The sequence below is a fragment of the Myotis nattereri genome (assembly GCF_964212035.1).
Source record: "Myotis nattereri genome assembly, chromosome: 11".
NCBI lineage: Eukaryota > Metazoa > Chordata > Mammalia > Chiroptera > Vespertilionidae > Myotis > Myotis nattereri.
The window spans coordinates 31,565,131-31,626,916 of NC_138086.1; the positions used below are offsets into that span (position 1 = coordinate 31,565,131).

Here is a 61,786-nt window from a genome sequence, read left to right on the forward strand (position 1 = left end):
AGAGAGAGAGAGAGAGAGAGAGAGAGAGAGAGAGAGAGATAAATGATGAGAGAGAATCATTGATCAGCTGCCTCTTGCACGCCCCCTACTGGGAATCGAGCCCACAACCAGGACATGTGCCCTGACCATTAATCAAAACTTGAGTTCCTGGTTCATAGGTTCATGCTCAATCATTGAGCCACACTGGCTGGGCTACTGCTTTTTTTTTTTTTTTTTTTGCTTAGAATCACAAATCGTTTTGAAAGGGCATGAGAGTGGTGGAGTTCATGAGGTTTATGCATGGTAGTTTGCAAACATGCCCCTGGATACACTTTCTATACCATGCATGCATTCATGAGCATACACTTTCATCCATAAGCATGTCCCAGAGATACGTGTTGCTTACTTTTAAATATGTGTTCTCTACACATTATTTTTAAACTAGTGCTCCAGTGCACGTATTTGTACACATTGAAAGGAAATTAATTAGAAGGTGGCTGGTGGGGCAGGACTGGACCAGAAGGGCCAGATACGCCCTGGAGCCAACCTCCTGATGTCCCTCCCCAGCCAGCCACACCCGGGGCAGTGCTGCAGCTTAAAGGGTGTCTGCGGAGTGATTGGGGTCCCTCCAGCAGGTGGGCCTGTGGGGATTGGTCTGAAACCGGCTCTCTGACATCCCCCAAGGGGTCCCGGATTGTGAGAGGGTGGTTTTCGGGTGACGCACCCTGAAATCAGGCTCCCTCCTCTCTGGTTCCAGGGTGCGTCACCCAAGAACCACTGCTACCAAGTCACCGCAGCCCAGCAGCTCCTGCATTTGACCCCTGGTGGTCAGTGCGCATCATAGGTACCAGTCGGAGTGTCTGGTGGTCATTGCACAACATAGTTACTGGTCGGACAGTCGAATAGTTGCTTAGCCTTTTATATATATACATTAATACATGATAGAATAAATTGACTTCTAAATTAAAGCCTATCCATTTTCATGTAAAATATTTGGCATTCAAGAAACTTCATTGTCTGAAATGTGAAACATAATTTGTTTTGTCCTGTGAAATATTGGGATTCTTTTGTTTAAGTTGCTATCTGATTGATATAAATCACCTACTTTTACAAAACCTCACACAACAAAAGCCATTCTTTCTTTTTCTTTTTATTGTTGACACTATTACAGATGTTGCCATTCTCCTTCCCCCCCTTTCCCCACCTCTGCCCAGCCTGACCCCCTTCTCTCTGGGCATCACCATATTATTGTTCGTTCTTTAGATAATCCCTTCACCTTCTTTCATCCAGTCCCCCTTCCTCCTCTCTGACAGCTGTCAGTCTGTTCCATGTTTCCATGGCCCTGCTTCTATTTTGTTCATCAGTTTATTTTGTTCATTAGATGAAACCTTTCTTTTGAGACTATTAATGGGATCAGAAATAATATGGGAAATGCTCAATGTGCACAGGGGGGGTTCAGGAATTGGGCAGTGATTAGTAATTTTAACAGTTTCCACCTGTTTCACCTTTTTGTTGCCTACTTAATTCCTACTAAAGTTTGTTAGACATGCTCTCCATCTTTACTTATCTATACCAGATGGTGTATTATCCTCAGCCAGCTAAGCTAGTTGCAACCTGAACTTTTCACTGGGAAGATCTTTCTAACAACCTACCTCCATGTCTGTCCTTTATGTTTTTCTGGCTTCAGACTTATAGATCTGTCACCATTATACTGCAAATATTCTGGCTTGAATCAAGCTTTTTAATTGCTTGGTTACCAGTTCTTCAATTATTGGGCATTTTTTCTTCTTTATATCTTCTGGACTTGATCTTTCCGGTACTAGTTCCCTTATCTTCGTCTCATCTCACACCCCAATATAAAAAGAAAAGGCTAAATCTATCTATCTATCTATCTATCTATCTATCTATCTATCTATCTATCATCTGTCTATCTATCTATCATCTATCTCTGAGACTAGACCATTCATCACACTACTAATTTTTGTAAGAGTGTCACTACTTTTCTAATTACTCTCAATTTCTCCTAAGCTCAAATCCCATAGATGGTTGTTTCTAAAGCCTTTTCTTTCCTATCCTCATTTTAACTTTGTCTACCAAGCACTTTAGGCTGCCTGTGCTCTGTCTTCTCTCATCTACCTCTTCTCCTGACATGCCACAAATCACTGTTGCATTCCATTTTGGGTTCCTTTTTTTTATTATTAATTAAATCTTTATTGTTCAGATTATTACAGTTGTTTCTCTCCCCCCGCCCCATAAGTCTCCTCCACCCAGTTCCCACCCCACCCTCCTCCCTCACTCCCCACCCACTGTCCTCATCCATAGGTGCACGATTTTTATCCAGTCTCTTCCCGCATCCCCCTCACCCATCCCCCCCCCCCCAAAAATAGTCAGTCCACTCCCTTTCTATGCCCCTGATTCTATTATAATTACCAATTTATTCTGTTCATCAGATTATTCACTTGATTTTCAGATTCACTTGTTGATAGATGCGTATTTGTTGTTCATAATTTGTATCTTTACCTTTTTCTTCTTCTTCCTCTTCTTAAAGGATACCTTTCAGCATTTCATATAATACTGGTTTGGTGGTGATGAATTCCTTTAGCTTTTTCTTATCTGTGAAGCTCTTTATCTTACCTTCAATTCTGAATGATAGCTTTGCTGGATAAAGTAATCTTGGTTGTAGGTTTTTGGTATTCATCACTTTGAATATTTCTTGCCACTCCCTTCTGGCCTGCAAAGTTTCTGTTGAGAAATCAGCTGACAGTTGTATGAGTACTCCCTTGTAGGTAACTGACTTTCTTTCTCTTGCTGCTTTGAAGATTCTCTGTCTTTTGCTCTTGGCATTTTAATTATGATGTGTCTTGGTGTGGTCCTCTTTGGATTCCTTTTGTTTAGGGTTCTCTTCTCTTCCTGGACTTGTAAGTCTATTTCTTTCACCAGGTAGGGGAAGTTTTCTGTCATTATTTCTTCAAAAAGGTTTTCAATATCTTGCCCTCTCTCTTCTTCTGGCACCCCTATAATTATGATGTTGGTATACTTGAAGCTGTCCCAGAGGCTCCTTACAGTCTTCGTATTTTTGGATTCTTTTTTCATTTTGCTTTTCCGGTTGGGTGTTTTTTGCTTCTTCGTATTTCAAATCGTTGACTTGATTCTTGCGATCCTCTAGTCTGCTGTTGGGAGTCTGTATAATATTCTTTATTTCAGTCAGTGTATGCTTAATTTCTAGTTGGTCCTTTATCACAACCTCGAGGGTTTCATTAGATTTCTTGTAGGTCTTGTTAAGTTTATCGGCAGTTTCTAGAAAATTCTTAAAAAACCTTAAAAGTGTGGTTTTGAACTCTATATACAGTAGTTTGCTTTCCTCCATTTCTATCATTTGTGTCCCTTTCTTTGTCTCTGCATTTTTTATGCTTCCCTGTGTTGATAAAGTGGTTTTCTGTGCTAAGTGTCCTCTAGGGCCCAGTGGTTCAGCCTCCCCAATTACCTGAGGAGGACACTCTTGGTGCACCCCCTTGTGGTCTTTGTGCACAGTCTTGTTGTAGTTAAGCCTTGATTGTTGTAGGTATCACTGGGAGGAATTGACCTCCAGGCCAAATGGCTATGAGAATCAGCTGTGTCTGCAGTGGGAGAACTTCTGTGCGGGACACACCCCTCTGGGGCAAGACTTGCTTCAATGGGGCTTTGGTGCTCACTGAGTCTGCCCCCTGAATGTGTCCTTTATGGTTCCACGGAGCTGCAAACTAGATGGTCCTACTCTGACCTCTGGGTACCCTGGCTCCTGGATCTCTAGGGAGGTGCTAATCTAGCCTCTGCCTTAGGCTGTCCAGCAAAAGCCTCCCTGCAGGGCTTGGGCGGAGCGGGGTGGGTTCCACGGGATCAACAGGGCAGGGCTAGCAATTATGGCTGCTCTCAGAGGCCCCGCTTCTCAGTGTCTTGGCAATAGCTACAAGCCCCTCTGAGAGAAAGCTGCCCTCGAGTTCCGACTGATGCCAGACAGTCCCGCTTCTCCCGTATGAGTCTGGGTCCCCCAGAGACTCTCCTGGAACTGGAGCTCAGAGCCTGAGACTCCCTCTTGATTGAAAACGACAACCACGCCCTCAGCCGCTAGCCCGCTCCGTGTGCGCCTCTGTACCTTAGTATTTTACTTCCACACTGCGCCTCCTCTGAGTCTCAGTATGCTTTTCTCTTTCCTTCTAGTTGTAGAATTTCCACTCGGCCAGCCTTCCTGTGGTTCTAGATGATGTCCATTCCGTCTTTTAGTTGTATTTTTGAAGTGGTTGTGCGAGGCAGCAAACTCCGGTGTTTACCTATGCCACCATCTTGGTTTCTCCCCTTTTTCTTTTTACATGGGCTAATGTTCCATGTCCTTCTTCTTAGTTTAAGTCCATTGCATTGAAATGGATACCAGACCCCCATCCAACCTGCTCTTCAGATTAGCCGAGAGCAGATTTCAATATGGTAAGTGGGGAACACAACGAAGGGAACAGGAAGGCTTGCCCTGTTGGGTCAGGTGGTTCTTCTCTGCACTCCGGCTCCCGTCTTGTCTCCAAACTTCTGATTGATCATGTGCCACCTTTAGCTCAGGAGGATAAAGATCACCATTCTTGGGTCCATAACTTTATTTATAGATGACTTCAAAGATCCCTATTCTAATCTCACCATGTTTATTATACACAGTTGCTTGCATACTTCTGACTTTACATCTTTTTTCCCCAGCTCACCTCCTTCTTTGGAAATATGTAGGGGATTGATATTCAGGAGACTGTAATTCCATTCTTGGCCTAGAATTGACGAATGATGTAAATTTGGAAAATCATTGCGCTTTGGATTTAAATTATTTTAAAATCTATAAAAAAGGCTTAGATTTGTCTTGATAGTGGACACAGTGATTTCCTTCTTAGCATCCACTCTGTTACAGGATTTCAGGGCAGGAGGAATAGGGAAACTGAGACAGGAAAATTAAAACAAGGCCAAACAATGTGGGCAATTTGCAGCCAGCTTGTAACTAACAAACCATTATTTTCCCCAGCCAGGGAAATTAGAGAAAATGGTTAAAAAAAACCTCCCTAATGGGAGAATGCATAAATGGAGGGAAAAAGAGAAAGGAAAAAAAGGAAGTTTTACTTCCTAAGCAGAGAAGCCAGAAGTCTCAAGGCTTGGCAAGATAAAGTTGCCAGGTGCTTCTGATGAATTCTGGGAAGGTCACAACAAAGTAGAAAAAAAAAAAAAAGGACCTTGAGACGAATCTGTAACAAAATAGTCAGCAGAGGAATTTTGAGAGCTATAGACAGGAGGGTATATAATGCCCCAGACCCGCACCCAACCTGCTCTTCAGATTAGCTGAGAGCCCGTCTGTGCTTCATAAGCCAGATGTATAGGCTTGCTTGCTTTGCTTTTTCAATAAAGGTGCATGCTTTAATTGCTTTTAAAAATTAGCTTTTCACAACGCAATTAAGGTCTCTCCTATAAACTCATTTATATGAGAAGACAAGGATCGGGACTGGGGACAGTCCTCTCCCACTGGCTCAGGGGGCTGTCCTGTCCAGTAGCATCTCTCATGTTGGTGAGAGGTGCCTATAACAACTCTACCCTCCTCTATTATGTCACAATCATCCTCTTCACGGGTGTGGCCTGCTTGACCTAAGCTGATCAGTGAAATCCCTTGCTTGGTTCAGGTGGATATATGACACAATTTGGCTTATTGAACATCTACCCCTTTAATTATGTTCAGTGTTGAGATAACCTTGTAATAAGCTAGGTTGAGACATTGCTCTAAGCCATCAGTTGGCAAACTCATTAGTCAACAGAGCCAAATATCAACAGTACAATGATTGAAATTTCTTTTGAGAGCCAAATTTTTTAAACTTAAACTATATAGGTAGGTACATTGTTATTAACTTAATTAGGGTACTCCTAAGGCTTAGGAAGAGCCACACTCAAGGGGCCAAAGAGCCGCATGTGGCTTGAGAGCCGCAGTTTGCCGACCATGGCCTAGGCAATGAGTCATGTGAATGGGATGTCTGAAGTGCTGTTTTTGTTTTTGCAACCATCAGGGAAGCTAAGGATGAACTGCATCCACAGAAGAGGTCAAAATGAGAATTGCCCACAAATATACCTGAAGTCCTGATAAAACTATGCTAAAGTTTAGGTCTTCTCTCTGGATATTTTTAGTTATCATCTAAGTTCCTTTTAGTGTGTTAGATGTTTGAGCTGGGCTTTCTGTTACTACAATTAAAAACATCTCCAGAGACAGAGAAACACTGAAGGGACTGTCAAACCTCAAAGGGAAGGCAGGGATGGAAGGAAGAGGGGGGCAGTTCTGTGGAGGCGGGGGGAGGGTGTATGAGATCAACCAAAGGACTTTTATGCATGCATATTAGCAAAACCAATGGACACGGACACTGGGGTGATGGGGGTTTGCCCTGGGGGGTGGAGTGGCCGGGGAGGGGTTGAAGGGAGGCGGGGAAGGAGATATATGTAATACTTTAAACAATTTAAAAAAGGCGGCTGTATGGGCTGCTGCCGCTGCTGGTTCTGCAGCAGGTAGCAGCAACGGAGCCCCCTGGGCCCAGCGAAGTGACAGGCTCTGAGGCGTCAGACTGGACCCGCAGCTGGCGGTCACCATGGGCTTCACGGTGTTCGGGGGGGTGGGGGGGGCGGGAAAGCTCATATATTTGATTTTGAAGCAGTGTTTGAACAGACTCGAAGAACAGCTGTAGAAAGAATTCGGAAAACACTGGCAGAACCAGTATTTGGAAGGCTGGGCGAGAGGTGGCTCTCAGAGCTTTGTACACCACTGACTGTTGATACAGACAGTGTAGAAAATTGAGACACACAGTGAATGTGGCTGCTGCTGTTGAATCCCTGCATAATGAGCTGTATCAGACATTTAATAAAAAGGACTTAATTTCCAGACTCTGTTTTGATAGCAGGTGGTTGCCAATTCTAGGTACCACTGCCTCAGGGTCTTTGAAGGAGCCTGACTCCACACTGCTTTCTTTGGAACTGCTTCACGTCATTCTTACCACACTAAATAGAGTGGAAGGGGCTAGAAATCAGACAGGACTCCTGGAAAAAATTAATTGAATGTTGTTCTTGTCATTGTTGGTTTTAAAATGTTAGAGCAGTAATATTTAATATTTGGGAAGTGAGCTTCACATGAAATATTTTTGGTCTCTGGAAGAATAACGGTTTGTTTTTATTGTGAAAAGATAGCTCTCTACATATACTATTTATTGTGTGAAATTTCAAACACAAAAATATAGTAATAGAATCCCATGTATCTGTCACAGTTTTAACTACTATAACAATTTATGGCCAGTATTACTTCCAGATAGTGTGCTGATAAACAAGCAGTAAAGGCTGTGCTTCAGAGCCTTTTGGGGAGAGTTAGGCTCACTGTTAGACAAGTAGTGCTCATTAGGTAGTTTTGATACCAAAGCCACGTTTGGCTGCCCACTGCACAAAATCCAATTATCAAGAGACAGGCTGGTGGATGGAAAAAGTGGTTTATTAAAGTGCCAGCAGCTTGAGAAGATGGCACACTCTTGTTGCAAAGACTGTCTTAACAATTTGACACAGGCAAGGGTTTTTATAAGAATGGAGGAGGAAGAAGAAAAACAGAACAAAGAATCAAAAGGAGGGGATTGAGAATTCTCTGTTGAGAGGACTACATGCAAGCCAACACAATCTGTTCGGATAACTGGTTGAAGGTCAGCAAATCTCCCAGAACTGTAATGTTTGAAGATCTGAAAGTTGGAGTCTTCTCCTTTTGAAGTTAATTCCTAGAATTCTTAAGCGAATAGGCTGTTTATCTGTAGTCACTTATTAGTTAACAGGTCATCATTTATAGCAGGGGTGGGGAACCTTAATTCTGCCAAGTGCCAGTTGGATGTTTATAGTATAATTCGAGGGCCATACAAAATTATCAGCTTAAAAATTAGCCTGCTCTATTTGGTCAAACATTTAATAAACTCACCCCAAATGCCTTGGCAGGGCCAGACCAAATGATTTCGAGGACCTTATATGGCCCATGGGCCGGATGTTCCCCACCCCTGATTTATAGAAACAATGTTAAAAGAATGGTAAGGTGGGTTACAATTTTAGTCTTTAGGAAGTGTGGTCATATCAGTGTGGAGCCTCAGTTCACTGCTCTTGGAATTAGTTAACTTCTTTGTGCCTTAGAGTTACACCTTGGAATACTATGCAGCAGTAAACAAGAAGGATCTCTTACCCTTTGAGACAGCATGGTGGGACCTGGTTAGTATTATGCTAAGCAAAATAAGCCAGTCAGAGTAAGACAAATATCACACAATCTCACACATATGTGGAATCTAATTAACAAAATAAACTGATTAACAGATTGGATACAGAGACATGGAAGCAGGGAACAAAGTGTGGAATCTCAGAGGGAAACCGGGGGAGGTTGGGTGGGAGGGAGGTGATCAACCAAAGAACTTGTATGCATATATGCATAACCCATGGACACAGACAATAGGGTGGTGAAGGCCTGGGGTCAGGAAATGGTGTGGGTTGAAGGGGGTTAATGGTGGAAGTAGGGGGACATATGTAATACTTTCAACAATAAAGATATAAAGAATAAATTAGAAAAACATGGTTTGGCAAAAAAAAAAAAAGTAAACGTGGGGTAATGGATGTGCTCATTGACTCTATTTGGAGAATCCTTTCACAGATTATATGTGTATTACATCATCATATTATACACTTTAAATGTCTTACAATTTTGTCAATTATATCTCAATAAAGCTAAAAAAATGATAGTGGAAAAAAGTATTACTCAAGTAAATGAAAAAACATCTCAAATGTGATACGGTTTCTAAAATCTCCTCTACCTCTACTATCCATAAAGCATGCTAGGTGCTTCATATGTTCATTCTTATTATTTAGTCGAATTTTCATGGACTCTCTGTGGGGCCATTTGTGTTTTTAACCTTCTGGATCTCTTCAGATCTTCTCAACTGCCTTCTTCTTTCCAAAGGCAGCATCTGCCTCCTGGATCATGCTGGTGCCACCTTTCTGGGCTCTCCAAGCTGGCTGGCTGGAGGCTGAGTTGAATCTCTGAGCATGAATAGCTCTCATACCTGTAAGCTGAACCTATCATGCCAAGTTGCCACACTACTTTAAAACTTATAAAAGGGCATATTTATTTATTTATTTATTTATTTATTTATTTATTTATTTTTGGCCTTGGTTTTGACTTCCTGAGTGGCTGTCAAGGGGTAGAAAGTACCATTAAGAATTCTGAGTAATTATAACCTGTGCATGAACTTTGACCAATGAGCAATGAGAGAGGAGAGCTACACAAACTCCCACTGTTCTCTCCCTGCTGGGGGCTGCTGTGAGGTGTGGTTTTGTCTTTCACATCTCCCTGTAGCTTTGCTTCATTCTCTCCTTGCCTCACTCCCACTTAATTCATCACCCTTACTTCCCCGGGTTTGTAACTTTTAAATAGTGTCAGCTCTTTAATCCGTATCTCTGCTTTCTGAAGAGCCATCTTTATTCTAACAAGGCAACTGAAGTTCAGAATCAGGGAGCTCCTGGATTTGTGTCTGGATCTCATACCAAGGCAGGTTGCCATAAGTGTTTTTAAATATTTACTTTGTGGTTTGTAATTTTTTTCACAGCACAGTAGCAAACAGTTCAATACAGTCTACACAGCACACATACACAGTCCTGATAATGCTAGTTCTACAGAAGCCTCGCAGCCTGGAGTTCTGTTCTTGTTGCCATCTCCATCCCCTCACCTCCATCCCGTTGGTGGACTTGAATGGTACAGAGGCTGTCAAAGGGACTTACATAACCCATCCATTTATGCATTAAATAATTCACATTTCATTGCATTTCTTCTTTATTTGGAAATGGGATTGATGGTTTAAGACCCTGGAGCACCTGCTAGGAATTTGATATAGCATTATGTTTGATGGGGGAAAATAAAAATGTGTTTCTTAGGCATTTAGATGACCTATAGATGGCTATCATATCTATAGATATTTATAATAGTTATAGCTGTATATAAATCTATAGAAATTCCAGATTATTTCTCCTAGACTCCATCCTGCCTTCTTGAATTGAGGCCCAAAGCATTGCCACTCAAAATATCTTTCAGCTTATTACACAGGAGAGGAGGTTCATTTGTAAGGCAGGTAGTAGATGTTAGGGGTTGATATGAAGCTGTCGAATCATATAGCTCTACTTTCAAAATCCAGCCTCACTGTTAATTAACTGTGTGTCTGGTGGAAAGTTAAACCTTCTAAACCACACTCAGTTTTGCCATTCCACAGATGGGTAAGAATAACTATTGACTAAGGAATGAGATTGTGGAGTCAGGCTGCTGGCATTTATATCCTGGCTTTATTCCAACTTATGAGAATCTTGGGTATGTAATGCTACTACTACCACACCAAATAGCTGTGGATTATTAATCACATAATAAGTATAGTTCTTAGAAAAGGACATAGTAAATAGTAAGATCTCAATAAATGTTATCATGTCCTTTGGCAACAGGGCTATTGCATTGTTTGAGATAATGTACAGCTGTAAAGCCTCTGACACACAATAGGTATACCATAAATTGAAATTGCTCTGTCATTGTTCTTTCAGAAGAACATCACTCTCTTTGAAGATCACAATATATGTCTGCATTTATCAAAGAACATTTGGGTTTTAGTTGGCAAAACTTTTCTAGAAATGAGCATCTGGGAACTCCTTCATTTGTTCACAAGTACATTTATTCCTCTTTTAACAAAAATGTACTGAATACTTGCACTATGTTCGATACTGCACCAGACTCTGTGAACACTGCAAAAATGAACCCTGTCCCTGAACCAGGAACTGTGAACTAAAAGCCATGTAACTGGGATAAGACATATCCACAAATAACGACAGTGCAGTGCTGAACCTGTGAAGTTCTTGAGGAGAGGTGCCGAGTGCTTGGGAAATTCCAAGAGGAAGAGAGCACATCCATATGGAAGAACAGCTTACTTTAAAGAGCAATCATTAGAGCTAGTCCAGAAACTCCGGGTAAAATATTAATGAACAAAGATGGGAAGAGAGGGCATTTCAAGAACCAGCATGAACAGGAGTCTGAATTCAGGGAGATAGGGATAGCATTTGGTAAGTAAGCACTTGGCAAACAGTAAGTAGTCCAGAATGGGGGGACAGTACAGGGTAAGTGAACACAGAAGATTAACTGGATATAATCAGAAGGGTGGATTGTATGATAGAGAGTGATAGGTGATTATTAGAGTAGTTTCATTTACTCCCTGTCTCACTGGTTTCTAGGAGAGGTTGTCTCTAAACACTTCTATCTCTTGCCCTACTCCCTAAACCGGCAGTCTGACATCCCTCTCATAATGCGGGACCCCTGGCTCCTAACTGCTGGCCCCCCTGCCATCCTGGTCGCCCCCCTCACTGCCGGCCTGGTCATCCCCAACAGCCCCTCTCTCCTGGCCTGGTTGCCTCTAACTGCCCCCTGCCAGCCTGGTCACCCCACGCAGTCTGCTGCTCAGTCATTTGGTCACCCCTCACTAACCCCCCTGCCCTCCTTGTCGCCCCACTCAGCCTGTTCAGTCATCCGTTCAGTTGTTTCAGATGTGACGGGCCCCTGGCTCTTTATATATATAGATGTTTATCTCCATCAACTTCTCTTCCTTTCATGTGTGTTCCTGAGGATGTTTTATCACAAAATATAATCCAAAAGTGTCAGTCTCCTATTAGTACAGAACAGAAAGAACCTTAGTCTCCACATTCCACAGGATAGTAGGCAGACACCCCCACCCTTGCTCCACCCCTTTGTAAGCCTCCTTGAACTTTCAAGGAGTTGGTCATCAGAGAAAGCAGTTTTCTCTGTTCTGCTTCAATCTTCCTAATAAATCATTTTGCCAGTCATATTTGTCTTATGTTTGACTCTGCTCAAGGTTATTTTGACAGGCAAAAGTTAAACTTTAAGACATTTTTATGTAGTCAAATCTATTATTTATTTTATGCTTCTGGGCTTTGTATCACAGTGAAAATATTTTTGTACTCTCAACTTTAAAGGGAATTTACCAATTTTTCTTTTTTCCATTAAAAATTTTTACATTTAGCTCTTCTATCTGTTTGGAATTTACTGTAGAATAAGATGTGTGGGGAAATTTCACTGAACTTCTATTATGTGCCCAAATTAAGTGATTTCTACAGAATATTTTTGAGTCTTATAATTTCAAAGTTTGTAGATTCTAAGAGATCTTCCAGAACAATTTATTATGTACAAGAAACCCTCTACAAAACAGTATTTTGTATTAATAATGATCACTAGACAGGAATCAGGAGACCCTAGTCACTGAATCCATTTTGCTATTAAATTGCTGTGTGACCTTGAGTAAGTCATTTGACCACATATTCTCTAATATTAGATATTGACTATCCTACATTTCAAAGACTTTCTTATATGTATAAAAAACTCAATCACTTCATAATTTCAGTACTTACTGCAAAGCTTCAATAATCAAAACAGTGTGTTACAAGTATATTGGGTAGATATGTAGACCACTAGAATAGAATTGAGAATCTAGAAACAAACTCATATGGCCAATTGATTTTCAGCAAGGGTTCCAAAAATATTCAGCAGGAAAAGAATAATTTCAATAAAAAGTGGCTCTGGGAAAACTGGATTTCCACCTGTTAAAAATGAAGTGGGACCCCTACCTCATGCCATTCATAAAAATTAACTCAAAATGGTTCAGTGACCTAAATATAAGAGCTAAAGTCATAAAAATCTTACAAGAAAAGATAGGGGTAAATCTTCATGACTTTGATTTGCCATCAGATTCTCAGATATGACACCAAAAGCATGAGAAACAAAAGAAAAATAGATAAATTAGTTTATCAAAATTAAAAACTTTTGTTCATCAAAGGGCATTATTAAGAAAGTGAAAAGACAACCTATGAAATAGGATGAAATATTTGCAAATCATATATCTATAAGGTTTACTATCCAAAATACAGAAAGGATTTCTACAATTTAACAAAAAAAGACATACTTATTATTTTCTGTATTAATTTTTTAATTATACAGGAAATAAAGTGGCGTTACAAAAACCAAAAACAAAACAAAACAAAAAAAGAAACCAAAAACCAATAAAAGTGGCTTATATTAACCCTGGCTTTTATATTAATAAATCTTTATATTTTCATGTGGCTTTAAGTTACTGTCTCGTGTTTTTTTGTATCAACCTAAAGGACTCTCTTTGGCATTTCATTTAGGAAACAGACTCCCTCAGGTTTTGCTTATCTCATATTGTCCTCATTATCCCTCATTTTTAAGGACATTTTTGCTGGATCCAGTAGTTTTGGATGACAGTTTTTCCTTTCAACACTTTTTAATTTATTTTCTGTTAATCCTCACCCAAAGATATTTTTCCGTTGATTTTTAGAGAGAGTGGAAAGGAGGTGGAGAGACACACAGAGAGAAACATTGATGGGAGAGAGACACATCAATTGGTTGCCTCTCACACACACCCTGACCAGGGCCAGGGATCAAGCCTGCAACTGAGATATGTGCCCTTGACATGAATCAAACTCGGGACCCTTCAGTCCGAAGATGGATGCTCTATTCACTGAGCCAAACTGGCTAGGGCTCCTTTCAACACTTTAAATATGCTACGTTACTGCCTTCACTGTCCTACATAATTTTTAATGAAAAAATTGGCTGTTAATCTTATGAGAATTCCTTGTACATGACAAAGTATTTTTCTTTTGCTGATTTGAGGATTGTCTCGTCTTTCTCTTTTGACTTGACTATACTGTGCCTTCGTATAGATCTCTCTGAGTTTGTCCTACTTAAAGCAAAAGGTTGGTGTCTTCTCAGATTTTTTCTGAATATGCATCTTGCCCTGTACATATATATGGGGTTTTTTTAATTCCCCAGTAAGTGCATATGCTTTTAAATTCCCTAATTTTCCAAAAACACTTCCCCCAGTTTTCCAGCTGAGACTTTAGAGCAGTGGTTCTCAACCTTCCTAATGCTGCGACCCTTTAATACAGTTCCTCATGTTGTGTTGACCCCCAATTTCATTGTTACAAATTGAACATAATTAAAGCATAGTGATTAATCACAAAAACAGTATGTAATTCTGTATGTGTTTTCCGATGGTCTTAGGCGACCCCTGTGAAAGGGTTGTTCGACCCCCAGGTTGAGAACCGCTGCTTTAGATGGTCTATTGTATCCTTAACAATAATCTTTTGCCCCTGGTGGGCTGCAGATTTTTAGGAAAGCCCATTTGGGCAATGCTCATCTCTTTCTACTCTGAATAAGCTCTGTATTACATTAAACAAAGATGAACCTCCTGTATGAATCCATCAGGTAGCCAGCCACGCTGGTTAGAACACACATGCTTAATACTTTGCATAAGGTCTCCTCTGCTTGCTTCAGAACCAGGAAATGGGGTCCCATGCTGGGAATGCAGATTGCTGTTTCAAGGTTGCTGTCCAAAAGAGTGGGCAAAAAGAAGTAAAAACACCACAAAGCTATACTAACATTTCTAATTTGTCTTTTTCTTGAATCAGTTTCCTTGGTTGCTTTCATTTTTTGAATGTTTTCAAAATTCTGACAAAGTTCTCACAGCTTCTGAAGTTTCTGTGGAAATACTTACTGCACACTCCACCATTTTACTCTTGTCACTTGCTCCTCCCTGGCCTGTGGTTTTTTGATGTGCACCTTGGAATTAATTGTGGTATCTTCTTCTTGGGGGTCTCTTAGGCTCTGTAAGGCTAAAAGGGATGAGGTGGATACACAGGAGAGAACAGGAGGCTGGTTTGAACTCTTTTGTGGTAATTAGGACTTGGGGTCTAGGAGGAAGGCAGCTTGGCTGCTAAGAAACTCTTGATATGGGAGATTTTAAGTTTTCCCATTAAAAAACTTTAAAGAGTTTAACAATTTGATTTGCCTTAAGAGAGAAGGGCTGAAAGTTTCCCTCGCTTTCCCTTGATTGCATCCCTGGGGTTCTTCAGTATGTAGCTTTCCTTGGGGACTCATTGGGAAGAAAAAGAAGAAAGGAGAAAGTCCAAGGAAGACTGTTGGGCTTCCTGCAGTACTTTTCAAACTATTCCAAAAATTTGAAAACTCATTTTATGATGCCAGCATTATCATGGTACCAAAACCAGACAAAGACACTACAAAAAATAAAGTTATAGGCCCAATATCCCTAGTGAACATAGATGCAAAAATCTTCAACAAAATATTAGCAAACTGAATTCAGCAATACATTAAAAAATCATATACCTTGATGAAATGGGATTTCTTTCTGGGATGCAAGTTTGGTTCAATACCTGTAAATCAGTTAATGCAATACACCACATAAACAAAATAAAGGATAAAAATCACATGGCCATATCAATAGAGGCAGAAAAAGCATTTGACAAAATCCAACATCTATTTATGATTAAAAAAAAAAACTGTCAGAGAACAAACATGGGTTGCCAGATGGAAGGGGGATTGGGGAAATGGGTGAAAAAGGTGAAAGGAATAAAGAAGCACAAATTTCCAGTTATAAAAATAGTCATGGGGAAATAAAGTACAGCATAGGAAATATAATCAATGATATTATCATAACTATTCATGATGCCAAATGAATATGAGACTTCTTAGTGTGATCACTTTGTAAGATATAAATATGTAATCACAATATGGTATGGCAACTGTAATTGAAAAATTTAAAAAGAAAATGGTTTATAAAAACATAAAAGGCTAAAAATAATTAGAGGAAATGTGATCAATTAAAATAAATTTTTAAAAAATCAAATGCAATACATGAACTTTGTTAGGATCTTTGAGCTTTAATAAAGCTATAAAGGTATTTTTGGAAAAAATTAGAAAATTTTAATATGGACTATACATTTTATATTACTGAAGTAATGTTATTTTTCTCATGTGTGATAATGATTTCCTTATTATGTCAGAAAATAACCTTATTCAATATAAAGATTATTCTCAGTATTAGAAACATGGTAGATTCGTTAGACCTCTTACTTCCTTTATGAATCAGGGTGCAGATGAAGTAAGAATATGGGAAGCATAGTTATCCACCATACTGAATTCCTGAAAGCCATTTTAGGCCACTTTTGCAGAGGAGTAATGAATAGTTCACATAAGCAGTCTCCCTGCTATGCTCACCCTCAATCAGTCAGATAAGAAATTGAAGACAAGTCTCATCTTTGGATTTGAAGGGAGATACTATAAAACTAATTGATTTAAGACACTATAAAACTAACTGATTTAAGGTCCATTTGGCAAGTTAGTGTATTCAATTCACATTTCACCTCACATGCAAATACCATCCTAGAGTTTCTCACATGACATTACATATGCCCATGGCCTCTGACAAATCAAGAGAAAATGTAAGGGAACCAAAGAATATAAGGATCAATCTCACTAGGACAGATTTTCTCCCAATTTTCAAAATACCCTTTCTCCCAATTCTAATGGGATTTTGGAAGCTGAATTATTTGATCTAGCTTACCTAACAAGTTAATACAAAGCTTAAGATTCCTGAGGTTCTAACTCTCAGACTATCTTCAGCAGTAAGATCTGGAAGAACAGTCAATAAGGAAAAAGGTCTTTAGAAAATTAATGGCAAATAACTTTAAAATACTCCTTTAGTGAGGTCCTTCAGGTCTAAGGTTAAGAAAATACCTGCCTACTAGTGTCATAATAACATGTATTTTATATTAATCTAGATCTGAGACAGAGTTGTTTCTGTGTGATTCTGATGATGATGGGGTGATTTGTTTATCCTAAACCAATTTCCAAACCCAGAAGTCAAAAACTTTATCACTTTAGAAGAGGCGAGTAGGAATGAAAGGTTTGTGTGCTTGGCTTGTGATGGAGAAGAGGCCATGATTCAGAGGTTGGGAGAGTTGCAGCAAAGAGTCTATCAAGAGGAAATTCTGAATGATCTTGTGCCCTGATGTATTAGTATAAGTCGAGGGAAAATTCACACCATCTAAGAAGGAGATAATTGCTTTAAGTTATTACAAAGTTTTCAAAGTGAGTAAATAATTGGTCCCTTGGGTTTCAGTGCAAAGAAACTTTTCAGGTGGAGAAAAATATTTTTCCTGATTTAGAGATGCCTCCTGACATTTACAGATGTTCAAAGATGGAGAAATCTTTACCTACTGTCTAATGGCATTTGGAGATGTTAATGAAGGATTAAACAGCTGTCTGTTAACTAGAGAGTAACCTCTGTAAATTATGTTCCTATGATGTATGCATGTGAGTGCATACATGCAAGTGTAAACACACACACACACACACACACACACACAGGTGTAATTCACACTCCACTTCCTAGTGCAACATCAGCAGTCTTGAGTCAGAGGGCAGCCCTGCATTGAGATGTCTGTGTTACGTATTGTGAAAAAAGTTTCTTCTTCAATTATGGTGTCAATGGCATTGACGTTGGAAGTGACCTATCTTGGTTCCTTGCACTATTTAGGGGCAATTTATGCCTATTCCTTTTTCTACTTTCCTAATCTACTTTCCCTGACCCTTTTTCCAGGCTCTGTCTAGACCAAGAAAAGAGGGTATTTTCCAAGTCTCTGTGACCAGAGCTATTCATACCTCCTCTCTCCATGCTTCCTTACGCACGAGAGAGAGAGAGAGAGAGAGAGAGAGAGAGAGAGAGAGAGAGAGAGGTCAAAAGGTCAAAGGAGGAACCTCTCCTAAAGCTACTATTGGGGTTCAACCCCAGCAGGTGCTGGGGTTCCCAAAGGTGTGGACAGAGCCGGCAAAGAAGGAATAACGCGGAGACAGCATTCAGTTGATCGGCAGCCTAGCCAGGTTCTCTAGCCAGGATCTCCAGTCAGGTTCTGTGTTTTATTGTCTTGTTACATCTGTATTTACACCAGTTGATTTTAATCCTATCAATTTCTATTCCAAAGGTTAGGGCGTTTCTTATCTCCATTCCAGGGAGTAAAGATTATGTAGCTTAAGTGTGATTGTTCGTAGTTAAAGTGATTAACTACCCACCTGGCACTTAGTTAAGGGGTTTTATTCCGTCCCTAACTTCAGGGAAAAATCCCTACCTGGGGAAACAACCTTTCTTGGAGAGGTGACCTTGGTTAAAACACATAGTGCCAAGAAGGGGAGCAAACATATTAAGAACAGTATGCCATATACGCCAGGTCCCTTGAAACATATGCTGTGCAGATGTTTCTTCCCTGCAGCGACTGTGTCAAGCAGCAAAGATGGACTGGCTTCTGACAAGCTACTCTTTCTTCAACCCTTTCCCATTCCTCTCCACCAAAATGCAGCTCTAGTTCTCTAGTTCATAGCTCTGGTTCTCTCCAAATGGCACCACATCCACTATATATGTTTACCTAATAACTCCTATGTGCCCTTAGTCCACGGCTGAAACATAGGGGGTAAAGCATCAGGAGGATCAAGATTCCTGAAAACCAGAGAGTTGACCCTCACCCAGGATGTTATAGTAAAGGGAAAAGAAGAAGTAAGTAGCTTGACTTTCAGTTTAAAATGCTCAGTTGACCATTTATTTCTACTTGCTCCCCCAACCATACTAAAAGGCACTATAGGAGTACAAAAGAAGTTAACAAGGGCAAAGACAATAGGGAGGGGTGGAGGTAAAATTGATGATATTTTGCAAAACTTTTTTTATATGGAAAGCAGAGTGAAGTGTTTTCCAGAAAAATAAGACAATGAAATACAAACTAAGTTTGTGAAAAGGGGAAAACAAAAAAGAAGCAGGTCCATTCATCCAGTAGAACCATCGGGAGACTCAGCATGTGGAGGTGCCAGCCACCATAAGAAGTGTAAGGGTATTGGTGAAAAGTTTGTATACAGAGCCGTTAGGCACCAAGAGTCCCCTGCATTTTCTGTGTAGCTAAGGAAATACCTGTTTCACAAGTAGGGTGACCACTTGGCCAAGGATTGTCCCAGATTAAAACTGGGACAATCCTCAGTCATCTCTCAAGCCAGGACGTTCTTCACTCTGTCCACATTCCACCAACCCACCACAATAACCGGAGACAAGACTTTATTCCCTTTAAAAGTATTAAGTTGGGAAAGTTCTAGGTTTTAGGACTACAGATACAAAGTTTATAGCACAAGAAGAGTGAGGGAGAGAAAAATAAAAAACAATTACTAAAGGAAAGTCAAAGATAGATATACTTGAGAACTTTTACTATGAGAGAAATAAACAGAAAAAAAAGGAATTTTGAGAAAAACAGAGATCATATAGAGAAAACAAAACAAAAAAGACCTCTATAATGTTTATCTTTAGAAAATAGAACATAATACTACAGAAGAAGAAGATACTATGTAAAATACAAGTAGAATAAAGGGCTCCTAGAATATAATTTTAGGACTAGCAAAAGTAAATTTATACATAAGTTGACAAAAAAATGAAGAAATATCCACAAAAATATAAAAAATAAGCCCCAAAGTTGGAAAATTAGCAAGTTAAGAAATTTAAAGGATTAATTCAGGAATCCCATGTCTGAATATAAGAGATCCCTAAAGATAGAGTAAGGGAAACATAGGTAAACAAATTGTAAAAGAAAATATAAGAAAATCTTCCCGAACTGAAGGATTTGTCTCTGCAGTTAGAAGTCTCTAAGTACAAAGCACATGAACATATAAAAGAACACCCACAGCAAGACACCTTGCATCCAAAGGTGGGTAGTCTGGATGTTGGAAGGTTAAGATTCCGTGGCATAGTTATTGGGATGGATAATACTTTGTATTTAAGATTCAAGAGGGAAGACATTTAAACATCCATGAAACTCAGAAAGATAGAAATTGGACCATGGGCGAAAGTTACATTGTTAGTTTAAGGTTAGACATATAGTTCAACAGTTAAATATTAAGTTGGTAAGGCTCTGTTCACTATCCCTAGAAATTGTCAAGCTATATTTCAATGCCCATCAATTAATAATGTTATGGTGAAGATTCCCTCAATAGGTAACCTCTTCGGTGCCTTCTAATCTATAAGTTTTTTTTTGACTCAGTCACATAACTATCACATTTGGGAGAGTCATTCCTAAATGCTTCTCTGACATATGTCTCAGGACAAATGGACAAAAAAGTAAGAATAAAGGGCCTTAGATAATCACTAAGGTAGAATTTAGGACTATAAATGCAGATCTCTTACAGTTGCAAAATAGATGTTTTCTTCTCATAATTCCTTTAAAAGACATATGAATCTATATAGCAAAATTTATGATTCTGTATTTTGGGGATTATAGCACCTGTACATTTAATATATATAGCAATATCATAGTAGGGGCATAAGTGGAACTGTACCTTACATTTTATGTAGAGTGTTATAATATCAACACTTAGTAGCTTGTGATAATTCAAGAGTACATATTATAATCCCAGTAGCGAGCACTAAAATAATCCCCAAAGATATATATCTAAGTGCCATTAAAGGTATTGTAATTGGAAATAAAAATATTAATTAATCCAGAAAAAAAAGTAGAAAATGGAGCATAGAAGAACAGAACTATGACTAGGACAAAGTAAAAAGATAGAAAAATGATGCACCTAAATAAATTTTTAAAAAATCAATAATCATAGTATTTGTAAATGGACCAAACACTCCAATTAAAAGGCAGAGATTATCAGACCAACTCTATGATATCTGCATGTTATGTACTTAAAATATAAAGACAAACTGAAATTAAATTGTTATAACATGCAAACAATAACCTTTAAGAAACCTGGAGGTGTTCTGTAATATTAGAAATCGCAGACTTATGGCAAGAAATATTACAAGATGTAGAGACTTTCCAAATATTCCAGGATAGCCTCACATCTCAAGAGCCATATCTTACTGCTCAGGAGCCCAGGTATAGGGGACAGTTAGGTTCAGGGCCTCAGGGATGGTAGACTTAAAGCCCTTTTCGCCATGTGAGGTAGCAGTCACAGGTTCTGGGAAGTAGGGTGCAGATTTTGGGGGTGGGGGTGGGATGGGTGGGTATTAGCTACCACAATCTATAATTAAAAACTCTCACAAAGAAAATTCCTAACCTAGATGTGCTCACTAATGAAAACCTTCAAGCACTGCAGGAGGAAATAATACTAAGTTTTTCCATAAAATAGAAAAAAGGGACATATTTTCCTATTCATTTTGTGATAGCCAAAATGACCTTGATACCAAACCCTGAGAAAGACCTTATGAGAAAGGAAAATGACAGGCCAGTATCTCTCAAACATAGAAGTAAAAATAGAATAGTTAGCAAATAGAATTCAGCAATATGTAAAGAGGATCATATATTCCAGAATTTCCTCATAATGTTTTCCAGTCCATTTCCTCCCAGCTCCACAGCAATCACTTTGGGGCTTTTTAAAAACATAGATGAGATTACTTTTGCCTATTCTAGAGCATTAGATAATGGAGTTAGAACATATGCATTCTTTGGTGTCTGGCTTTTTTCATCCAGCACAATGTATATGAGTGAGATTCGTCTATATTGCATGGATTGGCAGTTTGTTACTTTTCATTGCTGAATAGTATTTCCTCATACTAATATGCAGTTGATTTTCATTACTCATGATAGTTACATCCTATAAAGTTGCTGAGTCTCTGTCACAACATTTTCATAAACACCTTACTTAATATATATTGTTGATTCATTAACATTGAACTCACAGCCAGCAGCACAATTACTCATGACTGAATGAAGCTTATCTGACACTTATCTAAGCTTGTTTTCTCCACAGGGCACATCCCAGCCTTGCTTTGAGAACACTCCATAGCACTTCAGCACTACACTTGGGAGCCACCTTGAATGGCAAAATCACCAACAAAAAGCGCAAAAATGCCAAAAACATGGTGCTGATTAGATAGCTAAAAAGATGCTTGTTGACAGTTGAGAGCTGAAACAAGCAGGCAGGTTAGCCTTCTTCAGCCTCAGGTGGAACACATGCATCCTATGCTCACATTTCTACTGCTCAGAGCATCCATGCCCATGTCAAAAGCGTGGCAAATGGAGATACAATTAAATTTTAACGAGCAGATGAATACACAAATATGGGATCCGTGATTAAAGAGGCCTGACCGTATCATTCTCTCGCTGATAGATATTTGTTTGGTGCCCATTGCTAGAATGAATTAAATTGCTATGAACATTCTAATAGAAGTCTTTGTGAAGACATATGCTTTTTTTTCCTTTTTTAAATTTATTTATTCAGTTTCTTTTTCTTATTGCTTAAAGTATTACAAAGAGTATTACATGGGTCTCCTTTTTTTTTCTCCCCTTGACATTCCCCCGGCCTCCCCTACCCCCCAGTGTCTTATGTCCATTGGTTATGCTTATATGCATACATCCAAGTCCTTTGGTTGATCTCTTACCCCCTCTTCCCGCCCCTCAACCCTCCCCAGTCTTCCCGCTGTAGTTTGACAGTCTGTGCGATGAAGACATATGCTTTTATTTTTCTTAGGTAAATACCTGGGAGTAGAATTGCTGGATCATAGGGTAGGGGTATATACTTAGCTTTAAAGAAATGTATGAACTTTTTCCAATGGGTTTTACTAGTTTACACCCCATCCTATGCCGGGGTTCTTGTTCCAGCACCAAGAAGGGTTCAGCAATCTGGAGAAGGCTGTGCGTAGATTAAATAAGAGTCCAGAGACGAAGCATAATTTTGAAAGGCATTTGGGGGTCAGAGGAGCCTAGTTTAAAGGAAACTAAGATCTAAGTTCTAAGGTCTCAGGTCTAAGGTCTCCTTGTCTCAGGACCCCCTGCTTTTTATTAACACAAATTGTCCTGAGGTGAGGCAGAGATATACACTTCAAAGGGTATACACAAGCATTGTCAGAATGGGGAAATTAGCCTACGGCTGTTCAGGTGTTTGGCCAGTAAGAGGCAATAACATGTAGATTAAGATGCCCTGAGCTATCTGGCAGCCAAGCAATAATCCCTTTTCAGGTTTGGGGAAATGCCCTCAGCCATTCCCAGATGCAGCCCTGCTGTCATGCTGGAATTGGTTTCCCGCAATACTACTTCTGAATTGTCTACTGGCGACTGTGGCCTTAGACAGCAGTAGTAGGACATTAGATAAACTGAACCATACCTTGAATTAGGGAAGTTGGTTCTATAATAAGGATTCTGAGAGGAAGAGTCCATCCTCTTTGGATTCCTCATTTGCCATCAGCCTGGCTTCACATTTCTCAAGCAGTCATCACATGACCCAACACAGCTGCTGAGAGGCTCCCAGGCAGATGCTAGGACAGAGGAGGCCTGGGCAGCTGGCAGCACAGTTCCCATGGGGATGAGGACCTCCGAGTCATTTCCTTACTTCACAGTGTACTCACTGACTCCTGATATGTTAGTGGCATTCTGGGATCTGCACAGGGTTAGCATTGAAAGGAAATTTTCTGCAAATCCCTGCAGAAGGCTAGGGGGATGGTCCCAATATAATCTCCTTTCAAGAGATTATAAATTGACACAACTTTTCAGAGGAGAATTTGGTAACTGAATAAATTTAATAGGAAGATATAACTATACAAATGCACAGGCTTACATGTGGAGATATTTATTGCAGCATCATTTATGCTGTGAAAAACAATGTTTATCAGCAGGCTACTCATTAAGTAAATGATGGCTTTTTCATAAGGTGAATATTTATTTAACAATAACTTGAAATGTGAGATATATATGGGTGCTCACATGGGAAGGTTTAATGCACACACACATATACATATAACAAAAAGAAAGTAACAGGACAATATCTCTACTAAAATTGCAAGTAAAGATTATTTCGAGATATGTTGTGTATGCACAGAAAACTTCTGTATGGACACAATAGAAAGTCCTGTTAGTGTACCTGTTGGAGATAGATCGGGAAAATCAGGCATTAGTGAGAAGGACGTTTGCATTTTGTTTTATATTCCTCTATACAATTTTAGTTTTTAACATGAATTGTGCTAATTTTATATAAAATGGAAATTGTTTTCTAAATGCAAATATTTTAAATGTTATTTTTCTATTTTATCTAGCACCCCAGCCACCCTCATTTTTATATCCTACTTTTTGGGGTCAGTTCAGTATGTGGGTTCTTCAGCCTTTTCCTCTCAATTCAAGCAGCTCAGGAAGATGCCCGGGTTGCATCTGAAGACCTAGATGGGAAAATATGGCTGAACAGCCGCAGCTGGAATGCATGCTTGTTGGAGAGTCTGGAATAGGCAGGGGCCTGAGCTGCTTGAGAGGTTGGTTTGGGTGGCAGATCCTCTATTTCTCTTACCAGGTTTCCCATAACTATGGTCAGAGAGTATCTGGTAGACGGAGAGCAGATCTCTGGGAAAGATGAGCTGAAAAACTTTTTGACAGAGGGTATTGGTGGCCTCTGGGTTTTGGATGTGTGCTTTGGTGTCTTCTGCTTGAGAGTCCAGTAGGCTCTGCAGGGCTAATTGGCATCAGGGAGAGTCACACGAGGCAGCAGGGGGCTGGCCATTTACCACCTGGACTGTTAGCTGATAACCAGGATTTGGGGTCCAGGAGGAAGGCAGCCTGGGCACTGAGAAACTCCTGGGTGGGAGACATCAAATTTGCCCGTTACAGAAACTTTTCCTCCTTCTAAAGTTTGATTAGCCTCGGGAGGGAGTAGTGAAAGTTTCTCTGGCTTTCCCTCAATGGCATCCCTAGGGTTTCTCTGAACTTGACAAATTTAGTTCCTCAGTGAATAACTCTCCTCGGGGACAGAGAGAAGGAAAGCAGGAGGGAGAGAGACAGAGGGAGACAACTGGGTTCCCCACAGCACTGTTGCCCCCCTCCCCCTCCGCCCCCGCCACAAGTGAAGACAGTAGGAGCTGTTCTGGCCCACAGAGCAAGCTCTGCAGTAGCCAGGCAGCAGGTAGCCTGGGCTGATCCCTGGAGAGCCGTGCACCTTTCCAGGCAAGTCCCCTTCTCTGGAGGTGAGTGTCTCCCAAGGGTTCCTCTCCGTGAAAGTCAGAGTAGGAGCGGCTCAGGATGGGCAGTTCTTGGATTTGTTATTGTTCAGCACAAGGACACCTAGAGCGTGAGGCATGGACTAAAGGAGCTGCAGAGTGGATGACATATATCAGGTTCCTTCCCCACAGCAGCGGGCAGACTCTGCCCTTCTCAGTGCTGCTAATGAACATAGCTCTCTGCCACCACTCAGTGCCCTGCTCTCTCCCTCCTCCCTTTTTCTTTTATGTCTGCCATTTTGTAAGTGATCTCCAGGCAGGGACCACAGATTGACCAGACAATGCCTTAGTGAGGAGTGAAAAGAGCACCCTTTCCTCTAACAGGAGAGAAAGCAGGTCAGGATGGATACCCTTTGTTTATCCATTGACTCGTTTGTGATTCATTCACTGATTTATTTATTGAATAAACATGAAAACAGTGCATACTCTGTTCTTGGCACTGGAGATGTGACAATGAATAAGAAAGACAAAGAAACTCCCTTAAGGTACTTCAATTTCAACTGTTGATGAAAGCCAATGAGCAGAAAATACAGCCTCATGAGCGATCCAATATGAGTAAGTGCATGTGCTGTTTTAGAGAGGATGCCTGGGGAAGTGCCCATGGACTGGAGACATTCGATCAGTGACCTGGGTGTGGTGAGGGAAGGAGCCCAGAGATCCCAAGTCAGTGCGATTCATTTGGTGTTTTGTTGACACTTTCCCTCATTTGTAGGTCTTTGACGAAAATGGATGAGCAGATATTCTCTGGAGACTTTTCCAAGCTTCTCTGTGGGACTCAGATCATGCCTGGTTGGTGATCAGGAAAGCTTGCCCAGGACAGTAAGCCTGTCTCCTTGCCGGAACTAGAGATGTGAGACCATGTTGCCTCTAAACTCTAGCTGCTTTCTTGTCTCCTGCTCCCAGGATGGAGGGCATGCTGGACAGATGGGAGTTGGGGATCAAAGTCCAAGCCTCCTCTGCACTCCTCTGGACCCCGACTCCCTCTGTCATCTGGTGGCAAGAGGGATCATAATCTCAGAGCTAGAGGTCACCAGCTGGGAGCTGGTGATACTCTTCCTACTTGGAGGAGGCGCATTCACTGAAGTGAGAGGTGGAGGATGGCTTTATACCATAAAAATAAGGAGAAAGAAGTGGATAATCCATTCCAGGGAGTCAGCTCCCCAGAAGTCAGGGCAAGACTCAATACTGTGTCTCAAAATAATTCTTAGGATAATGTCCTGAGTAGAACCCACCTCCCTGTCAGCAGCCCTACTAACAGGCAGAAATGATGATAAAGAAGAGTGCAGTGAAAACATTAGGTGAACAGAAGGCAAATGGAGCCTACGTTTAAAGGAAACACAGGAAAGAAGTAATCAAGTCTGGTGGGATTGGCTAGGAAGACTTCCTTGTAACTGCTGAGATGCAGCAGTTTGGCAGGGCATGGACATATCAGGTACAGAAGGGTGACTTAGGGCATTCAGGATGGAAGGAATGGTGGTAAAAATGAGCACCTATGCTCAGGGAACTAGACAGGTGGGAGGTTAGAGCAGAGTTGGAGGTAGGATGTCTAGTGAATTAAGGGACAGGGTGCATATTGGGGTGGGTAGGTTTTTATGCCTGGGATATGGTATTGGTGACTTTGTTCATCTTCTTGGACATATACATCTGTCTTCATATATTATATGTTTCTCATAAAACATTTAGCATCAATCTTATACAAAGAATAGTAGGAAATGAGCCCACTTGATCATGATGGGGAGCCTAAGAGCAGAGGAAATGTTTTCTGAAGTCTTTTGAAATTGTGAACATGTTTTCTCTCTCTTTTTCTCTAGATTTCATAAAGAGCAACAACACAGGACTAAATGTTGAAGAATTACTCTAGTGCCATTGATTTTTATCTCCTTGGTTTCTATGGCTCCAAAGAACGACACAATATCCTCTTTGCTGTCTTCCTCTTTCTCTATTCAGTGACATTAATGGGAAACATAGTCATCATTGTGACTGTCTGTGTTGATAAACGTCTGCAGTCCCCCATGTATTTTTTCCTTGGCCACCTCTCTGTCCTAGAGATCCTGATCACATCTGTTGCTGTTCCCTTGATGCTCTGGGGCTTGTTGCTCCCTGGGATGCAGGCTATATCTTTGACTGCCTGTGGTGCACAACTGTACTTGTACCTTTCTTTGGGCACGTCGGAGTTGGTATTACTGGGAGTGATGGCTGTGGACCGTTATGTGGCTGTCTGTAACCCTTTGAGATACAACATCATTATGAACAGCCACACCTGCATCTGGGTGGTAATTATGTCATGGGTGTTTGGGTTCCTTTTTCAAATCTGGCCAGTTTATGCCACGTTTCAGCTGACCTTCTGCAAATCGAATGTGTTAGACCATTTTTATTGTGACCGAGGGCAGCTACTCAGACTATCCTGTGATGACAGCCTTTTCACAGAGCTTATTCTTTTTTTAATGGCTGTCTTCATTATTGTTGGTTCTTTGATCCCTACAATTGTCTCCTACACTTATATCATCTCCACCATCCTCAAGATCCCCTCAGCCTCTGGCCGGAGGAAAGCCTTTTCCACATGTGCCTCCCACTTCACCGTTGTTGTGATTGGCTATGGCACCTGCCTGTTCCTCTATGTGAAACCCAAGCAAACACAGGCAGCTGAATACAACAGGGTAGCATCAGTGATGGTTTTAGTAGTGACTCCTTTTCTGAACCCATTTATCTTCACCCTCCGGAATGACAAATTCATAGAGGCCTTTCGAGATGTCATGAAACGCTGCTGTCACCTCCTCAAGGGTTAGTTCTGTCCTAAAGACAATCATGGACTCATCATCATGGAACCGAGTAATCTGAAAGCCCTAATTCAAATTTGAAATGATCCTTTTCATCAACAAATAGTTTGTAATCTACAAGGGAATTTTAAGAAACTGGAAGTGTTCCATTTTGTAACTGGATGGTTCCTATATGTGAGTTCACTTTATTAACTTTTAAGTGCAATGAATACATTTATCTATACTTCTGTAGTTATATGTCTTACAATATAAATTTGACAAATGTAGATATACAAAATGTGTGTGATTTTTTTTAGAACAATCAGATCTTTGTCTGGAAAATGCAAAGAAAAGGATACTTCATTTTCTGTCAGCTGACCTAAATGTTTGATTCTAAGGGCTGGAGTCATCTTCGCCTATATTGTCCTATGATTTCATGATCTCACTGCCTAAAGGTCCCTCTTTTACTTCTCTGCATGATCCCAAGTCCAGCCTCAGGCTTCAACCATTTCTTGAGGTTTCTGCCCCAAGGTCCAACAGTGACAGTACCTCCCTGTAGATTTTCTTGACTGGCAGTAGTGAGAGTGAACTCACTCCACAGCCCTGACCTCTTACTAACCTCAGGGCTGGATGATGATACAGACACTTCAGGGTGTGGAGGGAAGGTCTTGAAAGAGACATTTTCTTGCCTGGCATCACTCATATCATCATGCTAGCCCCAAATGTGGAAGGGCAGTGGGGCTGTATTCTTGGTGCTAAAGTAACAAGGGAGAGTTGAACTTACTATGCCCCTGGCTGAGGGAGGTTGCATGGAGGGCAGAAAACAGGCATCCTTTCACATTGTTCCACCCTGACATGGAGCATTTCATCTCCTTTCTCTGTTAACTACATTTCTATATTCCTTTCTCCCCTCCCCTCCCTCACAATGACCAGGTTTACCAAACTGTCTTCCAGCTCTACACAGCTCCATAATTTGTATGTCTCAGTTTCCATATTGTTCCATCCCAGTTTCTGTTACACCACTCTTGTCTATCAATATTTCTGCCATTTTTATGTTGCCAAGTAGGTGACAAAAGACTGTGCACATAAGACAGCCTTCCCAACATTATAAATATATGAGATGACCTCACCGAGGTGGTGAGGAAAAAGGGAAGTGACTTTGAAAAGCAGTGTTTAGACTGGAGTCTACAAGACTAAGTTAGGAAAAGGAACCATGCCCAATCATAGTACTCTTGTCAGTAAAGTCGTTTCTCACTGGGGGGATGAGTTAACAAATCTGAAATTGCTGGATGTGTATACTACAGCTGAGCAAATAAATAAAGGATGGCAGCTGGTAGGGCCTGGGTCTTTCACCGTGGATAGGAAAGTTACAGATGAGCAAGGAGAGAAGGCTAGAATAAGGCATCTAGTAGTAGATTACTAGTAGTGTTGGAGATATCAATATGCATCATATTTAGGTGAATATATGTATACATGTGGTTAGATCAATTTGTGATATAAATAAATAATATTAAAAAAGACTCTTCTTTTTCAAAACTGTTTTGGTTATTCTATTACCATTCTCTTTCCATGTAAATTTTGGAATCATTTTGTATATATCTACAACAAAGCTTGCTGGGATATTGATTGGGACACTGCTGAATCTATAGTGAAATCCCCAAGGAATATACTCTCTCAATTAATGTATGATTGTAAATTTTCTGCCTGACCATTGTGTTGAGTAGGGGCTCTTTGATGGTAGAAGGTCAATCTTTCCTCTGTCTCTCATATCTGTAATCTATGTCTCATTTTAAATGAAGGCATATTTGTCTTTCCTCTGTGACATTAGGCTTGCTCCTGATTCTCTCATCAGCATGTACTTGTGGCTTTACTTTCATATTTTCTATCTTTCTGTTGTCATGATACCAGTGTACCAAGTTGTCTCATAGCTTTGCAACTCCTAAGAAGTCCTATACCTTTATCAGGTCATCCTAGTAGGTTAGAATCCTCATCCGCTATACCCTCAGCCTCTGTCCTTGCCATCCTAAGAGCCTATATTGTTTTTGAACACTGTGCCTGACGTCATGTGCCCCACTCAGCTACACCACAAGTGGTTAGCAACTGTAAGCTCTGAATCAGAGCAGTCAACCCAACCCTGGGGATTTTCCCATTCATGTGCCATACCTGAACACTTACTTTTATACCCACGTATTTATATAATTTACTATTAATAACTCTTAAGACTTTGTAATAAAAGAGAACAGCATTATCCACAATCATAACAGCATTATTCACAATTGTCAAAAAGTGGAAATAACCCAAAAGTCTCTTGACTGATGAATGTATAAACAAAATGTTGTATATGCTTACGATGGAATATTATTTAGGCTTAAAAAGTGATAAAATTCTGATACATGCTACAACATGGATGAATATCATAAACATTATGCTAAGTAAAATAAGATAGATGCATAAGGATGGCTATTGCATGATTCCGCTTATATGTGGTAACTAGAATAGAGACAGAAAGTAAAAAGATGAGTATCAAGGGTGTGAGGAAGGGGACAATGGGAGTTATTAAGTAATAGGTACAGAGTGCCAGCTTGGGATGATTAAAATGTTCTGGAGATGGATAGTGATGATGGTTATTCAACAATGTGAATGTACTTAATGCCACAGAACTGTACACTTAAAATTGTTAAAATGGTAAATTTTATGTTAAGCATTTTTACCACAATAAAAAAGAAAAAATATCAAATAATTCTAAATGATTCATATAGTGATAACCAGTGATAATCCATAACCAGAGGCAGCTATGTTCAACTACTTCTGCTGGTACATATTTATAAACAATATACTTATACAGGTATTGCTCGAATTCTCAATTTGTTTTTTCTTTCATAAAGATTTGCCTACTTAAAAAATTTCCTTGAACTTTCACCCTCTCTTTTTTCCCATCACATGCCCCTACAGATATCATAAACTGAACAATGATTTTTCCTTATGTCTTATGCTCTCTAGATCTTCTTTTCTGGTTTGATTTCAAGTTTTATTTTCTTTTTAAAAAATCTTTATTATTGAGATTTTTACAGTTATTATGCCCATCTTTTTTCCCCTCATAGCTCCTCTCCACCTGGTTCCCACCCTGCCCCAGGTCCTCACCACCATATTATCTGTGTCCATAGGTAATGCATACATGCATATAAGATCTTTGCCTAATCTCTCCCCCCAACACACACCTTTCCCTCTGAGAATTGTCAGTTTGTTCCATTTCCATGCCCCTGATTCTATCCCATTCACCAGTTTATTCTGTTCATCAGATTTTTTATTCTTTGATTTTTAGATTCACTTGTTGATAGATATGTATTTGTTGCCACTTTTTTGTTCATATTTTTTATCTTTATCTTTTTCTTCTTCTTCCTCTTCTTAAAGAATACCCTTCAGCATTTCATATAATACTGGTTTGGCGGTGATGAACTCCTTTAGCTTGTTATCTGTGAAGCTCTTTATCTGACCTTTAATTCTAAATGATAGCTTTGCTGAGTAGAGTAATTTTGGTTGTAGGTTCTTGCTATTCATCACTTTGAATATCTTTGCCACTCCATTCTGGTCTGCATCGTTTCTGTTGAGAAATCAGCTGACAGTCATATGAGATATTGGTAGACTCTCTTTTTATCACTGGCGGTGATACAAGAAAAAGAACTTGCCTTCAAGGTACTTCTTTCTAATGTGGGATTTTGATGATAAATGAATAATCAAGTAAATGTATAACTTGATTTGAGATATTGATGAGAGCCAATAGAAAGAAAAATACAGTCTAAAAGAGTTAGTGAAATTGTCCATGTATTGCATTAGAAGGGATGAGTGGAAAAGGGCCCAAGAAGAGAAGATATTTAAGTGAAAATCTGCATGGCCATTACTCAAGGTCAAGGGAAGGAGCCTAGACACCCTAAGGAACTCCATGTGATCTATTTTGGTGTCTTCTAATATTTTTCCGTATCCCAGGGCTCTGGAGAAAATGGAATGTCACAAACAAGCAGGTAGGCTATTTGGAATTTTCCAAGTTGCTCTATGAGATGGAGACGATGGCAGTTTGGTTAGAGGCACAAACTGCCTAGGTCTTGTCTCCCCTGCTGGAATTATAGACTTGAGAATGTGAAGGATGTTGCCTCTATAGCAACTGTTTTCTTATATTCTAGCCCCAGGGTAGAGACCATACAGAACAGATGGAAGTTCCTTCTGGACCCCACTTCTCTGTTGTCATCTGGGGACCAGAGGCATCAAAATCTCAGAGCTGGAGGAAATGAGAAATCTCAGAGCTTTATTGAATGAGAGGTGGAGGATGGCTTTCATCATAACAATAATGGAAAGAGCTGGGTAATCCACTCCAGGGAGCCAGCAAGTTAGGGAAAGACTCATTACTTTGTCTCAGAATAGCTCTTTTCTTGTGATGGTGTCTTGGTTAGACCCCACTTCCCAACAACAACCCCAAACTGATAAATATAACTGGAGAAAAAAAACTTTAGAATACAATGCAAATAGAGCCTTGTCTTGGAGGATACAAAGGAAAGAAATAACCATATCTGGGTGGGGTTGGTTAGGGATACTTTCTTGTAACTGTTCAAAAGTATTTTGCAGAGCATTGCATAACAAGCATAGAAGACAGTTAAGGCCGTTGAGGATAGAAGGGTGGTGGTAAAAATGAGCAGGGAAGTAGACAGGATGGTAGGTCAGAGCAGTTGGAGACAGGATGTCCTGTGAATTGAGAGACAAGGGTGCATGCTGGGATGGGGGCAGGATTCTCATGCCCTAAGGCTTTTACATGGGGAAACTCTTATGGATTCTAGAATAAACTGAAATGTACTTACTTATCTTTGGCACTGCATCTTGTCATCATCAAATAGTCTATGTGCAACAGAAGTCTTATCTTTTAAGTCATGGCCATGGTTTTTAATGTGGTTGCTTATTAACTTGAAAATTTACTTTATTATCTCAAAAAATTCATTTTATTATCTTAAAATCCAATTTGTTATATATACATATACAGGGTGGGGCAAAAGCAGGTTCACAGTTGTTTGTATGGAAAATAATACAATAATTAGTAAATAATAATACAAGAATAAACTCTTTGTTTTGCATACTCACAACTGTAAACTACTTTTGCTCTACTCTGTGTGTGCGCACACACATATGCTTTTTCAAGTTATGAGATATTTCACAGTAAAACGTTTAAAAACTAAATGTAAAAATAATATATGCAATATTTAGATTTCTAAACAGAAAAGGCTAGACAAAATATTCTCCAACCGAAGAATTGAATGACTACTTAATTCTAGGTTTCGAATCATTTTCCCATAATGTGTCCTGTGCTTTGTGTCCTACATGTAAAGCTCTCTATTCCTTTTCTCGCTCAAACATATTTCGTTGGTTTTCTTTCCCAAAGTCCTGTTGCCTCATTTCTTCTCTGCATTGTATAGAGAAGGAACTCATTCCACAATTCTGGGCACCTTTGCAATCCCAGGGTGGTTTGACTTTTACATACAGACACATCTCTTAAGTCGTGAACTTTCTGAGGAAGAGATAGGTAAGGAGCTATTCTCTCACTTGACAGGCCCCAGATCATGCTGCCTGTCACAAAGGAGGTGGGGCAACAGAGCTGCTGCGTGGGGCTGAAGTGACAAACCAAGCTGGCTCCCAGACTGAGAAGAAGTGCCTTTCCCACATTCTCCAGCCCTTTCATGGTCCGTGACACCACCCTCTGCTGCTTCCTGTCCCCGTCATTTGTTTGTCCTCTCCTGCCCACGTTCTCTCCTGATTCCTCTTTATAGGCTTTGTCTGTGGCTCTGATTTTCCACTGTATTTCTTAGTTCTCCTTTTCCTGTGCTCCTCCCATCCCCCAAGTTTACGGTGCTATTATCCAGCTCTTCACTGAGCTGTTCTCATGCCTCATTTCCTGCATTTCCCAACCTTGCCCTCCCCCTAGTCTGTCCCACTCTGTTCCAGCCACTGTTTCCATTGCTTATGTCATAAGCACAGTTTCATCTGCTACAACATTTTTGTAATATAAGTAATTGAATGGGATATCAGGTAGCTGGTTAAAAAAATTATGTTTATCTGTACAATGAAATGTTATGTAGCTGTGAAAAGAATAAAGAAGCTCTTTTTTTCAATGGTTAGAAATGATCTCCAAGCCATATTGGTAAGTGAGAAAAGGAAAGTACATTGAATTTCAGTATTCAGCCTTTTGTGTAAGGACGGAGTAGAAAAGAATGTACAGTAAGTCCTCACTTAATGTTGTTGATAGGTCCATGGAACAGTGGCAAAATGATGTAGTATAAAGCCAGTTTTGCCATAAGTGAATTGATATAAATTAGAGTTAAGTTCCTATGGCAACATTGTAACAAATTGCCCAGGACCTGCTGCATATTTATATTTATACTAGAGGCCCGGTGCACGAATTCATGCACGGGTGGGGTCCGGGTGTGGGGGGACACAATCAGCCCTTCGGGGCAGGCGGTAAAATGCCTTTGCTGGCCTGGGATCTGGATCTGTCCCACTGACATTTGTGCCAGTTGTTGGAAGTCACCTGGCAGCCACTTTTTTGTTGTTTCTTCCTTGTGGAGTATCTAGAGAGGGGAAGCGGCCATGGTGCCCAAGGCTGACTTCCAGGAGGCCTGTGGCGCTGTTGGGATCATGCCAGTGGTGCTGGTCCATGGGTGCTTGGCCTGTTCTCCAGAGATTGGACCTGCAGGATTACTGAGGGAGGGAGTGGCTGCTGCCAGGCTGGCGGGCTACTGTGACTGGTCGGTCAGCTGAGCAGCACTCCCTCTGTGGGAGTGCACTAACTACCAGGGGACAGCTCCTGCATTGAACGCCTGCCCCCCTGGTGGTCAGTGCATGTCATAGTGACCGGTCAACTGGTTTTTCTGGTTGTTCGGATTGGGTTGGTTGTTTGGTCGTAACAGTCACTTAGGCTTTTATATATATAGATTTGCTTGTTAACAGCATGATAAGGAACTAATAGGTGGTTGCCTATGGGATTGTGGTAGGGGGATGGGCACAAAGAATGGGGAAGGGAGCAAGACTGTTCACTGCATGCCTTTTAAGATTTTTTTTTTATTATTTGTGTAATCATGTGTGTATTGCCTATAAAAATAAAATAATTGCATTTATTTTGTGTCTTAGGGATGTAGTAATTCAGCCTCTCACCCTTTTTAATTTATGAATTTATGTATTTATTTCTTCTATTATACAGGAATACCTGCTTATTTACATACACATATTTCTCTAACTGGAAGACACTTGGTAAATGGAGCTACCTGTTAAATCAAAATATTTTAGGAAATATTTTTAGTTTTTAACATAAAAGTTGCAAGCTTAGGAAAAGCATTGCTGTGGTACAGAGATAGGAAGGGACTTGCCCAAGGTCACATTGTTAGTATGTAGGGGCCCAGGATCCAAACCTAGGCAGTCTGGCATCAGAGTTCATCTGCTTAACCAGTGTGCTAAATAACCTACATTGCTAACTTGTGCAATGCTAATTGTATATCTTTATGTGAACTACTTGATATTCATTCTTGCATCAAGATAGTCTAGGTATGTTATGATGACAAACAACCTCAAATATCTTCATAGCTCACAACAGTAAATGTTTATTCTGTTCCCAGTATTTGACTATGGGTCAATTGTCTCTGTGCTCTTCATTGTCCTCTGTATAGTCCAGGCTAATGGGGCAACCTCCAACTGGGGTGGGGGCGGGGAAGAGTATGGTAAATTGTGGTCAGCCTTCATTGGCTAAAGCAAGTGACAAGGCCAAGCCTGCTACCAGCAGGATAGAAAAGGATTGTCCTCCTGCAGGGAGGGACAGTGAGTTTGTGAACAATAATATAATCTACCACAATGCCTAACTTCAATCCAGGGGTGTAAGATTATGTTTGTCTGAGATAGGGTAATGTTTCATGTAGTAATTTGCTTTTGTTATAGTCTGTTGCTTCTGTAATCTAGATATATGCTTATAATTAGATTCAAGAAGGAAAAAATTATATAGAACATTATTTTCAATCTTATGAGATTAAAAACCTGGCACTTGGAGAAACTGGATATCTACATGCAAAAGAATGAATTTGGATTGTTACCTTATCCCATACACAAAGGTTAATCCAAATAGATCAAAGATCTAGCTATAAGACCTGACACTATAAAACTCTTAGAAGAAAACATAGGGAACAGTCTCATGACACTAGATTTGACAGCGATTTAATGGATATGACACCAAAAGCACAGGCAATAAAAGGAAAAAAATAGATAAATTGGAATTCATCAAAATTAAAATCTTTTGTGCATCGAAGGACACTATAAAGAGAATGAAAAGTCAAATTGAAGAGCCAATTCTAAGATAAAGGTCTTAACTGCAAATATTCCACTAAGGGCTTCCCCTATTGTTTATCACCATTGAGACACATAGTGAGGATCTTATTTATCATATGCAAGAATTTTGTGAGAGAGAGATTACTGCCCCATTTTATACATAAGGAAATTAAGACACAGAAAACATAAGAATTCTCTACAGATTCCCATACCATATTGGAAGCAGAGTCAAAACTCTAATCCAGTGGTTTATTAGATTTACATTGCTTTTTAAAAAAACTCTACCACAGCCCAGCTGGGTGGTCAGTTGGTTGGAGCATTGTCTTGTAAACCAAAAAGGTTGTGGGTTCGGTTTCAGGACAGAGCACATACCTATGTTGTGGGTTCAACCCCAGTTGGGGCACATATGGGAGGCAACCGATCAATGTTTCTCTCTCTCTTTCTTTCTCTCTCTCTCTTCCCCCTTTCCTTCCACTATCTTTAAAAATCAATAAACAGGTGAGGATTAAAAATATATATAATAAAAAAATGAAAACCACACTGCTGCTATCCTGTAAGGTGACATTTATCTATCCTAATACCTGACCACCCCTGCCCCCAGTAATAAACTTAAACCGTAGTCTACATATTTCCTATATACTCCCCACCAGCACCACAGCCAAGCTCATGGGACCTCTTTTAGAACTGGGATAGAACACCTCCTTATCTTGGGGAAAATTTGAGCTGTCTCCTAGGGAAATCACTAGATGTCTACATTTCCGGACTCTAAAGGTTTGCAATCTCTCCTTGTCATTGCATAGGAAGTGTGGCAACCACAGTTCTCCCTTCTCAAAACAGACGGTTGTGGTTTTCACTCTGTTGTTTGAATTCTGGGGCTTAACTTTGGTTAGAATTCTGCTTTTTCTTTTTTTTTTCTTTTTCTTTTTTTTTTTTTTACCACACACCTAGCCTTTCCTCCCTCCTCAACTGCAGCACTGGTCTTTGCGAACACCATGAGACTACTAATATAATTCCAACATCCACTCTACCCCAAACACAAATTGTCTCTGGCAATCTCCTTCAAGCAAGTTCTAATTATATCATTTTTTAAAATTATAAATAAGTGGCATGCTAATTAACCAAAAACTATGACGCTTAGTAACAGGAACAGAGCTTAGTGGTATAATAATAAAAGTAAAACTGACAGTAATTTAATTTGACATTCATCTAATGACATTTATTTTATTAGACATAAATGGTAAGCATTTTACTTAGGTGACTATAATTTCCATTTATTTTGTACAGTCTCTCATGGTTTAATTCTTGCTACTGAAAACCCGTGGGCATCTCTCTTCTCTTTTCCATGCACTGAGGAGGGTCTGTAGCCTATGTTGAGTTCAGAGAACAGACAGGATACCCCATGGTTTTTCTACCTCTTTCTTGCCTTCCTTCCCATCGGGCCAAATGGACTCTTATTTCTTCCAGAATGATTTCCATTTGTTCCTGGTGTGCCCTTTCTCCTATATGCCCACTCCTTGCCTCCACCCAATGTTTCCTTGAGCAACCCCCTTCCCTTCTTTTCTAATTCTTGATCAGCTGGACTTGTCTGGGATCAGTGTGATGTCAACCAGTGCAAAGCTGTACCTGGCAGGGTCGCTACAGAACTGCAAAGAGGCATATGTTGTGATCACTGGGGCCCAGGAGACGACCCCAGTTTGTTAAAATATACTTAACACATATGATCAGATAATCAGAATCTGTTAAAATGCAGATTCAGGCCAAGACCAAGAACATTTTTAGGTTGAGTCTCTCTTAGAGCTTTGTTGAAGATCAGTCAGCTTGATCATCTTGACGGTTGGGTTGTCTTAAAAGGGGTTTCCTAGCAGATTCCTGGCCTGCCAAGACTCCTCCTCATTCCCTGGAACAACACTCTCTCTGCTCCAAGCTCGGCTCCAAGAGTCCTTCCCAGAGCCTGATCTCAGTTCAGACCAGGGGCAGGGATGAAGGGTGTGTGGAGGGGTCTCTTGGGAACAGAGATGAGGGCACAGAAGTGGAGTTTATCCATCTTCCACCCTTGCTACTCTCTAAGTAAGGTTCACACCTGCGCAGTCTGCAGTTTCTCCCTGGTAGGATGGCCAGGTGCTCTGAGGATCAGACAGACCCTAGCAACAGGCTCAGCCCTGTTGACCAATGAGAAATGCTCAGTTCTACAGAAACATAGTTGTCTTTATACCAACTGAAATGCCTCCACACAACTGTTCATGTTTCCTGGAGATGGCTAGTATCCAGTCCCCCTTGTGGAATACAGAAGCTCATTCCCCCAAACAGCCAGGCCTCTTCTAGTCTACAGATGCACGAAGGGATCATTGACTTCATGAATTGTTCAGATAAAAAAGAATCACAGATGCGACTTTCACAGGAAATGGACTCTTGAGGAATTACTGGCTCAGAATGGGGGGTTTGCCTCAGCTGTGTACATGCAAGTATATCTGTAAAGGGGCCCGTGCATTAGCCCCGAGGATTGGTTAGGGAGCTCAGCCAGTAACCCGTAGAAGACAGACACAGTAATTTGATATTCTCTATTTCTTGGATCAGTCCCAATTATCAATGTTCTCTTTTGCTATCTTCATGAGTATGTTGGTTCTTCTTTGGCACGCTTTTCACAGATATAGCGGTACAAAACGTCACATGATGCAGCATCAAATGTGTTTGTTAGGCCTATGGTCACACAGTTGAAATTCTGAATCTGATTGGTAATACTGAATGAGAAAACAACATGGTTAAGGCCCATCAGTTCAGTCCTGCCTTTTTCTGATTCCAGTCCCCCTCTTATCCCCAAATCCATCTCCAAACTGACCCTTTCCTGTCAACTCTCGTGTGAATGTTTATGGATTCACAGTCTTGGACTGACACACTCTGTGTTTGGTTAGAAGCACCACATGGGTCATTTGTTCCACTTCCTCCCAGAAGTAATGTTTTAGTACTGAAGGTACTATGTGCACAGCAGGAGGACTGAGAGGAGGAAGATACTTCTTGCTCTAGGCAGCAGGTGGCTTTAGGAAAGAAATACTTCATTGGCCTTCTCACACCTCCTTTTTCCGTCAGTCAGGCTCTTTTAGTCTGACTGGAAAGAGTCTGGCTTCATGGAAAGGTCAAGAGTTATGAAGTCAAGTGTATGTGGGATCAAAATGTGGCTCCATCAATTCTCAGCTTGGTGACATTCAACACATTTCTAAGTCACTTATCCTCCATCCAACTGTCTGTGAAATGGGGATTAACAAAAGCTTTTTTTCTGTAGCATCATTGTGGAATCAGTGCAGGAATGACATGTGTAAAGTGTCTGGCATTTATTTGACAGTGAATATTAATTTCCACTCCTCTGTGGGAAGCCTAGTTACAGGCAGGGAATGGACTTGCTTTCTATCTGATTCAGCCTCTTCAGATGTACACTGGCAATGCCATATTCTCCACCAATGTATGTCCATGGAATGAAAGATAGGAGATAGCTCTTGGGAATTAAAGTTTATAATTTTAAGACAGAGACAAGTTGCTAATGATTATCTTTCTTTGGATAAAGAAGCCACATCTGGGTCAGAACTTAGTAATAAAATATGATCTGTGGGTTAAAAGAGACTTATGAGACAGATCAAACAAATGGTATGTACTAGTATGTGGGTTTGTTTGGATCCTAATTTGAACAAAATAATTTGTTGTATGAATATTCTTCTCTCTATTTAGAAATGTTTGGTATGTTCCATAATAAAAAAATTACCAAAAAATGTATCTCTGGGAATGGATGGGTTGGAAGAAAGGAGAGAAACAGAACAGAGAACTAGGTCTGAGCTTTGTGCTCTTCCAGGACAAATCCACTGAATCTCAGATCTGGACTCCTGAAGTGAACAAAGTTCCCTAGAAAAATGTGGGTTGTTCACATACTTGCCGTTGAAAATGGAGTTGTTGATCCAATGCCACCTCTTCGTTGCCTGCTGGTATAGTAAGCCAATAAAATACTTCTCAGCTCCAGCTATGACCTGGAGGAACTTCTAGGAATTAAAAAACAAGCAAACAGTTCAACAGAAGGTTCTTTGCTCTTGCTTCCTGGGGCTAGTGGGCCCATGATCATATCTGATTCTGGGAACAAGGAAGGCTGGTAAGAGGACTCTGTGGCTGACACTCAACATAAACCCTAGAGAAGTAATTCTCGGTCTACACACAGCATCGGGACCACTTGGAGCTCTTGTTCACACAGGCTGTTGGGCTCTGGTGCAGTAGATCTGCATAGGTCTGCTGTAGGGCTCTAAAGATTTCAATTTCTAACACATTCCCTATACCAGTGGTCGGCAAACTGCCACTCGCGAGCCACACGCGGCTCTTTGGCCCCTTGAGTGTGGCTCTTCCACAAAATACCGACTTCTGCGCATGGGCCACGAAGTTTCAATTGTACTGTACATGTGTGCCTGCACGTGGTATTTTGTGAAAGAGCCACACTCAAGAGGCCAAAGAGCCGCATGTGGCTCGCAAGCCGCAGTTTGTTGACCACTGCCCTATACTATCTCAAAAAAGGCAATTTCAAATGCACCTTTATTTGATTCTCTCTGCACAGGATTGTTTTCCTTGCCAGAAATTTTACATTCTGAATGAGGTTTTTGAGGTCAAGTGAATTCTTTGAGAAAATAGGGAGATTTAAAGAGTATTGCTAAAGCAGATAATTCCATGAGAAATAATCAGTGTTTATTGAGTATTTCATAACTTGGTGCTAATCCAAGACATCATAGTTAATTAATGAACAATAAATCACCCCAGCCAGAAGTCTGGGATCTCCTGGCCTCTTCTGTACTCTTCATATACCTTCCACAATTAGTGGATATCTGAATCCACTTAGATATTTTCTCTATCCCCTTGGCTGTTGCCTTTATTCCTCCTTTCTCAATGTTCTCCTTCCTCAACATATCTAATTTTATTATTTTAAAACATTAATTAGCAAATTTACTCATTTAACAAACATTTGAGTGTCAATTACACACCAGGCATTGTACAATGCTAGGGATATGGAAACAAATTCATTTCTCCTGAAGAAATTATTATCGAAAGCAAGGGTTGGCAAGCTACAGCTAGTGGGCCAAATCTAGACTGTAGCCCATTTTTGTAAAAAAGGTTTTATTGGAATACACCCAGGCCCATTTTTAAACATATTGTCTATGGCTGCTTTCGAGGTACAATGGCAGTGTAAAGTAGTAGTGACAGAGACCTTATGACTCAAAAAGCATGAAATATACATATACTATCTGGCTCTTCAAGAAAAATTTTGCTGACCCATGGTCTAAAACAGTGATGGCAAACCTTTTGAGCTCGGCGTGTCAGCATTTTGAAAAACCCTAACTTAACTCTGGTGCCGTGTCACATATAAATTTTTTTGATATTTGCAACCATAGTAAAACAAAGATTTATATTTTTGATATTTATTTTATATATTTAAATGCCATTTAACAAAGAAAAATCAACCAAAAAATGAGTTCGCATGTCACCTCTGACACGCTTGTCATAGGTTCGCCATCTCTGGTCTAAAACAAGGTTTCTTAACCTTTAGCCCTTTTGCTGGAAACCATGGATAGTTTCCAAGGGGATCTATGAAGCTGTTAGAATTTTATTCAAAATACTGTGCCTATGTAATGTTTTTGGGAAGAGGTGCATAGATTTCACCACCATTTCTAAAACCTCAGTCATGCCAAACACATTGAAGATACACAGGTCTAATAAGAGAAGATAATGAGTCAACCAGCATAGTGAGGTGTCCCAGGAGATACATGCTAGATCTGGCACAGACAGAAAGGGGAAGTGACCAATTCTACATGGATTTGGGGTTTTCCAGAAAGACTATATGTGAAGTGATATATGAAATGAATTTGGGGAGATAGCTGTTTTTCAGGCAAAAACATGGGACAGGACTTATCCTTTCTGGAAGAGGGGGCATCAGATCACAGCAGACTACACAGCAACCTGGAGCATTTGAGGAACTAGAAGATGTTCAATGTGGCTGGTGCAGAGCTAGAAGGGAGATGGGCGGGCACACAACCTTTGGCAGAAGGCAGAGGCTGTACTATATGTCATGCTAGGGAAGCTGGACTTTAACCCATTTTAATTTGGCAAATGGCACAGACAATTAAAAACCTTACATATTTTATTATATCAGTTCTGTGGGGGATAGGTAAGACAGGTCAAAACTAGGGATAAAGAGAGGAGTTAGAAGAATTTTGAAGAAATCCAGATGACAGGTGAATTATTGCTATAGGAAGATAAGGAAGGATTTTGTTAGCAATTAATTTAGGAGAGAATAGAAAAGATCAAGTCCCAGAAACTGTCAGTATTTGTTTTTGGGTGACACAAATACTCACAAGTATTTGGAATTCAAGAGGAAGAACAGTTGGAGTAAAATATAACGACTCAGTTTGAATATGGTGAGTTTGTGATGCTTTTGAAACATCAAAGGAGAAATTATATATATATATATATATATATATATATATATATATATATAGAGAGAGAGAGAGAGAGAGAGAGAGAGAGAGAGAGAGAGACTGGTCTAGAGAAGGCTAGCTGGAGAAGGTTGAGCTGGAGATACACACTTGAGAATCATCAGCAAACCACTGGTGTGATGAGCTTTTTCTGGGTTTGGCATGGTGGAGAATGCCAAGTAGTAGAGAATGCCAAGGACCACACTTGAGATGCCACAAAACATAAGGGTTAGTAGAGACAATGAGACTATTGACTTTCTGTCCCATTCCTTTCATCTTTTTTCTTTTCTCCCCACTCTCTTGCTCCTGGTTCTCTATGTTAAAGTACTTTTCCTTCCCATGGAGGTTCTTAGCTCTTTGTTGGACATCTACATCCCAGATTCACAGAAGACCCTCTTACAAATTCTTCTCAATAACAGGAGTATTTTTTAGAAGAAGGGTGAAGGGATAGAGGGGAAAGAAGCATGATTACTGTATGTAGCACAATGTCTAGCACTCAGCAAATGCTTAGGGTTTGAAGAGGCAACTACAAAATAAAATATATTAGGGTCTAAAATTGAGTAGAGTATGGGTTTTGGAGGTAGAGAGATCTCAGTTCCATCTGCTGTCCTTTAGTAGGTGTATGGCCTTGGCCAAATTACTTTTCTGTGCCCTAATTTCCTTATATATAAACTACAGATAATAATTCTTCCTCAGAATTGTTATGAGCATAAAAGGAGATACTAAAACAAAGCTTTTTTGCATAGTGTTGGCTTTTCTATTATCATAATTGTATACTGCAATCCCAATTCTATGACCTAACTAGAGGCCTGGTGCATGAAATTCGTGTACTGGGTGGGGGGGGGGGGGGAATGGTCCCTCAATCTGGCCTGTGCCCTCTGTCAGTCCAGGAGCCCGTGGGCCTAAGCTCTCAGTTAGACATCCTTAGCACTGCCGCAGAGGCAGGAGAGGCTCCTGCCACCACCACCACTGTGCTTGCCAGCTGTGAGCCCAGCTTCTGGCTGAGTGGCACTCCCCATGCGAGAGTGCACTGACCACCAGGGGGCAGCTCCTACGTTGAGTGTCTGCCCCCTGGTGGTTAGTGTGTTCCATAGCGACTGGTCGCTCTGCTGTTTGGTTGATTTGCATATTAGCCTCATTATATAGGATTATTTGTGTTTTACTCATTTTGTTAATTGGCATCTTCCTTATTAATGAGGCAGACTGGCATGATACATTAATAGCGTACATCTTTAAAGTATTCTATATTTCTTAAACAATTTTGATACACATCACCTCATTTGGTCATTCCCTGCACTTTAAATGTCCCAACCCATCCCCAGGATAACAGTCTACTGCTGTGCCTCATGGATTTCACTAGCCCAAATGGACCTGAGGAGCACACCCCATTGCTACCCCAGCTCCAGGTTCAGAACAAGGAGCCTGAGCTCCCAGACAGCCACCTCTTCATCCCCCACCTCACCCCAGCTCCACCAGTGAAATTGTCCCACCCCTCCTCCCACTGAGACTGGTGTCAGGTGGGCTGCATTACTGTATCTTTCTCATGCTCTCACCAGTTTCTCTGGTGTGTTGACAATGGCCAAAGTCGATCCTTGTGCTTCACACAGGTCCCTGCTTTTGTTCCAAGACATTTCAGAGGTGGAAAAGAAAAAGCATCTTCCTTGATGAAAATCCCACCTGCTGGGGCAGACTAAGGAAATCCAAGAGAAGAGAGCATGATATTAGTGGTTGTAGGTGAGAGCCCTGGAACTGAGTCATAATGTAGTGGGACATGGGTTTCTTTATAACAATTATATTCAAACAAATCATCTTCAATCCAGGAAGAAATTTCATCCAGTCTAATTTCAGTATCCCTATGCATAACATAAAGGGAATGAATTAGAAGGTCTTTATGGGTTCCTTTGAGCAAAAGAGTTTCATAAGAAAGGAGGCAATGGGAAAAGTCTTTAAGAAATTACTACGTAAGAACCTGGGGGTGGAGAGGAAGTTATAACGATGCTCTTTACCTGTTCCATAGCTCTCTGTGGGACTGAAGCTGTCATTACCATTCCCGAAAATCTGTGGGACTGAAAGGAAAAGAAAACCTTAAGGTAGGCTTGTGATGAATATAACACACAGACTCAGAGCAGCTTCAAGTCCCTGTGACTATTTGTCCCTGGACAATAGAGGTGACAGGGGCTCTTGGTCATTTTGCGCTAGAATTTTTCAGAGATTTTTTTTCTTGGAACCTTCCATCAAACTACTACCATTATTTGTCATGTCCCACACCCCAAGCTCTAGTTCATGTCTTTTTTATTTTATTTTATTTTTTGGTGTGATGTGGGTGTGAAATGCTGAGAGAAAGAACAGGAGACAGGAAGAAGAATGGATGGATTTAGTATCAGAAGGAAACCTCCTGCTCCTTTCTCATGTTCACATTTGACACTGTTATATCCAAAGAGCTATTTGGACCACTTCCCCTCCAGGCTCTACACAGCATCTTTGCTGCTCTCTCCAGTTCTGGTACCTCAAACCCTTTATGAAAACTCATGATCAGCAACATTTGGAGCCTTCTTTGATCAGAACTCATCAGCGCTAAGGACTGTGGCTAACTGGAGCAAGTTTCAGGGCCAGAGCTATGGGCAGACAAGAAGGCAGGCAAACATTCCAGAGCTTTCCTATGGGCAGAGAAGAGGCAAATATTTATTTGAATTTAAGTAGGAGAATTTATAGGCCTCCAAGAGGCCTCATTTTTTCCTGGGAACACTGGCCGCCTGAGCAGGAAGCTGCAGTGGCTTCAGAGGCAGTAAAATTTATCCTCAATGGCCCAATTATTTGTCCATTGTGGTTGAAGACCTCTTTAATGGACCCAGACAGCTACTTCTTACACTTATATTAATAAAGCATACAAGTTAGCACTCACTTTTTATCTCAGTCTCCAGTTCAAAGGTGTGTGTGTGTGTGTGTGTGTGTGTGTGTGTGTGTGAGTGTGTGTGATATGTAATAACCTGGTTTGGGGATCGTAACTGAACAGAACTCCATAAATATTTCATGAGTATTTCCTTCATGTAACTAACTCAGTGTACTGAGTGTCTTGTTTGTCTGTGACAAACAAGAAACAGTTATTCTCTTAAAGATGTACAAAGTAGTAGGTGTCTTAAGAGGAAGTGAGGGGGAGAGGTCGGTTTAGGAAGGAGAGCCGTGCCTCACCCACCTCTTTATCCCCCATAGCTCTGGCATCGTGCCTTGTGTTTGTAGTTGATGAATATGTCCTGTTTTTATTCTTCTTCTCTGGTTGGTCTGGTATAGTGCTTGGCACACAAAAAGATGCTGAATGCAATTTTTGTGTGTGTGTGTGGGGGGGAATGGACTTCTTTATAACAATTCCTTTAGGTGCACAACATGTCAGAGTTTACTAAGTACTTTCACATTACATCATAGTGACTCCATACTAATTTCCCTCCTCAGACCCAGGAGGAAAACCAAGGACCAGGAATTTCACCCAGTCTAGTCTTGGTTTCCCAATTATAAGAGGAAGGGGACCAAATAGAAGATTTTTCACTGACTGTGTTGCATTTATTTTATTTTATTTTTTTCAGCTTTATGAGATATAATTGATATATAACACTGTGTAAGTTTAAGTTGTACAGTGTGATGATTTAATACAATATATACTCCAAAATCTATTACCACAATAAGGTTAGCTAACACCTTCATTACCTCACAAAATTGCCACTTTTTTTTTTGCAGCAAGAACATCTAAGATCTACTCTTTTAGCAACTGTCAAGTATAGAATACAGTAGTCACCATGTTGTACATTAGATGTACATCCCAGAATATATATATATCTTATAAATTAGCAGATATTTATGCACATTTCCTGCCAAAGAACTTCTTGGGAAAAGTCCTTGAGAAAGGTTTCAAAAGAGAATTCAGCATATTAGAACGAGATGGAGAAGAGATTATTGTCATGCGTGTTACCTGTTCCATAGCTCTCTGTGGGACTGCAGCTGTCATTACATTGGCCAAAAATCTGTGGGACTGCAAAGAAAATCAGCTATTGGCTCAGCCTCAACTGTGGGATGAATATAACAAACATCCCCACAGGGGCTGCTAGGTCACTGTGACTTTTAATGGAAAATATAGAACTGTCTGACTCTGGTCCACAAAGACATGTACGTATATGTTTTTTGTGAATACATTCACTTATTTATATTTGTATTTTCTTCCTGCTCTTTGATGTGATACAAGTTGTACCTTTGGATTGGGTCATAAGGAAGATACTTCTTACCCAACCACGGCCTCCTAAACTACATTTCCTTCCTCATTTATTTTCCCTTCTGGCTTCTGGGGCTGGAGAAGATTCTACTTGCTGCAATTGCAGTAAAATTCCTTGATAGGAGGCTTTTCTTTCTAAGCATTCAGATGAATTCATTTCTGTGTACACAGAAGGAAATGCCTCCCTTCTAAAAAACCCATTATCGCCGAAACCGGTTTGGCTCAGTGGATAGAGCGTTGGCCTGTGGACTGAAAGATCCCAGGTTCAATTCCGGTCAAGGGCATGTACCTGGGTTGCGGGCACATCCCCAGTAGGAGATGTGCAGGAGGCAGCTGATCGATGTTTCTCTCTCATCGATGTTTCTAACTCTCTCTCTCCCTTCCTCTCTGTAAAAAATCAATAAAAAATATATTAAAAAAATAAAAATAAAAAACCCATTATCTTATATTTCAGCTCCAACAATAGGATGAACTGCAGCTGAATTTTCAGATTTTAGCAACAGTAGCAAGCACTGCTGAGTATTTCAGCTCAGATTACCCAACTAATGCTCTAGGATGAAAGCTTTGTGTGGGGTTCTGAGTCAATTCTATGTCTCCAAGGTAGAGCAAGGAACCTGGCCCATTGTGTGTTTTGGGAAGTGAGAAGGGTATTGTCAGTTGCTCTCAGGTGGAAAGACTTGGGCACTTAATCTATACATTTAACCACTCATTCTGAGAAAAGATCCAAGAACAAGACAACATGGAGTTGGGGTAAGAGGTTGCTCAAATACTCACAATAAAGCAGAAATAAGGTCACTCCGGCAACTTTAAGCACCACCACGATAAGCCCAGAGATGATCATGCACCACCAGTTCATGATGATGAGATGAGGAGGCCTGTGGGGATTAGAGCACAGTACCCCCATCAGTGTCTGGGGACAAGACTTCTCTCCACTAGGACATATGCCAGTGACTTTCTCAGAGCACCCTTGGGAGGGGGTTTGAAGGCAGGCATGCCATTGACAGGTACAAGGAGGAGACCCAGCACAGGCCCAAAGATGGATAGGATTTTGTGCTGGTTGGAAGCCTTTGAACGTGGCACATTGCCTCTCCTTCACCCATCCATCCCTCAGCTCTGGGCCTCAGCCCTGTTCCCATTTGTGGCCTCCTAAATTCTGTCTAATGAACTAAATCCTTTTCTGGACTTTGAAAACCCTTAGCCTTGAAATGATTCTTGCTCCCTAGCACCTTAGTTAGTAGTCTTGGCCATCCTGACTTCAGCTGTCAGAAGCCTCAGTCTTTCAAAGACTATGTCAGGAACTGACAGATAGGACAGGTGTCCCTGAAGGTCTTGGAACTGGGGAAGAGCCAACAATCTGCAGAGAGGACATGACTTACCTGCTCTCTCCCTGAAAGGTTGGATTGGTTTGCAGTGGGGATCTTCCTGGTGGTCTTATGCGTGGTGTGGTGGACAGAGCCCTTTCTCTTGAGAGTACACTCCTTCTGCTCAGGCGACTCCTTCCTTCTTCACACAGTCTCTCTGTCTTGGCAGCATCCCCAAGTGCACACTTCTTCCCCTTCTGTGCTCTTGGCAAAGGGAGAGGGTGGGGCAAGGAGGGGAAGGAAGTCTATAGCCTTTGTGATAGGAAGGTTCCTGCCAGAGGGGTTCTGATACAGGGGAACATTTTTAGGAGAATTCAGAAAACAAAATACATCAACACAGATTTCACCCTTGAAATATAGTGGAAAGCAAATGTAGTAAAATCTTACCAAATAGGGATTCTGGGTGGAGGGTATCTGGAAACCATTTGTACTTCCCTTGCCACATTTTTGCAAGTCTGAAATTATGTCTAAGTGAAAATTTTAAGTAAAGAAATCCACCTGAAGTCACTGATATTAGTGAGCAGGTCCTCATGTGTCATATTTGCTTCATTCACTGTCATCCAGCTTTGCTCAGTCCCCTCTCAGGCCCCAGCCACTCACATTCTAAACCATGTGCCATATGAGGATGGTGACTATTCAGTATTATTATTATTTTTTAAATTTATTTTTTATTGTTGACACTAATACAGATGTCTTCCATTAACCCTACCTTTGCCCACCTCCACTCACCCCCTAACCCAACCGAGGCCTTCACCACACTATTGTCTATGTCCATGGTCTATGCATTTAAGTTATTTGGTTAATCTCATTCCATTTCCCCCACCTCCCACCCCTCTGAGATCTGTCAGTCTGTTCCATGCATCCACGCCTATGGACCTATTTTATTCATTAGTTTACTTTGTTCATTAGATTCCATGTATAAGTGAGATCATGTAATATTTGTCTTTCTCTGACTGCATAATAATCTCCAGGTCCATCCATGCTGTTGCAAAGGGTAAGAGTTCCTTCTTTTTTTATGGCTCCATAGTATTCTATTGTGTAAATGTACCACAGCTTTTTTATCCACTCATCTACTGATGAGCACTTGGGCTACTTACAGATTTTGGCTATTATAAATAATGCTTGTAGGAACTTAGGGGTGCACATATTCTTTCTGATTGGTGTTTCAAGATTCCTAGGATATATTCCCAGAAGTGGGATCACTGGGTCAAAAGGCAGTTCCATTTTTAATTTTCTGAAGAAACTCCATACTGTTTTCCATAGTGGCTGCACCATTTTGCATTCTCACCAGCAGGACACTAGGGTTTCCTTTTCTTTGCATCCTTGCCATCACTTGTTATTTGTTGGTTTATTGATGACAGCCATTCTAGCAGGTATGAGGTGATACCTCATTGTAGTTTTAATTAGCATCTCTCTGATGATTAGTGATGTTTAGCATTTTTTCATATGTCTATTGCCCATCTGTATGTATTCTTTAGAGAAGTATCTGTTTAGGTCCTTCCTTTGCCCATTTTTTTTTTCTTAAAGCCTCACCAGAGGATATTTTCCCATTGATTTTTAGAGAGAGTGAAAGGGAGGGAGAAAAGAGAGAGAGAGAGAGAGAGAGAGAGAGAGAGAGAGAGAGAGAGAGAGAAAGAGAGAAGAGAGAAGAGAGACACACTTATTGGGTGCCTCCTGCACATGCCCCGACCAGGGCTGGGGATCAAACCTGATCAAGGTACATGCCCTTGACTGGGAATTGAACTGGAGCAACCCTTTGGTTCATGGGCTAACATTTTAACCACTGAGCAAAACCAGCCAAGGCTTTGCCCACTTCAAAATTGGATTTTTTGTCTTTCTGGTGTTGAGTTGTATAAGTTTTTATATATTATGGAAATTAAGCCCTTATCAGATGTATTCTTGGCAGATATGTTCTCCCATACAGGGGGTTCCTTTTTCTTTCTTTTTTTAAAAAAAAATATGTTATTGGTTTTTTACAGAGAGGAAGGGAGAGGGATAGAGAGTTAGAAACATTGATGAGAGAGAAACATCAATCAGCTGCCTCCTGCACACTCCCCACTGGGGATGTGCCTGCAACCAAGGTACATGCCCTTGACCGGAATCGAACCTGGGACCTTTCAGTCCACAGGCCGATGCTCTATCCACTGAGCCAAACCAGTGAAGGCCAGTGGGTTCCTTTTTCATTTTGTTGATGGTTTCTTTTGCTGTGCAGAAGCTTTTTTTCCTTTGTTACCCTTGCCCTAGGACATATATTGGTAAAAATATTGCTACTCAAGAGGTCTGAGATTTTATTGCCTATTTTCTTCTAGAATTTTTATGATTTTGTGACTTATATTTAAGTCTTTTATCCATTTTGAGTTTATTCTTGTGTATGGTGTAAGTTGGTGGCCTAGTTTCTTTTTTTTGTATGTAACTGTCTAATTTTTCCAACACCATTTATTGAAGAGACTGTTTTTACTCCATTATATGCTCTTGCTTCCTTTGTCAAATATTAATTGACCATAAACTCTTGGGTTGATTTCTGGGCCCTCTGTTCTGTTCCATTGATCTATGTGCCTGTTCTTGTGCCAGTACCACGCTGTTTTGATTACAGTGGTTTTGTAATATAGTTTGATATCCAGTATTATGATCCCTCCAACTTTGTTCTACTTTCTTGAGTGCTGGGGCTACTCGAGGTCTTTTGTGGTTCCATATAAATTTTTGGTATATTTGTTCTAGATCTGTGAAATATGCCATTGGTATTTTAATAGGAATTACATCAAATCTATAGATTTCTTTGGGTAGTATGGGCATTCTAATGATGTTAATTCTACCAATTCTTCCAATCCATAAACACAGTATATGCTTCTACATGTTTGTATCTTCCTCTATTTCTTTCTCCAATGTCCCATAGTTTTTCAAGTACAGGTCTTTACCTCCTTGGTTAAGTTTATCCCTAGGTACCTTATTTTTGTTGTAATAGTAAATGGGATATTTTTTTTTTTTTAGTTTCTCTGATAGTTTATTATTGGTGCATAAAAATGCCACTGATTTTTGGATATTAATTTTATGTCCTGCTACTTTGCCAAATTCATTTATTAAGTCTAGCAGGTTTTTTTTGGTGGAGTCTTTAGGGTTTTCTATGTATAAAATCATGCCACCTGCAAATAATGGCAGTTTTATTTCTCCTTTCCAATTTGAATGCCTTTTATTTTTCTTCTTGTCTGATTGCTGTAGTTAGGACTTCTAGTACTGTGTTGAATAAGAATGGTGAAAATGAACATTCCTGTCTTGTTCCTGATCTTAAGGGAAATGCTTTTAGCTTTTGCCCACTAAGTATGATGTTGACTGTAGGTTTGCCATATATGGCTTTGTTGTGTTGAGGGATGATCCCCATATTCCCACTTTGCTGAGAGCATTTATCATAAATGGGCACTGGATTTATTGAATGCTATTTCCATATCTATTCCACTCTGATCTTTATTATTTCCTTCCTCCTACTTACTCTGGGCTTCCACCCACTCCCCCCACCCCCCCTAGTTCTTTTAGGTGTAGGACTAGATTGTTTCTTTGAGATTTTTTCCTTGCTTCTTGAGGTAAGCCTATAATGCTATGACCTTCCCTCTCAGGACTGCGTTTGCTCTGCCCCATAGATTTGGGTTGTTGTGTGTTCATTTTCATTTGTTACTGGGTAATTTTTATTTCTTCCTTGATTTCACTGGTAACCCATTCATTGTTTAATAACATTCTATTTAGCCTCCATGTGTTTTAATGTTTGGGGATGTTTTTATTATAGTTGGTTTTTAGTTTCATGTCATTGTGATCTGAGAAGATGCTTGGTATTATATCAAGCTTCTTGAATTTGTACAGACTTGTTTTGTGTCCTAACATGTGGTCTATCTTTGAGAATGCTCCATGTACACTTGAGAAGAATGTATATTCTTCTGTTTTGGGATGAAATGTTCTGTAAATATCAATTAAATCCATCTGATCTAGTGTGTTTTCAAGATCACTCTTTCCTTATTGATATTTTTGTCTGGAAGACCTATCCAATGATAGCCTTGGGATATTAAAGTACCCTAATATGACTGTACTGCTGTTTATTCTCCCTTAAAGTTCATAAGATATATATATATTCCTATATTGGGTGCATATATGTTTACTAGGGTTATGTAGAATTCATCCCTTTAGTATTATGTAGTGATCTTCTTTTCTCTCTTGTTATGGCCTCTATTTTGTCAGATATAAATATTGCTACCCCAGCCTTTTTGTTTGTTTATTTCCATTTGTATGGAATATTTTTTCCATCCCTCACTTTCAGGCTACATCCTCTTTTATTTATCACAAGTTTATTTCTAGTCCTATCCTTTAATCTGAATTCGAATTCTTTATTTTCAAGAATTGGTTGGTGTTTTCCAACTAGGTTACATGATGTCAACCCAGTTACATTAAGTTCCAAACCACATTTACTTATCATTTTACTCAAACTCCATCCAACTTCCTTTCTTAACTTCTTTATTTTTGTTAATGATTGTATTATATTACAACACACTCACAAACTAAAAACATCCTTGATTCTTCCTTTTCTATCAACCACCATTTCAAGACACTAGTGGATGTTTTACAAAAGCTCTTTTATACCTTTGCCATTCTCACTACCCCATCCAAGTCAAAATCTTTCATTGTAGCTGGAGTGAAAATGGCTCCAACCCTTTGCCTTCTCCCTGCAAATCAGTATTAGAAAACACCATCAGACAAATCTTTATAGAATCACTGCTCTGATCATGTAACTTCCCTATTTAAGGTTCTGTTATAACAATTAGCAATAACAATACTCAACTCTTAAGTTTTGGAGAAAATATTTGTAAACTATATATCCGATAAGGGGTTATATCCAAAATGTGTATGTAACTCATACAACTTTATAACAGAAACAAAACAAAATAAAACAACAATAAAAAACACACACCAAACAACCTGATTAAAAAATTGGCAGAGGACTTGAATAGGCATTTTTCCAAAGAAGACATACAAATGGCTGACAAGTACATGAAAAGGTTCTCAGCATCACTATCTATCAAGGAAATGCAAATCAAAACCACAATGAAATATTATCTCATACCTGTTAGAATGGCTATTATAAAAAAGACTAGAGATATCAAATGCTGGTAAAGATGTGGAACCTTTGTGCACTATTGGTGGGAATGTAAATTGGTAGAGATACTATGGGAAACAGTATGGAGGACATTAAAAAAAAAGTTAAAAATAGAAGTATAATATGATTCAGCAACCTGACTTCTTGGTATATATCTGAATAAGATAAAATAACTATTTTGAAGAGCTATCTATACTTCCTCTATATTCATTGCAGCATTATTCACAATAGCCAAGAATTAGAAACAACAGAAGTGTCTATCAGCAGATAAATGAGTTAAGAAAAGGTGTTATATATTATTCAGACTTAAAAAAGGAAGGAAACCCAGCCATTTGAGACAACATGGATGGACCCTGAGGGCATTGTGCAAAGTGAAATAAGTCAGATAGAGAAAGACAAATTCTGTATGATATCACTTATATTTGAAATCTAAAATCACTGGACTCATAGAAACAAGGAGTAGAATGGTGGTTGCCAGGGTCTGGAAGGTGAGGGAAATAGAGAGGTGTTGGTCAAAGGGTACAAACTCTCAGTTATAAGGTGAATACATTTTAGGGATCTAACATACAGCATGATGTCTATAATTAATAATACTGTATTGTATATTTGAAGGTTGCCATGAGAGTAGAGTTTTAATATTCTTACCATAACAACCACCACCAACAAAATGGTAATTATGTAAGGCAAAGGATGTGTTAACTAATCTTGTTATGGTAAACACTTCACAATATACATGTGTATCAAATCATCACATTGCACACCTTAACTTACAGATGTTATGTCAATTATATCTCAATAAAGGTAGGGGAATATAGTATATAGAAATATGTGGGCTATGGGAAAATGCTTAGCAGGGAATTTAAAGCTTAAAGTGTTTATATTATGACAGAAAAAAAATTAATTATCTGATTTTCTGCCTTAAGAAGCTATATAAGGAGGACAAATTAAACCTGAGAAAGTAGAAGGAAGGACATAATAAATAATAGAAAGTAAGCAGAAGGAAATAAGTTTGGAAATATCAACAAATTTATAAATCTCTAGGTATAATGATGAATTAAAAAGAGAACAAAAGTTATCAAAATTGAGAATGAAAGAGGGTCTAGCAAAACAAATACTACAAATGTTAAAATGATAAAAAAGGATATTATGGTTAAATTTATGCCCACTTACCAAAGTAAACACAAGGATAAATATAAAATATTAATAATACTATGTCTATTAAACAAATTGTAATTATAAAATTTAAAAAACAAGAAATTCCTAGTTCAAATGATTTTTCTAATTAATGCTATCAAACATTTAGGGAAAGATTAATACCAATTTTATACAAAGTCTTAAAGAAAATTAAGACAATGGAATCATTTCCTACTTGTGTTGTGAGGCCAGAATAATCCTAATACTAAACTTGACAATGATATTTTTAAAAAATAGAAGTTAGTAGTACTTCTGAATATAGATGCAAAAATTCTTTACAATTGCAAGTCAAATAGACCAATATATCTACACTAATAAAAGAGAAACATGGTAATTGGCATATGACCGCTACCCTTTTCATTGGCTAATCAGAGAGATATGCAAATTAACTGTCAGCCAAGATGGCGGCCGGCATCCAGGCAGCTTGAAACTAACATGAGGCTTGGTTGCCTCAGTGACGGAGGAAACCAACGTTCCCCGCCTGTGGCTGCAGGCCTCTGAGCGGGCAGTTTAAGAAACTCTGTAACAAATACCGCGGGACTTCAGCCAGCAGATCCGCAACATTGTAAGCAAAGGCCAGAAACCTACTTTCAGCCGAGGCCTAAGAGCTGGAGCCAAGCCTCAAGCTAAAGCTGGCCCACAATAAAAAAGAAAAAAAAGAAAAAAAGGAGCAGTTGGGAGCTTCAGTCACCCACAGCCTGAAAACAGCCCTCAGCCCCTCACCCAGACTGGCCAGGCACCCCAGTGGGGACCCCCACCCTGAAGGGTGTGTGACCAGCTGCAAACAGCCATCATCCCCTCACCCAGGCTGGCCAGGCACCCCAGTGGGGACCCCCACCCTGATCCAGGACACTCTTCAGGGCAAACCAGCCGGCACCCAACCATGCACCAGGCCTCTATTCTATATAGTAAAAGGGTGATATGCCTCCCAGCACCAGGATCAGCGGAGCCATGAGGCCTCCCAGCACCAGGATCAGCGTGACAGGGGGCAGCGCCCAAACCCCCTGATCACCCTGCGGCTCTGTGTGTGACAGGGGGTGGGGCCACAACCTCCCTATCCGCCCTGCTCTGTTTGTGACGGGAAGGCGCCCCAACCCCCTGATCAGCCCTGCTCTGTGCCTGATAGGGGGGAGCTCCCCAACCTGCCCCCACCCCCCACGGGCCCTGCTCTCTGTGTGATGGGGTAGAGCCATAACCTCCTCATTGGCCCTGCCCTGAGTGTGAGAATGGCGGCACCCCAACCCCCTGATCGGCCCTGCTCTGTGGGTGATAGAGGGCGGTGCCCCAACCCCCTGATGGGCCCTGCTCTGTGTGTGACGGGGGCAGCGCCCCAACCCCCTGATTTGCCCTGCTCTGTGCGTGACAGGGTACAGAGCCCCAACCCCCCTGATGGGCCCTGCTCTGTGAGTGACAGGGGGCAGTGCCCCAACCCCCTGATTGGCCCTGCTCTGTGCTTGACCGAGGGTGGCGCCGCAACCTCCCCATCGACCCTGCCTTGAGTGTGACAGGGGACGGTGCCCCAACCCCCCAATTGGCCCTACCCTGATCGTGACTGAGGGTGGCATCACAACCTCCCAATCTCCCTGCTCTGTGCATGACAGGGGGCGGTGCCCCAACTCCCCAATCAGCCCTGTTCTGAGCCCGACCAGGGGCTGCACCTAGGGATTGGGCCTGCCCTCTGCCACCCGGGAGCAGGCCTAAGCCAGCAGGTCGTTATCTCCCGAGGGGTCCCAGACTGCGAGAGGGCACAGGCCGGGCTGAGGGACCCCTCCTCCCCCCCGAGTGCACAAATTTTTGTGCACCGGGCCTCTAGTCCTATATAATAAAACCCTAATATGCAAAATGTCGAACGGTGGAACAACCAATCGCTATGATGTGCACTAACCACCAGGGGGCAGATGCTCAATGCAGGAGCTGCCCCCTGGTGATCAGTGTGCTCCCACAGGCGGAGCACCGCTTGCAGCAGTGCTGGCAGGAGCCTCTCCTGCCTCCGCTGCAGGCGGGTGGTAAGGAGCGAGGAGTCCCGGACTGCAAGAGGGTGCAGGCCAGGCTGAGGGACTCCCTCCCCCTGCCCCCAGTGCATGAATTTCTCTAGTGCACTGGGCCTCTAGTAAAAATAATAATAATACATTTTGACTAAATAGGGGTTTATCCAGCAATGCAAGATTTATTTAACATTCAAGAATTATTCAATGTAAATCAGTTAACAAAATAGAGAAGAGACATAGAATCATCTCAATATATACAGAAAAAGGTTTTAATAAAATTCAATCCCCATTAATGATAAACATTCTCAGCACACTAGCAATAAAAATAGCCTTTCTTAGCCCTAGCTGGTTTGGCTCAGTGGATAGAGCGTCGGCCTGCGGACTGAAGGGTCCTGGTTCTATTGGGTACATGCCAGGGTTGCAGACTTGATCCCCAGCAGGGTGGCGTGAAGTAGGCAGCCAATCAATGATTCTCATCATTGATGTTTCTCTCTCTCTCTCCCTCTCACTTCCTCTCTGAAATCAATAAAAAATACATTTTTAAAAATAGCCTTTCTTAATCTGAAAAAGGAGATCTACAAGGGATCAAGATTATATTAGGTATGTAAGTATAATATTTAAACATAGCTAACATTATATTTAAAGTGAATGTTCTTCCTCTAAAATCAGGACTGAGGCAAGGATGCATACTTCCAATCAATATTGTATTGAAGATCACAGCCAATGAAATAAGTTAAATAAAATATATAAAGGGCATAAAGATTGGGTAGAAAGAAAAAAAATTGTCTTTATTTGTTGATGACACAATTGTTTTAGTATAACATTTTGGAGAACCTACAAACAACTACTAGAACTAATACATTAATTTAGGAAAGTAACAAGACACATGATTAATATATAAAAGTAAATGCTGCCGAAACCGGTTTGGCTCAGTGGATAGAGCATCGGCCTGCGGACTGAAAAGTCCCAGGTTCGATTCCGGTCAAGGGCATGTACCTGGGTTGCGGGCACATCCCCAGTAGGAGATGTGCAGGAGGCAGCTGATCGATGTTTCTCTCTCATCGATGTTTCTAACTCTCTCTCTCTCTCTCCCTTCCTCTCTGTAAAAATTCAATAAAATATATTTTAAAAAAAAAAAAGTAAATGCTATTTTTATATACTAGCAGCAAATAATTTAAAAATAAAAATTGCATATGCAATAACATTATAAAGTATTAAATATGTAGGATAATTTTATCAAGAGATATGTAAGCACTCTACACTAAAAGCTATAAAGTATTGTTGAAAGAAATTAAAGATGTAACTAAATGAAGAGATATATCATATTCATAGATTGTCAGACTGAATATTTTTAAGAAATCAAGTCTCCCTAAGTTGACATCTAGATTCAACATGATTAGAATTTTAACAGGCATTAAAAAAAATAAACAAATTGGTCCCAAATTTTTGAATTCAGATAAGGCAAAACAATTTTGGAAAACATAAATTTGGAAAACTCACACTATTTGGTTTCAATATTTAACATTAATCTACAATAATCAAGAAAGTGAGATTTTGGTGAGAGACAGATATACCAATGGAACACAATATAGAGACCAGAAAGAAATTCATAATATACAGCCAGATGATTTTTGACAAAGGTGTCAAATCAATTCAATGAGGAAGAGAAATCTTCAAAAAATGGTACTGGAATAACTGGATAGAAATATGGAAAAATACAGTTCAATCCAACTTAACATTATATAGAAAAATTAATTACAAATGAATTATAAACGTAACATAAAAGTGAACACTATTAAAATTCTAGAGGAAATCTTAGTAGATTATTTTTGCATTTTAGAGGCAGGCAAATATTTCATAGAGAGGACACAAAATGCACTAAGGGAAAATACGATAAATTGGGTTTTGTCAAAACTCAAAATTTCTGCTCATCAAAAGACACAATTAAGAAAATAAAAAGGCAAATCGTAGTCTGGGTTAAACTGTTCACAATACATAATCTGTCAGATAAAAGACATGTATCCAGAATAAGCGCGTGTGCGTGCACACACACACACGCTATGAATCAATAAACTTCTACAAATAAATACATAAAAGACAACTCAATATAAAAATATTTCAAACATCAAATAGCCACTTTACAATAGAAGATATACAAATGGTCAAGAAGTACATGAAAAGGTGCTCCATATCATTGGTTCTTAGGGAAATACAAATTAAAACCACAATGAGATAGCATTCACCTCTGCTAGAATTGGAAAGGCCAGAATTTCAAAATGCTGACAATACTGAATGTTGATAAGAATGTAAACAACTTCTTTGCACGTTAATGGGAGCATAAGATGCTAGAATCACTTTGGAAAACTCTTTAGCAGTTATTTGTAAAGTTAAATGAACATCAACTTTATGACACAAGAAATCCACTCCTGGGTATTTATCTAAGAGAAATCAAAACTATGGCCACAAAAAGATGGATTCAAGAATGTTTATTAAAAAATTATTCGTAATAGCCCCAAACTGTAAGCAATACAGATGTTCATCATTAATGAGTGGATAAACAAGTGCGACTCACATACTATTAAGGATGAATCTCAAAAACATTTTCTTGGGTGAAAGTAGCAAAAACAAAAATATTCACTGTATGATTCTATACAAGAACAGGCAAAACTAATCTATGGGAAGAAATCAGTATAGTGGTTGCCCCTAGTGAGTGGGTGGTGATTGACTGGAAGAGGAATCCTGGAACTTTCTGTGCTGATGGAAATTTTGCATATCTTGCCCTCCAGCGGTTCTCAACCTGTGGGTTGCAACCCCTTAAAATACATCCTGCATATCAGATATTTACATTATGATTATAACAGTAGCAAAATTACAGTGATGAAGTAGCAATGAAAATAATTTTATGGTTGGGGTCACCACAACATGAGGAACTGTATTAAAGGGTCGCGGCATTAGGAAGGTTGAGAACCACTGCAACCGGTTTGACTCAGTGGATAGAGCATTGGCCTGCGGACTGAAGGGTCCCAGGTTCTATTCTGGTCAAGGGCATGTACCTGGGTTGTGGGCACATCCCTGGTGGGGGGTGTGCAGGAGGCAGCTGATCGATGTTTCTCTCTCATCCATGTTTCTAACTCTCTATCCCTCTCCCTTCTTCTCTGTAAAAAATCAATAAAAATATTTAAAATTTTTTTTGCATATCTTATTTGGGGTGTTGGTTAAATGAGTGTATATATTATCAAACCTCACCATGTTATACATTTAACATCTGTATATTTTGCTATGTGTAAATTTTACCTAAAAATGGAAAAACTGCTGTAAATAAATGTTGAAGTTTAGTCTTTTTGCTTTCTGCAGTGTTATACAGGATAGCAATTCTGAAACCACTTTTTTATGTATTCTGGTTGTAAGCAAATATGTAAATATATTGAGCATCAATGGAAGATACTTCTCATATTAGAGGAGGAAATTAAAATATGTAAAAAAAATTGAGCAAATCACATATAATTGGGTTGGAACTAGAGTTATCAGGATGGGGTTGAGAGGAAGAAGAGAGAAAAATGGATCAAAATGTCAATAATGGGTAAATGTGGGTGAAAGGTCTAGAACAGCTGTGGGCAAACTACGGCCCGCGGGCCGGATCCGCCCGTTTGAAATGAATAAAACTATTGAAAAAAAAGACCGTACCCTTTTATGTAATGATGTTTACTTTGAATTTATATTAGTTCACACAAACACTCTATCCATGCTTTTGTTCCGGCCCTCCGGTCCAGTTTAAGAACCCATTGTGGCCCTCGAGTCAAAAAGTTTGCCCACCCCTGGTCTAGAAGAATTCTTTCAACTTTTCTAAAAATTTGAAATTGTATCAAAATATAATGTTAAACATAAAGCCACAGAAATCAGTAAAATATCATGGAGACCTGTCCAGAGAGCACTTATGCAAAAAGAGGGAAAACTCTACATGGATGTCCTCTAATTTTTTTCCTTTATGATCATATTCCTCCAAATATCCTAGGGGAAGTGGAATTTAAAAGGCCACACCATCCAGGTCATGACAAAGGTCATCTAGAACAGAGGTTCTCAACATTGCCTGTACCCTGGAATCACCTGGGGAGCGTTACAAATGATGCCCGGAGATTCCATTTCATTGATCTAGTATGTCACCTGTGCATGCATTGAGATTTTTAAAAAGCTTCCCAGGAGGTTTTACTGTACAGCCAAGAGTGGGGACTACTGCCTTTAAGGCAAACTTTGGACAACTTTGGTGTCCACCAAGGAAAGTTGAAGTTGCTGGTGATGCAAAGTATATTTGGGAAAACAGAGGAGGAATTGGATTTATCAAGATCAGGTGCCTGAGAGAAGGAAGCATTCCATAGCAGTGCCTACCGCTAGCAGAAGTACAAGCCGTGCCCTAGTTGGTTTGGCTCAGTGGATAGAGCATTGGCCTGTGGACTGAAGGGTCCCAGGTTCGATTCTGGTTAAGGTCATATGCCCAGGTTGTGGGCTCGATCCCCAGTGTGGGGTGTGCAGGAGGCAGCTGGTCAATGATTCTCTCTCATCATTGATGTTTCTCTCTCTCTCTCTCCCTCTCCCTTCCTCTCTGAAATCAATAAAAAATAATTTCTTTTAAAAAAAGCAGAAGTAGGAGACTCTGTGGATGTCCTGCTATGTCTTTGAAGTCTGTCAAGATCTATGTCTGCGACCCCTTTTCTCTTCCGAGCCTTTTAGGATCTGATATGAGGAAAGTCTTGTGGGCTGGGTTCCTGTGCAGGCAGATAGAGAATGCTGAATTGCTAGAAGCATACCTTTTACTAGGCTATTTTGGCAGCTTCCCCAGTAGACTGACCAATGTTTGGAACCAAAGTACTTTCTTCATGGGCCAATGGAGCAGAGTCAGAGGCACACACAAAATGCTGGTGTCCCGGGTGCCTACTGAGTAGATGTCTGCCCTGCAGCAGGTTGAATGTACATTTCTGAGTCAATGTATTTTCAGACAAAATGACCCCATCCTTTGATTCCTGTAGAAGTTTTAATGAACTACCTCTTGAAGTGAAGTGGTGACATACTTGTTCTCATGTTTCCATAAAAACTTTGGAGTTTGAGGAGGATTCTGTAATTGCCATAGTGGTGAATATTTTCAAACACTATATTAGCACCTGCTTTAAGAAATAGGGTTCACAGTCATGTGAAAAGCTAACCATGCTATCTTGGGATTTAGATATTATTTCAGAAGACCTGATTTCTCATGGTTTGGCTCATATCATGCACTGATAAGCAATAGTATACAAAGCACTTACGCTGAGTACCTCACCTTTCT

At 40.2% G+C, this 61,786-nt stretch overlaps 2 protein-coding genes across 4 annotated transcripts; one reads left to right on the forward strand and one right to left on the reverse strand.

Annotated features, from left to right (window-relative positions):
• Positions 1–26,785: 26,785 nt before the first annotated feature.
• OR9A4 (olfactory receptor family 9 subfamily A member 4) lies at positions 26,786–27,730 on the forward strand (the record flags this gene model as incomplete). The annotated part of the gene is made up of 1 exon (XM_081101694.1): positions 26,786–27,730. The coding sequence occupies one exon, from the start codon at positions 26,786–26,788 to the stop codon at positions 27,728–27,730; it is 945 nt and encodes a 314-aa protein (XP_080957820.1).
• Positions 27,731–36,980: 9,250 nt separating this feature from the next.
• CLEC5A (C-type lectin domain containing 5A) lies at positions 36,981–48,314 on the reverse strand. Of its 3 annotated transcripts, none has more exons than XM_081102222.1 (7): positions 48,172–48,314; positions 47,570–47,670; positions 46,499–46,558; positions 44,544–44,603; positions 44,091–44,227; positions 39,962–40,068; positions 36,981–38,784 (listed from the first exon to the last, which is right to left on the reverse strand). In XM_081102222.1, the coding sequence occupies exons 2-7, from the start codon at positions 47,649–47,651 to the stop codon at positions 38,652–38,654; spliced, it is 579 nt and encodes a 192-aa protein (XP_080958348.1). In that variant the 5' UTR covers positions 47,652–47,670; positions 48,172–48,314; the 3' UTR covers positions 36,981–38,651. The 3 variants fall into 3 exon arrangements, with proteins under 3 accessions (XP_080958348.1, XP_080958349.1, XP_080958350.1); XM_081102224.1 differs by having other exon boundaries at positions 36,987–38,784; positions 39,966–40,068; XM_081102223.1 differs by lacking the exon at positions 46,499–46,558.
• Between the last annotated feature and the right edge of the window lie 13,472 nt (positions 48,315–61,786).

What these genes read in the sequence shown, in the direction of transcription:
- CLEC5A (XM_081102222.1), bottom strand. Translation starts at nt 47,651, where the DNA reads ATGAACTGGTGGTGCATGATCATCTCTGGGCTTATCGTGGTGGTGCTT. An exon ending in CACAGAGAGCTATGGAACAG is followed by an intron (nt 44,604 to 46,498) that starts GTAACACGCATG and finishes TTTTCCTTTCAG; the next exon opens with TCCCACAGATTTTCGGGAAT. An exon ending in CACAGAGAGCTATGGAACAG is followed by an intron (nt 44,228 to 44,543) that starts GTAAAGAGCATC and finishes GGATTTCCTTAG; the next exon opens with TCTGCCCCAGCAGGTGGGAT.